The sequence below is a fragment of the Chiloscyllium punctatum genome, unplaced genomic scaffold (genome assembly GCF_047496795.1).
Source record: "Chiloscyllium punctatum isolate Juve2018m unplaced genomic scaffold, sChiPun1.3 scaffold_274, whole genome shotgun sequence".
In the NCBI taxonomy this organism is placed as follows: Eukaryota; Metazoa; Chordata; class Chondrichthyes; order Orectolobiformes; family Hemiscylliidae; genus Chiloscyllium; species Chiloscyllium punctatum.
The window spans coordinates 1-72089 of NW_027310008.1; the positions used below are offsets into that span (position 1 = coordinate 1).

A 72089-nucleotide genomic window follows, 5' to 3' on the forward strand; every position below is an offset into this window, starting at 1 on the left:
AGACAGCGAGAGTGCGCGTGCGAGAGAGAGAGGATTGGTAGAGAGAGAGAGAAAGGGGCAGGATAGAGAGAGAGAGAGAGAGCGCTACAAAGAAAGAGGGGGTAGATTGAGAGTGAGAGAGAGAGAAGCCGCGAGAGAAGGGATAGCGAGATGGAGAGATGGGACAAGCGAGAGGTAGAGCAATGAGAGATGGACGAAAGAAAGAGAGAGGAGGCAAGAGACAGAGGGAAGGACCAGAGAGGCAAAGACAGAGGGGTGAGAGAGGAAGAGATGATGCGAGAGCAATGAGGCAAGAGGGAATGAGGGAGAGAGGTGGCGAGAGAGAGAGAGATGCCAAAGCAAGAGAGGGGCAAGAGAGAGAGAGGGGCAGGAGAGAGAGGGATAGAGTGGGGAGAGAGAGAAAGGAGCGAGACGGAGGGGGGAGAGAGAGAGAGATGGGGGGGGCGTGATATAGAGAGAGGGAGAGAGTGACCGAGAGTGAGTGAGACAGTGAGAACGAGCGAGAGAGATTGAGAGAAAGAGGGAGAGAGTTGCAAGAAAGAGGGAAAGAGGGGACAAATACGAGAGACAGAGAGAGAGCGAGGGAAAGAGAGAGGGAGAGAGGGTGTGGGAGAGAGGGTGGGGGAGAGAATGATCGAGAAAGAGCAAGGGAGGGGTTAGAGAGGGGTGACAGAGAGAGCGAGAGAGAGTGAAAGAAGCGAGACGGAGAGGTGATAGAGAGAAGGATAGAGAGAGAGTGAGAGAGGTGGACAATGGTGAAGGGGGAACAAAGAGAGAGATATAGAGAGAGACGGGCGAAAGTGGGTGTAAGAGAGAGGGTGACAGTGATGGGGTGAGAGAGGAGAGAAAGGGGGTGTGGGGGGGAAAGGACAGCGAGAGATAGGAGTGAGAGAGAGAGAGATGGGGAGAGCGAGAGGGCAAAAGAGGGGGGCGAGTGAGAGACAGAGGGATGAAAGACAGAGGGGTGTGAGTGAGGGAGGGAGGGAGGGAACGGTGGCCCGGGGGGGCGGTGGGGTGGAGTGAGAGGGGGTGAATGGGGGGGAAGGGTGGCCCGGGAACACGAGAGGGGGGGTTAGGGAGGGTGCGGGGGGTGCGAGAGGGGGTTGGGGGAGCGGGGGGGGGGTCGAGAGGGGTGGGAGAGGGGTGGGGGTTAAGAGGGGTTCGCTGGGGGCACGTGAGAGGGTGGGAGAGGGCGATGGGACAGGAGGAGTGAGTGGCAAAGGGGGGAGAGAGGGAAGGAGAGTGCTGGCTGTGTCATTTCATCAGCTATGAAACACATTCAGACCGGCGAAGTCCCTCATACTGATGATTTTCTGGTCAGGACTCCAGTCACTAACTTGCTGCCAGGTTCTGATAAATAACCAAAAACACAACAGGAGTTGCACTTGCAGAGAATAAGGGTGCCATGGTTGCATCAACATCAGAGCACAAGGAGGCTATTTAGCTTCGTGAGCCTATTCCACCATTCACCCAAATCATGGTAATCTTCATCATCATGACAAATCCCTGTCTTTGTCCCATAATCCTTCAGCATTTTCATTCAAAATCTACCAATCTCAGATTTAAAATTTGCAAATGATTTCCAATCAATCGCTGTTTGTGGAACTTTATCAAACTTTATCCATTTCTGTGTATAAAAGTGTTCCCTGATATCACACCTCAATGTTCTGACTCTAACAGTTTATCTGTTTAATCTTTCTTCTTAAATTAAGCCTTGGAATCCAAGTATCACATCAGTAAATCTACACTGCACTTCCACTCAGTGATACTCTCCTTAAGCCATTGTGCCCAGCCCTGACAGCTCGGTCTAACTAGGTTCGGATTTGCTGAAGCATGACTTCTAATCCTTTGGTATCTCGTCTTCTGTCGAGATCAATGTCAACATTCTACCGGCCCCTTGGTCAGGTTTCTGAACCTGTTTGTGACATTTTCATGAACTATACAGCTGGATTAATCCCACCAAGTTTCCTTGGAGTCCACTGTCTCTATTTTCACAATCAAGAAATATCCTATTTTGATCCAACCTCTCACTTGCCGACACAAACTCATCTGTTGTTTTTTTTTTCATTTACTGAATCTATCAATATTACTTTCTAATGCTATTCTTCCATCTACCTACACTTGGAATCACAGTAATCTGCAGAGTGGCCCCAAATTTTGAATGTGGCTTTCCTTTCATTATGAATAGTGAATAATTAGGGCTCCAACATCGAACCGTGCAGGATATCACTAAACATATCCTTCCAATGAGAATATCTCTTATTATCTGCACAAATGTCTCTTGTTCAAATCAAGTTCCTCTGCAAGGACATCTTTTGCATCTTATTACCTTTAATGGACAGTAGAAGGGTGTAAATTTAGAGACATTCTTCGCAGTCAAATTTGCCTTGTGTTTATCTGATTGGGGGAGCAATGAATCCCATTAAATATTAATCTTTGTCTTCACGACATGGTAACTCAATCACAAAGATTAACAATGTTAAATATGTATTCTCCTTCATGATTGATAAACTCTGGGCACATTGTTACCGAGTGATACTCGCTTTTTTTTTCAAAAACACAGGACCCGCCAACTGTTGGCTCACGCTCGTTACACCATATGGTCCTCGTCCTCCCCATCTGAATCTCATGGCAAAGCACCTCGAACATGGAGAGGAGCAACTATTCCAAGCACTGAGATCCCAGTAATTGGTACCACCACTCACCCTAATCCATTGTAGAAGCCGATTGGTCCCGCACTACGTCCTCATCTGAATCATCCTGCTGGCTGCGTTTCTTCCCCATATTAAAGTGGTGATGGCTCTCTGATGGCAGAAGGGAATGGACGGATTTCTCTTCAATCTCATCTTTCGTCATTGACTCGTCGAACTCATGGGAGAACTCAGTGGCAACAGAAGCAGAGTCTGGAGAGACAATAAATGATTGACATTGTTCTTTGTTAGTTTCCATTGCTCACTGAAAGGTTTAGAACTTGAACTTGAAGTTAGGGGCTGAGCTAGAATCCTTGGATTAATTATCTGCTCAAGGAGCAGAGTTGGGTTACAATTATTGATTCAACACAACTTTGATATTGAATCACACATTGTTTAAGTTTCCTTATGCACAACCACAGATCCAAGGGAAACACAAGGAAGTTGGATTGAATAGCTTAAGCACATGATTGAATAAAGGAATCTTGAAAAAAATCAGTGCAGGACATGTGCCTATTTGACCCACATATCCTTTGGGTAGGGAAGGAGTGCTAACGTAGCAAAAGATTTGATTGATTCAAATCATCTAACTGAAGAGACACATTTCCCTGCTTAAGTCATGAGATCAGTGGAAGGACAAAACATCATTTCTAGTTTAAGAATTCACCTTTCTCACCAGGTAATGAAGGCACACTGTCTCTGCGGATTGGGTCGTTGGCCGCTGTTTGAACCACCTCCTCAATAGAGCTATTTACCTTTTGCGTGGCCAGAGGTTCTGCTTTTCTCCAAGAATGGTAAGGGTGAGCTGCCTTGTTTACTGCTGCCGCTGCTGCTCCTACAGAAATGTCACAGAACAACACAGATGCATAGTTTCAGGACACAAAAACAGGTTCTCAGTATTTGTGATTTACAGAGACTTCCTTCCCAACCTAAACCCATCAACATAGTTTTCTTCGATTTCTTGTATTCCAAGCTCCTCCTTGAATTCATCTCTTATTTGCTTCAATTATTCCTGATGAAGTAAGTTCAACATTCAAACCCCTTTTTGGTAAAGAGTTTGTCGCCCTCTGCAAATTCCGATGAGATTTAATAATGATTACAATTATATCCCCAGATCCATGGATTCTGTCATTCACAAGCAGAAACATCTTTTCCATGTCTACTCGATCAAATGTAACTGGACCATGTCACTCTTTTTCAATGAGACAACACTGCCCAATCTTACTTGATGAATTCAAACTCAGTTTGGATATAATTCCAGTAACTATTCTTTACCTTCCCCGATCCGAACTGTGTGCAGTGCTCCAAGGGTGATCTGTCCATGGTCCTACACATATCGAACACATTTCCATTCTGTCGCCCCAGAAATAAACCCATGACCTACTTCTCGATCTAACCTCACAAACCGGTGCCATTTACTGCCAGTGACTCATTCCTATCTCCAGATCCCTCTGCCCTATTTAAGGACATATTTCCAAAGAGGAAGTGGTCTCTTTAGTCTTTTGACCACAGTGTATGACCTCACACATGGGTGGAGGTTAATCTTCCACAGCTTTGACTGCAATATTCCCTTAACCAAATCTTCCCAACAGTAAATCTTCCTAAAAACAAAACTCCAATATATTAATGTACTTAATCTCATCAACTATTTCTTATTTGAAAAGCACTAACTGTCCAGCTCAGTTTTGAACAAACATCCTCTGACACAGTTATTAAAATGTCACAAGCTGAACTCCAACCACTATTGGCATTCATATTCATTGCAACCTAAGAATGAGAGGTGATATCATTGAGGGTCTATAATATGGTCAAGGGATTGACCAAGTAGATGCAGAGAAGATGATTCAATCTACAATGAGTTGTCATAAGTTTACAATAAAGGGAAAGTTGGAGGAAATACTTCTCTCAGAGTTTGGTGAATCTTGGGAATTCACTACCTCAGAACAATGTGGATTCTGGGACATGAAGTAAATTTAAATAAGAGACACACAGGTTTTTAATTAGTAATGGGTTGAAGAGTCAAGGAGAGCTGGCAGGAAAGTGGTGTTCAGGCCAATATGAGATTAACCATGTCTGTCTCGAATGGCAGAGCAGGTACAAGGGGCTGGATTAATACTCCTGCTCCTAATTATGATGCTCTTATGTTCTTATTTCAAAAGGAGGAAGTAAGAGGAATGGACTAATACAAGGTGTTTAATGGGCATGGTATTGGAAAGACTATGGTGAGAGGCTGTTTGATTTGGTGAGGTGAGGCACAATATCGCTACAGTAGTGTCAGCAGACCAGCTGGGCCCAGCACAGAGAGAAGACCGTGATGTCTCCTTTGCAGCATCTTTCCCCACCTATCCATTTCTAGCCTCTACCTTATTCCCCCCTCCCCAGCTTTCAGCCTGAAGCTCCTTCACCAAAAACCTTGCAGCCTCTTTCTTCAAACCCACCATCACCGAATCCCCCACCATCAACATTCTGGGGGTTTACTATTGACTAGAAATTGAAGTGGACTTTCCATATAACTACGGTAAGTAAACCACCCTCCAAATCTCTGAAGCCTGTCCACCATCTACAAGAATCAACTCAGGAGTGCAATAGGATACTCACTACTTGGCTAGGTTTGGCTGCAGCTCCAAGAACACTCAAGAAGCTTGACAGTGTCAGGAAAAACCAGACTGCTTGATTGGCACCACATTCACTCCCTCCTCCACTGATGCCCAGAGCAGCACTATGTACTATCTACAAGATACATTACATCAATTCATAACACTTCAATAGCATCTTCCAAATCTAGGACCAATACCAAATAAAAGGAAAAGGGAAGCAGTTTCATGGGAACATCATCTCCTGCAGGTTCCCTTCCAAGCCACTACCATCTGGAGTTGAAAATCTTTCAGCAGTCCTGAAATGTCATTGAGCCAAAATTCTGGAATTCCCTCCCAACAGCACTACCAATAGGTCTACAGCCCACACGGACTGCAGTGATTCAAAAAGGGAGCTCACAACCACCTTCTCAAGGGCATTAGAATGAGACAATAAATGTTCGCACAGCCAGTGACACCCACATTCCATAAATTCATTAATTCCTTAATGCCTCCTCCTTCCTTCCACAACACCCCCACCCATAGACAGCTGCGCTGCGCAAACACAAAGCCTTGAGCAGCATGTGGTAACCCACAAGGAGGCCCAAGCTACATTCAAGCCGTGCTCAGACAGGGGTTGTCCTGAACGAACAATCATCCCCAGTGGTTCACACACCGTCGTCAACAGTGAAACTATCAGGTTCCAACGTTTTCACAAAGAGATTGGTTGGGACATGGGATGAACGGCCAGTGGAAGTGGTAGATGCATGTACAGTTACAAAATTTAAAAGATATTTGGAGAGGTACATGAATAGGATAGGTTGAGGAATATGAGCCAAATGCAGGCAAACCGCACTGGCATAGTTTGGGAAATTTGGTTGACGTAGATGAGTTGGACTGAAGGGTTCATTTCCATGTTGGTGACTATGATTCTATTCTTTTCAGCCACAGTGGCATTTTGCAATTGTCCTAAACTATGGTGTAATTGAACAAGTTAATGGAGGCTTTTGACACCAGGGCCACAGTACTCTGTAGGTAAGGTGTTGAGTAGTAGCTGCAATTTAGTGGACATTTAATAAACAACATAATGAAGAAGTATAGAAGGAAATTACTACAGATGGTGGAACCTGTACTGAAAACAGCAAATGCTGGAGCTGACAGCAGGTCAGAATGCATCCCTGGAGACCAAGCAAGCTAACGATGTGTCTCGATAACTCGATCAGAGATCGGATGAAGAGTCATCTGGACTCAAAATGTTAGCTTGGTCTCTCCATCAATTTTTTTTTAAAAGAAGTTCATGGGATGAGGGTGTCATTGGCTCAGCAGCATTCATTGCTCATCCCTAATTGCCCAATGGGCAGTTAAAAGTCAAGCTCATTGCTGTGTGTCTGGAGTCACATGTAGGACAAATTAGGTAAGGATGGTAGCTTCTTACTTCAAGCACGTTAGTGAACCAGATGGGTTTTCCGTCACCCGGCAAAGGATTCATGGTCATGAGATTCTTAATTCCAGATATTCACTGAATTCAAATTCCACCATTTCCTGTGGCATGATTTGGCCTGTTTTTCCAGAATGCAACCTGCATCTTTGGATAAACAGTCTAGCAGTAATACCACTCAGCCATCGGCTCCCTCCTGTGATCTTCAGTATTTGTTGTTTTCAGTACTCAAAAAAATGTTATGCATAATTTTGAACTCTGTAAAAGCATCCACAGTGAACACAAAAAGCCCACCTCCAGTCATGATGTTTGAGTCTGGATGACTCAGTCAGACTGGCTAATGAAGTGGAGTTACGCATTTTAATATCTGGCAGTTTCTCCACAGGTCCGGCTGGCGTTGGGCTGCTCTCATTCCTTCTGCGATGAAACAAACAAAGAAATGACAGTCGATACTCCCCACTAAGTGTCTAAATTCAATTGCACCGCTACCAAAGTAATTTATTTTAATTCAAAAATGTTTCAGTGAAAGACATTTCAGCAAGCTCACCACCTCCTGTCTCAGTTTAATGGGAAATGGGATCAATTCTGTAGCGCCTACTGTCCCAGTGGAAAAGGCCACTGGTTTAAGCCCTGGAACAGGCTGTCAGCTGATCTGAGTTTTGAATCTTATTCTTTGACAGATTGCAACATGTTTTGCACAAGGGGGCATGCAGACAGGACAAACTTCAATTATATTCAATACAAAAAAATTCAATTCCATTTAAATGAGGCAGATTAATTGAGATCAGGCCTCAGGTGAGGATACAAAACAGTCAAGTTTGGAATTTCCAGAGACCATCAAGATTGACCATTCAATTACTGAAGTTTGTCTCATATTGCTTTCCCAATCAACCTACTTCAATGCATTATGACACCTCTGGAACAGGTGGGACAGTTCCAGGCCTTCTGGCTCAAAGTTGGAGATACTACCACAGCATCACAAGAGCACTGTGTTTTAGGCTGAGTAACTGGTGGGTTAATTTGCCCAATTATCTTACTAATCCGGAAGATTCTGTTACCATCCTAATGCTGGGAAATAAGCAAGGTATTAAATGGGAGCAAAGATGTTACAACAGTCTCTCTGACAAGGGACAAAATATCTTGTATCTGTTCATCCTTCGATAGTTTGAAATTTTTAAACTTTCTTGTCTACCATCATCTTTGCAGTTTTGTACATCTTTTCTTTCAATTCGATGTCACTCATAATTACCTCAGCTATGCACCGCTGTTCATCGTGCATTTCTTTTACAAGTTAATATATATTGTTGAGAATTATAAAGTAACTGAATATATTCTTCTGCTTTAACATTCTAACTAGAGTCCCATTCCAGTTTAGCGAACTACTACCTCATCCCCTTGTCACTGCCTTTAAGTTTAGATACTAGTTGAAGAGTCAAATTCCTCACCCTAAAGCTAAATTCTATCCTGCTGCATTGCATCTTACCAAAAGGGTCTTTTACATTGAGCTCATTAATCAATCATATTATCAGGTCTAAAATAGCTGTTCCATGATTGGTTCCAGAGCATCTGTTCTGTAAAATTGCACGGAGCAGTCTACCTCAAACTGCTTCAGAAGGTAACATAAGCTGAGTGCACAATAATATTTTAAGTAACAGAGAACCCTCTGAATATCAGGATTCTATTAGATCCCCAAAATTACCCAGAGCATGGAATCCTTACGTTGTGGAAACAGGCCCTTCAGCCCAACAAATTCACACCGACCCTCCAAAGAGTATCCGAACCAAACCTATTCCTCAATGTTTACCCCTGATTAATGCACCGAAACTGTGCATCGCTGGACACTATGGCAATTTAGCATGACCAATTCACCGAACCTGCAGTTCTTCGGATTGTGGGTTTGCAGCCCTGGTTCGCAGTTGCTTCGTGAAGTCTGAATGTTGTTGCCTCTATTAGCCCAACAACACTGTCATTGACACAGGAGCTGTAACCCAAATCGGTTTGTGGCAGTCAGAGATCCTGCTACAACCTGCGCACATACCAACCCAGTCATCTCAATCAGAAAGAACTAGTACAGCACAGATTAGAAGACAACTTGGATCACATTGTGCTTTTGAAATCAGAGGCTTTTGAAATGTTATAACAGTCTTTGTTACAAGGGACAAATTATTGACCAACTAATAGGACTAAAGGCAGACAGGACCTAATGGCCTGGATCAAACATTTTTAAGGCAACTGACTGCAGAGTTATTCAAGGCATCGATTGGAATATTCCAGAATCAGGGGATACAGGAAGCATCCAGTGGATTGATGCACCTGTTCAAGAAGGGAAGGGAGACAGAAATCAGGAAACTATAGACTAGTTAGTTTAATATCTGTTTTTGTAATACGGCAGAGTCGAATATTAAAGTAATAAATAGCAGGACATTTAGAAAAGCTTGTCATTAAACATGGTAGACTGGGTTTTGTTAAAGAGACACTATAACAAATTTGCGACAGTTCATTGAGGAGATAACAAGCAGGGCTGAGAAAGGGCAATCCAATGATGTTCTGTATTTGGATTTTAAAAATGCAAATGATAAGGTGCTACATAAAAGTAAATTGCATAATACAGGAGCTCACTGTTTCAGGGGTGACGTATTTGCATGGAGTGAGGATTGGTTAACCACACTGGTTGTTGCTGAGGCCTCACATGGAGTACTGTATGCAATGTTAGCTCCCATATTTAATAAGGGATAAACCAGTATTGGAGACCATTCAAAAAAGGATTCAGCTAGCTGCTTCGAGGACAAAAAGGTTGACCTATCAAGAATAGCTAAACAGGTTAGGTCATTATACAATATAATCTTAACAAACAGATTACATACAGTGTGGAAACAGGCCCTTGGCCCAACAAGTCCACACCGATCCGCCGAAGCACAACCCACCCAGACCCATTCCCCTACATTTACTCCTTCACCGAACACTACAGGCAATTTAGCATGGCCAATTCACCTAACCTGCACTTTTTTTTTGGATTGTGGGAGGATACTGGAGCACCCAAAGGAAAGCCACGCAGACAACGTGCAAACTCCACACAGAGTCACGTGAGGCAGGAATTAAACCCAGGTCTCTGGCACTGTGAGACATCAGTGCTAACCACTGTGCCACCCACATAATATAAGGGGTGATCTTATGGAAACAAGATTCTGAGGAGCTTGACAGGGTAGATGTTGACTAGATCTTCTAGCACCAATGAAGTCTCAAACCAAACATTACATAAGGGAACATTCATTTTGTAAAAAATGTAAAGAATTTTTTTCTCTCAGTGAATGGCTAGAATTTTCTAGCCCAAACAATTGTGAAAGTTAAATGTGGTAGGGGAATGGATCTGGTTGGGTTACTCTTCAGAGGGTTGTGTGGCTTGTTGGGCCGAAGGGCCTGTTTCCACACAGTAGGGAATTTATGATTCTATCTCAAATTATTCTAAAAGAGGGCAGATAGATTTTTGAAATATTGAGCAGTTGAGGGGTATGCAGATCAAGCATAAAAGAGGTGTTGAGGTCTGGGTTGGCCCAGCCATGATCTGATAGAATGGGGGGAACAAGCTGGAGGGGATGAATGCCCTACTCCTGCTCCGATTCCTTGAGGCTCCATTTCATGCTTGTTTTATCTCCAAAGAGTGTGATACCATGTGCTGAAAATCTCAGATATTGTGAAAATGGTGCGTTTATGTACTGGTTCAGATGGCATTGCTTCATCAATCACAGCTATACAGTCATGAGTAGAAAGGCAATTCCCTCCATGAATAAAGGAAATCTACTGCAGGGCTCACACAAAGGGATCTTTCCCCTCAGTCAACTCTCCCATCATATTACCCAACATATCAGCAAAAGCAGGACGCACTGCGCATGCTCTATCCAACACAGGGACCTGGGTGATTGATGTCAGCACCGGACCAATGAACGGACGGTGGGCGGAGCTGGAGGACCTGGCGGGAGGTTGGTCCTCCAACCAATCAAAGTGAACGAGGGGCAGAACTAGACTAAACACGTGATCACCCTCGCGCGCGGCCTCGAGTCGCTGTAATGGATGCTCGTGAAGTTATGGAGCGAAAGGATACGGTAAGGAAATAAATAAACAAACAGAAGGAAACGAGAGAAAAACTGTTGCTATGAGCGGAGACTTTTTACAAACATGTTGTGCGCGTCGGAAAACACAAATTTGAACGTCCCAGTCCCGTGTTTGGAGTAAACGGGGAATTGCCTCAGTGTGGCCGCAGGCCTGAGTGAGCGCCGCCATCTTTATTCGGGGCAACGAATCACTGGACACGTGTGCGGCCGCCATCTTTGTAGGGGGCAAGGTGCAGCCAGGCGCATGTGCAGCCTTTCTCTGGTACAGAGTCATTCGGCAGGATTTTCACAGAGCACATTCAAACTCAAGAGAAATGGATGTTTATTTCTGGATTTGTTTCGTCATTCATTTAAATGATTTGCTGTTGTAACTGAGTTTGCAGGTCATTCAAAATTGGAGGTATTGTGCATAGTGAAGAAGGTCACCTCAGGTTACAGTGAGATCTTGATCAGATACGGATTAATTTAGATAAATGTGAGGTGCTGCGTTTTGGAAAAGCAAGTCAGGGCAGGACTTATGCACTGGGGAAAGTGAAGACTGCAAATGCTGGAGATCAGAGCTGAAAAATGTGTTGCTTGAAAATCACAGCAGGTCAAGCAGTATCAAGGGTTCATGCCCGAAATGTCGATTATCCCGATCTTTGGATGCTGCCTGGCCTGACCTGCTGTGCTTTTCCAGCAACACGTTTTTCAGCCCAGGACTTATACACTGAATGGCAAGGCCCTGGAGACGCTTGCGGAACAAAGAGACCTTGGACTGCAGATTCATAGTCCTTGCAAGTCAAGTTGCAGGTAGATAGGATGATGAAGAAGTTGTTCAGTATATTTTCCTTTATTGGTTAGAGCATTGAGTATAGGATGTGGGAGGTCATGTTGCTGTACAGGACATTCGTTAGGCCACTTTTGGAATATTGTGTGCAGTTCTGGCCTGCCTCCTATCAGAAGGGTGCTGTGAAACTTGAAAGGTTTCATAAAAGACTTACAAGGATGTTGTTAGGGTTGGAGGATTTGAGCTACAGGGTGAGGCATAAAAGGCTGGGGCTGTTTTCCCTGGAGTGCCATAGGCTGAGCGGTGATGTTATGGAGGTTTATACAATCATGAGGAGCATGAACAGAGTAAATGAACAAGATGTTTTCCCTGTAGTAGTGGTGTCCAAAAGTAGAGGACATTGCTTTAGGGTGAACGGGGCAAAAATTCAAAGGGGCCTAAAGGAAAACTCTTTCATGCAGTGGGTGGAATGAGCTGCCAGAGAAAGTGGTGGAGGCTAGTACAATTCAAACTTGTTGAAGGCATCTAAATACACACATAATCTGATTAGGAAGCGTTTACAGGAATATGGGCCAAGTGTTGGCAAATGGGAATAGATTAGGTTCGGATACCTGGTTGGCATGGATGAGTTAAACCGAAGGGTCTGTGTCGGTGCTATACATCTCTATGACTGTGGGACCATAACAGCTTATACAGCTCTACTTCATCTCTGGGCTGCCTTATGACCACTTTGTCAATATCGAGCTTGCTCAGTATCGAACAATGGGTGTACTTTTCGTCTGTTTAGTATTTTACGATTACTTTTACAGACATTTTTGTAAGTTAACTTTTCACTGCCGCCCAGCCGCGACCATGTGCTGCTTATTAATTTTTTTCTGAAAAATCTTTGACAGTCAAGAATAATTTCTTCCAATATGCAAGTGTATTTTCCTTCCATTTCGAACTATCAAATTCTGCACCATTTTCATTCCCTGTAATCAGTTTTGCACTCCCTGAAACACCAACTGTGTTTCTCCTTCCACAGAAACCAGTGATTAATGTCAGAGCCCTGTTGCCTGTGGAGAGGGTGATGTTTGACTTTCTTGTACAGCTGCAGTTTATGTGGTGAAGGTGCTCCCACAATGTGGTTGGGTAAGAGACATTACAGAGTATTCATTACAGCAATAGTGATGATTTGAAGGTAATGTCCAAATCAAGAACAGTTTGTAGTTTTATTATCCTGCTTATAATTTCACCAAAATATTATTGGGAACTTTAGACATAAGGTCAGAGACTGATGATATTCGGTCAGGTGACCAAAAGCATTGCCAAATAAGCAGACTTTGAGGAATGTCTTAAAAGGGGAAAGCAGACCTGTGAGGTTTTGACTGCAAATTTCAGCAAATTTTGCTTTGACAACTGTAAAAGCAGCCATACAGGTGAAGTAATGAATTAACAGATCATTGGGAGTCTCGAACAGAATGGGTTGTCGAGGTCTTCAAGGATGTGTGATGCGGTGAGCTAGGGATGATCACAACCAGGAATTAAATTAAGGGTGAGAATTTTAAATTGAGGGATGTGGGCCGGATGCTGGCAGGTGAGACTAGATTGGGTTGGGATATCTAGTTGGCATGGATGGGTTGGATTGAAGAGTCTCTTTCCATGCTGTACATTTCTGTGGCTGTATGTTGTTGATTATGAATAGAAGCCTTTTGATGGATCAACAAGTTTTGGTACGAGGGAGTACTTGGGCAGCAGAGATTTAGATTTTCTTAAGATTACAGGGAGATTTAATGTGGGAAGCTGGCCAGGAGTGTGTTTGGATACTGAAGTCTGGAGATAACACAAGGTGGATGAGAGTATATGAGCTGAGACAAGGGTAGAATCAGCTAGAAATAGTAATCTTGGAGTGGGACAGGGCTTTCACACTCACCTCACCTCTGGGATTCAGTTAGTTGTCAGATTGTGAATCAGGGCGGTAACACAATCGGGAGCTGAGTGGCCCTGGTGGAGCCTAAAATGAAAGTCACTCAGCTGGCTGTTGCTGAGCACCTGCTGCTTGATAACATCTTCCATCACTTTACTGCTGATCGAGTGTGGACTGATAGATGGAACTTGCCTGGGTTGGGTTGCCCTGTGTTTTTGTGTTGAACATCCCTGGGCAATGTTCCACATTGTCGGTAGATGCCAGTGCTGGAGCGGTACGTGACTTGGTGGGTGGCAAGTTCTGGAGCACAAACCATCAGTATTATTACCAGAATATTGGCAGGGCCCATAGCCTTTGCACGACTTAACCATTTCTTGATGTTATTCAAACTGAATCAAACTGGCTTAAAACTCGCATCTGTGATGTTGGAAACCACTGGAGAAGGCTGAGATGGATAATCCCACTTTGCACTTCTGGCTGAAGATTGCAGCAAATGCTGTTGTCTTATCTGGTGCATGGGTGTGTGAGACCCCTCCATCAGTAAGGGTGGGGATTTCTGTGATACTTCCTCCAGTAAGTTGTTTAAATACCCATCACCGTTCACAACTGGGTGTGGCAGAACTGCAGAGCTCCGATCTCTTCCATTGGTTGTGGGATCGTTTAGCTCTGTTGCTTGCTGCTGATGATGTTTGACATGAAATAGCTTCAGGAAATGGTTTAAGTAGAATCCAAAGAGATTAAACAAATATATCACAGACAAAAGATGCACTGGACCAGAGAATAGGACCCCTTAAAGATTAACGAGGCTGTCTATGGAACCACCGGGGGGTGGGAAAGATAAGCGAATATTTCACGCCATTTTTACTGGAGAAAGATATGGAAGCTCAAGAGGTTGGAGAAATAAACAGAGAGAACTTGAAAAGTATCCATGTTACAGTGGAGGTGTTACTGGATGTCTTGAATCGCATCAAGGTTGATAAAGCCCTGGGACCTGATCAGATGTATCCCGGAACTTTCAGGAAATCTAGGGAAGTGATTGTTGGGCCTCTCCTGAGGTATTTGTATGATTGATAGTGACAGGTGAGGTGCTATTATTTTTAAAAGGTGGTAAGGAGAGGCCGTGGAACAAGAGAACAGTGAGCCTGAAGTCAGTGGCAGGCAAGTTGTTGGAAGGCATTCTGAGGGACAGGATATCCATCTGTTTGGAAAAGTAAGAAATAATCATTGACTGTTGTCAATGTGGAGCTGAAAATGTGTTGCTGGAAAAGCGCAGCAGGTCAGGCAGCATCCAAAGAACAGGAGAATCGACGTTTCGGGCATCAGCCCTTCTCGAAACGTCGATTCTCCTGTTCCTTAGATGCTGCCTGACCTGCGCTTTTCCAACAACACATCTTCAGCTCTGATCTCCAGCATCTGCAGTCCTCACTTTCTCATGTTGTCAATGTGGCTTTGTACGTGCACAATCGTGTCTCACTAACTTGACTGAATGTTTTGAAGTGACAAAGAAATTTGATTAAGCCAGGCGGTGAATGTTGTTTATATGGACATTCAACAAGGTTCCACAAAGCAGACTGGTTAGCAAGGTTACATAACATGGAATGAAGGGAGAACAAGCCATTTGGGTACAAAACTGGCTTGATGGTAGGAGACAGAGGGTGATGATGGAGATTTACTTTGTGGACTGGAGGACTGTGAGCAGCAGTGTGCTACAAGGATCGAGTATTGGGTCCTTAAATAAATGACTTGGATGTGAATATGAGGTATGGTTAGTAGCTTTACAAAAGACACCAAAATTGGAGGTGTAGTGGACAGCGAAGAAGGTTAGTTCAGAATACAACAGGATCTTGTTCAGATGGGCCAGTGGAGCAAGGAATGGCAGATAGAGTTCAATTTAGATAAATGTTAGCTGTTGGATTTTGGAAAGGCAAATTAGGGCAGGACTTATACGCTGAATGGTAAGGTCCTGGGGAGTGTTGCTGAACAAAGAGATCTTGGAGTGCAGGTTCATAGTTCCTTGAAAGTAGAGTCACAGATAGGCAAGGGAGTGAATGCAGCGTTTGTTATGCTCTCCGTCATGTTGTGGCTGTACAGGACATTGATTAAGGCTCTTCTGGAATTCTGTTTTCAGTTCCAATCTCCCTGTTCCAGGAATGATGTTGTGAAACTTCAAACATTTCAGAAAATGTTTGTAAGGACTTTGCCAGAATTGGACAGTTTGAGGGCAGTGCATGTTTGGAGTGAGCTGCCAAGGGAAGGGGTGGAGGCTAATACAATTACAACATTTAAAAGACATTGATGAAGCCATTTCTCGAATTCTGTTTTCAGTTTGAATTTCCCTGTTCTGGGAAGGATGTTGTGAAACGTGAAAAGATTTGGACAAGATTTACAAAAACGTTGCCAGGTTTGGAGGATTTGGGCTACAGGGAGAGGCTGAATAGGCTGGGGTTAATTTCCCTGGAGAGTCCAAGACTGAGAGGTGACTTCATGGTGATTTATAAAATCACGAGGGGCATGGATAAGGTGAGCAGCCGGGGTTCTTTTTCCTGAGGTTAGATTGGTCCAAAACTAGAGCACATGGTTGAGAGGGCAATGATTTAAAAGGAATCTAAGGGCAACGTTTTCAAGCTGAGTGTGGTGTGTGTATGGAATGAGCTGCCAGATGAAGTAGTGGAGGCTGATAAAATCACAACATTTAAAATGCATCCGATTGGGTACGTGAACAGTAAGGGTTTTGATGGATTCAGGCCAAAAGCTGGCAAATGGGACTCCAGTAGTTTAGGATTCCTAGTTGGCACGGATGAATTGGACCAAAGTTCTGTTTCTGTGCTGTATATGTCTATGACGTTAATAAACTAAGATGCGTTCCTCTTTTGTGGAGAGCAAGCTGCAGCACAGATAATTGTCCTTGGAGCTGAGAAGGTGAAGCAGTGATTTCGACCTGGTGCAGATTTGGTTCCAAGGTCTTGAATTTGCAGAGAGAGAGAGGAATTGTTAACACTGTCACAACTTTTAGTATCTACTTTCAAGTAATTGGCAAATAATACAAAGTGAAAATGTGAACACTATTTTACTCAGTAACTTCTGAGCATCTGGAACAGTCTGAACGACACAGATTCAGCAGGTATTCTGAAACAGACTTGGAATTTTAATTTTTAAGGAAAGATTTGGGGGGCTGTGGGCAAATAGGAGGGGATTTAGGACAGATTTGCAGCATCTCCAGAGGGAGAGAGTACAGCCCCAATGGGCTGAATAGCCCCCAGGCCCTGTACTCTCTGATACTGCCCCATTCACTCTGAATGATGAAGCTCATCCCAGGGCAGAGAGAGGGATAAGCCCTCCACTCTCATCACAATGGGGCCTGGCTGATTGACGGCAGCTCCAGACCAATGGGAGGAGAGTCTGTGTGGTCCTGCAGCCAATGGGAGTGAATGAGGGGTGTGGCCAGCAAGACGACACATATCCATGAGCTGTGCAGGTGCCGTGTCACTGGGTGGGGGTGGGAGAGACAGCAGAGACTGGGACAGAGGCTGTTGGACCTGAATTACAAACTCCCGGTAAATTAGAACCAAAAGAACTGCAGATGCTGTAAATCAGAAACAACAACCAGAAAGTTCTGGAAAAGCTCAGCAGGTCTGGCAGTATCTGTGATAAGAAATCAGAGTTAACGTTCCAGATCCGGTGTCCCTTCCTCAGAACTGATACTGAGAGAAAAAATGTTCGTTTATATGCAGAAGGTAGGGTTTAGGGGAGGATGTAAGGATTAAAGGATAGGTGGGAATAGAGCGAGAAGAAGGGTTGGATAAAGGAGTGGATAACGATCTGGCTGGGGGAGGGCTACGAGCTGTTAGTGGAAACTGTTAGTGGCTAACCATAGGTAGTGTGTAATGACAGGCTGTGAGAACAAGGCCTGGTGTGTGGGATAGGGGGGCTAAGTCATGGGGTTGCTAAACTATGGTTAGCCACTAACTGTCTCCGTTGTAAGCTGTTCTCCACAGACATCACTCCATGTTTGGAGCTGCAGATGGGCGGCACGGTGGCACAGTGGTTAGCACTGCTGCCTCACAGCGCCAGACACCTGGGTTCAATTCCTGACTCAGGCAACTGTCTGTGTGGAGTTTGAACATTCTCCCAGTGTCTGCGTGGGTTTCCTCCGGGTACTCCGGTTTCCTCCCACAGTCTAAAAATGTACAGGTTAGGTGAATTGGCCATGCTAAATTGCTCGTAGTGTTAGATGTAGGGGAATGGGTCTGGGTGGGTTGCTCTTTCGATGGTTTGTCTGTTCTAAAAACCTCTTCAATATCCTTCCCAACCCCCTCTGTACTCCTCAAAGATGTATCTTAAAGTTTTTCTCTTTAATCAATGTTTCCAGCATTCGTGAAGCACTTTCGGAGAATTGTCAGTGTGAAAGGCTCCATACAATGCAGTTTGTTTTTGTTAATGTCCGACATTAGGAGAAACAGGAATGAACACTCTCTTATACCTGATAAACAGCAGCAAAATCAGGAAGCACTGAGCATGCTCCAGCCCATAGAGAGCCTCTGGTAATTGATCTCAGTGCAGGACCAATAAGAGGATGGAGATGGGGCTGGAAGACAAGGTAGTGCCGGTTGGTCTGAGTGAATGAGGGGCGTGGCTACACTCAACCACGTGATAAGCTTCTGGATTAGTGGTGCTGGAAGAGCACAGCAGTTCAGGCATCATCCAAGGAGCAGCGAAATCGACGTTTCGGGCAAAAGCCCTTCATCAGGAATAAAGTGATACCACGTGATAAGCTTCACTGGCAGCACTGTGATGTTGTGACCAAGGCATTGGAAATGTGTGAAGGTGCAGGGCATGGTTAAGGAAAGACATATTGACCAGGAAGAGAAGGAAATTTTAATGGAATGGGCTGAGACGTTTTACAGAACTTAGTGCACATCAGAAAACACAACTTAGAAAATCCCAGGCTCGTGTTTGTGTCAAATGGCAAAATGCTTCAAATGGTGAAAGGTGTGAGTGATCGCCGCCATCTTTATTGGGGGCAGTGATCCGTGGGACACGTGTGTGTGGCTGCCAACTTTGAGAGGGGCAAGCTATAGGGGGACGCATGCGCAGCCTTCCTTGGCAGGGAGTGATAGGGCAGGATTTACACAGTGTCAGAGTCAGGATGTTTTCAATGTCAAAGAGTGTGATGGTCGAAAAGCACAGCAGGTCAGGCAGCATCCGATTGGTGGGAAGGAAGATGGAAACGTAGGACAGGTCAAAAGGGCAGTGCCGAGTTGGAAGGCTGGATCTGGGATAAGGTAGGTGGAGTGGAAATGAGGAAACTGGTGAAATCCACATTGATCCCATGTGGTTGGAGGGTCTGAACACAGATGAAGAGGCGTTCTTCGTCCAGGCATCAGATGCCTGGGATTTGGCGGTAGAGGTGGCCCAGGACCTGCATATCTTTGGTGGAGCGGGAAGGGGAGTTAAAGTCTTTGGGCACAGGTTGTTTGGCTTGTTTAGTGTTTTACTGTTACTTTCACAGACCTTTTGTAAGTTAATTTTCCTCTGCTGCCCAACCCCTGACAATGTGCTGCGCTCTCAACGGACTAAATTTTCCACAGTATCTTTGCCAGTGAATAATTCTTTTTTTCAACAAAAGAGTGCATTTTCCTTCCATTTCTGACCATCAAATTCTGCAACATTCTCACTTCCTGTAATGCATTTAGCACTCCCTGAAATATCAACTATGTGTTTCTCTCTCCACAGACACCAGTGATTAATGCCAAAGCCCCATTGCCTGTGGAGAGGGTGATGTTTGACTCCCTTGTACAGCTGCAGTTTGTGTGGTGAAGGTGCTCCCACAATGTTCTTGGGTAAGAGATGTTACAGATTATTCACTCAGAGACAGTGAAGAGTTGACAATGTGTGTGCAAATCAACAACAGTTTGTAATTTTATCATTTTTATAATTTCACAGAAATTGAGAATTTCTGACATAAGGTCACAGATGGGGATATTAGGTCAGGTGATCAAAAGTATTGCCAAATAAGCAGGTTTTCAGGAATACCTTAAAGGAGGAAAGCAGGTCTGAGAGGGTCAGGGAGTGAATTCCAGACCGTCTTGCCTTGGCAGCTGTCAAAACAGCCAAACCGGTGAAGCAATGAATAAATGCATCTTTGGGAGTCTGAAAGAAAATGAGTTATCGGGGTCTCACAGGTTGTGTGGTGCAGGGAGACAGGGATGTTCACAGCCATAATTACATCAAGGGTGAGAATATTAAATTGTTGCTTGTTAATAGGAGCCTTTTGATGGATCAACAAGTTTTGGTACAAGTGAGCACTTGGACAGTAGGGTTTTAGATACTCGAGCTTATACGTAAGTTGAATGTGGGAGGCTGGCCAGGAGTGTGTTTGGATAATGAAGTCTGGAGATAACACAGGGTTGGATGAGTATTTCAGTAAATGAGCTGAGACGAGGGTGGAGTTGGGTGATGTCACTGATGTAGAAATAGCAGTTTTGGAGTCGGGCTCCTCCTCCTCATCACTCCCCCTCCCCAATTCACAAATATTGTTCCTTGTTCTGTCTGTCTTTTCTGGTTATGTCCTTCTTTCCAATTCTGCTAAGAACTAATATTTGATCTCAAGGTTGTTGGAAAATCCTGCTCCATCTCCATTCTCCCTTTCCTTTCTGAATTCCTCATATGTGGTGTCCATCCAGGATCTATCTTTGTCCCCTCCTGTATCTCACCTACATACTGCCAGGAGGTGACATCGTATTGGTTTCACATGTACACTGACGATGCCCAGCTCTCTCTCCCTATCATCCCTCTCCATTGCTCCACTGTTACTCATTCATCAAACTGCTTACCACACGCCTACAACTTGATTGGCTGCAATTTCCTCCAATGAAACACTGAAATGGTTAAACCCATTGCCTTCAGTTGTTATTACAAATTCCTTTCCCTTACTGCTGTGTCCCTCCCTCTTACTGGGAAATGCCTGAGGCAGAACTATACTCTTCACAATATTGCTCTCATATTCTGACCCCAAGGTTATCTTCTGATCAGACATCTACACAATTGCAAACACCAGGAACTCCAATCTCTAAAATGTTGCTTTTCTCCACCTCACCCCAGCTCCATTGCTACTGAAACCCCTTACCCATGTCTGTGTTGCATTAAACTTGACAAATCTAAAACAGAACACTTGATTCTGCAACCGACCCAAAGTCTGGTTCTAGGTTCCCTCACGATGGGACACATCCTCTCAGTATTTACCCTGTCACACCCCGTAATAAGCCTATATGTTTCAATAAGATCCCCTTTCATTCTCTCCCAAATCCAGTGAGTCGAGTCCCAACTTCTTCAGCCTTTTCTTAAAAGATAGTCCCTGCAAACCAGGGGTCATCCCAGTCAATCTTCTCTAAATGCTTCATATGAAGTGACGTATTTCCTTAAATAAAGGGACCAAACCTTCTCTCATTAGTCCAGATGTGGTCTCACTCGCACTATATAAAGTGGCTCTCAGCTATATACTCCAAACTCTTATACTGCAAATCCCCTGAAATCAGGAATAATATTCCATTCCTCTTCCTGATGACCTGTTGTAACTGTGTGCTAGCTTTCTGTGTTTTCTGCACAGTTGCCCCCTGGTCCCTTTTGTGTTGCAGCTTTCTACAGTTTCTACCATTTAAATAGTCCTCTTCTTTTATTACCTCCAAAATGAACAACTTCACATTATCCCAAGTTATGCTTCATTTACCAACTTGTCCACTTCTCCAACGAATCCCGCTCTGTAAACAGTTTATAATCCTTTTGGAAGTTTACTGTTCTACATTTTCTAGGCGATTCCCCCATCATTCTTCTAAATCTTTCCAGGGAGCACCAGGCAGTGGGAAGCATGTTGAGTTGCTCTCTTTTCAGAGAGACTGTTTGGAGTGAGTGGGAGGATCTTGCTGCCCATTGGTCAGAATGGAGACAACTTGCCCATCAAGCTGCATGAGCCTTTCACCCCCCCTCCCAATGTCTTATTGATGAGGCACAGTGGCAGCACGGAAGGAAAGAAGTGGAAGCAAATCCTACTCTCCCTATATCACTGACTCTTGGAACATTCTGTCCCATGTGTCAAAGATCTGCCCTTTTAAGTCACAAGAAGTCCCAAGTTGGAAACTCAAAGAAGCCCACATAGATTTCCCCCTGAACTGACTGCTGGTCTCCACAAGGGGGAATGTGTACAGTCATCCTGGACCAGGAGGAGGGAACAGTGTGAGTTTCTAACCTGACCTGACAGTGACAGATTTTATAAACTTGTATGACAAGATACTACAGGTGGATATTCAGATAGGAATCTCAGTCATTGTAACGCCAAACTCTGATTGAATTACTCCATTCATCAGGACCTGGATATTTGTACTGTGTGTGAGTATTTTGTTCCAGCTCAATTCCATTTTCTGCATAAAAATTCCTTTGAATCAAACCACCCTGTCAATACATCTCCCCAAAATCTTCAATATGTGTCCCGTAATCCTTTTATGATGAGTGTAAGGTTTAACATCCTAATGTATATGTTTCACAAACACGTCTCTCAGCTCCCCTCAATTTCCTTTGCTACAAGGAGAACAATCTCAGTTTCCCCAAACTCCTGATTCCCCAATGTCTGTTTGCTATCTATAAGGTACACATCAGGATTGTGTTGGAACATTCTCCACTTGCCTTCATCAGCTCTCAACAGGATTAAAGAAAGTGAACATCCTCCAGGACAAAGCACTGTGCCTGAGTGGTGTCCCATCCACCACCTTCAGCATTCCCTCTCTCTACCCCCGATGCACAGTGGCATCACTGTGTAAAAGGTAAAGTCAGCATTGTCCTACCAGACCTTAGGGCTGCTCTCTCATAAGGGAGAGATGGCTGATGGTGGTTTAACCTGAAGGTTACCACAGCCCAGGCAAGGGGAGAGGTTGAGAATGAGAGTCCATCTATTATAGATGGATATTCTTGATATGTATTAACAACACCCATGTCCCTGCAACTAAAATCCCCCATTCCTTGAGCCATCCTGGTAACTCTCCTGTGCCCCCTCTCAGGGACCCTGCCATCCTTCCCAATGTGTGGGCGACCTCTGGTTTGCACAGACCGAGCTGCTCTGTGTTCCTGTGAGTGATGTCATCATCGAGCAACAGTTGCACTAAACCTCACTGTCTGTGCGGGTGGGAGACACAAATCCTGAAAACATTTGAGATGTATTTAGTGTGCACTTGCGATGCCATGATATAGGACACTTTTCCACAAGTACTGGAAAATAGATGAGGACAGTTCGATGGTAGTTTTTTTTTCTCTCAGACCCGATGGACCACCAGAGCATTTTTCTGTTCTGTAGACCGCTGAGATGTTTATTATAGGAATATGACAGGCTCCATTGGACATCAGGTCAGAAAAGGTGATACTAGAATAGATGACACATGATTGGTCAATGTTTTTGGGAGAAAAGTGAGACGCAGAGTTTTAAGAGGAAATTCAGAAGCTCAGCGCAGGAATTGGAAAGGGCCATCATCAAGTGAAAAATAAACATTGGGCATCCTGAAAGCTGGAAATAAAGAAAGGCACATATAGCAGAGCTTTGAGAGACTGGAGGGGATTAGACATGGGGAGGATAATGAAGCTGGAGGAGATGCAAGTTGGAAAGGATTGTGAGGATGGGGGATATTACAGAGATAGAGATATTTGTGATAGAGATTTTTGGATTTTGAGGCTGGAAAGGAATTATAGAGATGAGGAGGATTTGTAAGGCTGGGTGAAGTGGCACTGATAGGGAGAGTTCCAAACATAGAGGAATTTACAGAGGTAACGAGTCATAAAGTTACACAGCATCGACACAGACCCTGTGGTCCAACCAGTCCGTGTCGACCATAAATTCGAACTGAACTAATCACACCTGCCTCCACTTGGTCCAAGTCCATCCTAGCATTCCCTATTGATATACGGGTCCAAATGTTTTTTTTCCTATTAGAGTCCCATTCCCCTACCCTCTTGCTCTACATTTACCCCTGACTAATTCACTCAACCCAATCATTCCTGAATACTATGACCAATTGCGCACGGCCAATTCACCTACCCTGTACATCTGTGGATTGTGGGAGGAAACGGCAGCACCTGGAGGAACTCACGCTGGCATGGGGAGGAATATACAAACTCCACATGGACAGTCACCCAATACAGGAATTGAGCCTGTGTCCCTGGCGCTGAGAGGTAGCAGTGCTAACCGTTGAGCCACAGTGCCACCCTGAAATTGTAATTGTATTCACATCTATCACGTCGTCTGCAAGTTTGTTCCACGTGTGAACCACTGTCTGTGCAAAAACAAAATATAAAATCTGGAACTTCTTTTTAAAGCCTTCCTTTTCTCATTTTAAAAAGTATGTCCCCAATCTTGAATCGCACCCCCTCTGGAAAGGGCACCTGCTGTTCACATTACCGAAACTCTTCAGGATTTTATAAACCTCTCATAAGGTCACCCCTCAGCCTCCTGTGCTCCAGTGAAAAAGGACCCAGCCTATCCAGACTCTGCTTATAATTCAATCTCTCCATTCCCATCACCATCCTGTTAAATCTCTTCTAAACCTGCTCCAATTTAATAATATCCTTCCTATAACAGCACAACCAGAACTGGGCACAGTATTCCAGAAGAGGCCTCGCCAACATCCTGTACAAAATCAACATAACGTCCCAACTCCTATATTCAAAGATCTGAGCAATGAAGGCAAATGTGCTAAACCCCTTCTGAACCACCCTGTCTGCATGTGACACATAGTTCAAAGACCTGAACCCCTCGGTCTCTTTGTTCCATATCACTATCCAAGGCCCAACTTTTAATCAGTGTAAGTCCTGCCCTCGTTTGTTTTACCAAGATGTAATATTGTGCATTTATTCCAATCCAACAAATCGCAAACATCCTTCGAGTATAAAGGCAAGAGAGAGTATACTTAAGAGTAAAATCAGTTAGGCAAAAAGGGGACAGGACACCACTTTGGCGAATAGGGAAAGGGTTTTTAGAAATACATTAAGAGCAAATGGGTCACCAGAGAGAGAATAGGCCACCTCAAAGATCAGCAAGGCAGTCTGTGTGTGAAGACACAGAGATGGGGTTGTTGGGGGGATACTAAACGAGTGGCATCAGTGTTTACTGTGGAGAAGGACAGATTTGTGGAGGTTGTCAAGATTAGAGATCGTGAGGGTGATGAGACAGGAGGAGATTGGAGGATGTTACAGAGATTGAGATGTTTGTGATACCAGAGATAGTGATGGTTCTGAGGCTAGAGAGGATTTCTAGAGATAAGGAAGAGTTAAGTCTGGATGAGGTGACAGAGATCTGGGGAGTTGTGAGGATGGAGGAATTCACAGAGATAGCGAGATTTAGTCATAAAGTGATACAGAACAGAGACAGACCCTGTGGTTAAACCAGTCCGTGTCGAGCATAATTCCCAACTAATCTAATCGCCCCTCCCTCCGCTTGGTCCACATTCATCCAAACATTTCCTGTTTATGGACTTGTCTAAATGTCTTTTAAACATTGGAATTGTATTCACAGCTGCCTCTCTTTCTGGGAGTTCACTTCACACATGTAAAAGTAAAAACAAATCCCCAATTTGTTTTTTAAACCTTTCTCATCTATTTTCAAATTGTATTCACCCAGGTCTTGAATTCCACCCCGGCCATTCACCTTGTCTACACGCTTCATGGTTTTATAAACCTCTAAGGTCATCCCTCCACCTCTTACGGTCGAGTGAAAAAGCATCCCAGTCTATCCAGCTTCTCCTTGTGACACAATCCCTCCATTCATGGCAACATCCCGGTTAGTCTCTTCCGAATCCGCTCCGATTTAATAATATCCTTCCTATAACAGCACAACCAGAATTGGACACAGTATTCCACAAGAGGCCTCCCCAACATCCTGTACAGCCTCAATCTAAATTCCCAACTCCGGTACTCAGAGGTCTGAGCAATGAAGGTAAGTGTGCTAACCACCTTCTTAACAACCCTGTGTACATGTGACACAGACTAAGAAGACCTGAACCCCTCGGTCTCTTTGTTCCATTTCACTACTCAAAGCCTTACTTTTAATTAGTGTAAGTCCTGCCCTCGTTTGTTTTATCAAGATGCAATATTTTGCATCAGTATTTACTGTGGAGAAGGACACGGGAGATGTAAAATGTGGGGAAATAAATGGTGACATCTTGAAAAATGTCCATACTGCAGAGTTCTGGATGTCTGGAAACGCATAAAGGTGGATCTATCCCCAGGCTTTGATCAGGTGTACCATAAAATTCTGTAGGAAGCGAGGGAAGTGATTTCTGGGCCTCTTGCTGAGATTTTTGTCTTATTGATAGTCACAGCTGAGATGTCAGAAGACTGTGGGTTGGTTAATATGGTGCTACTATTTAACGAAGGTGGTTTGGACAAGCTCAGGAACTACAGACACTGTGCTAGACTAGGTGTTGGAGGGAGCCCTGAGCGACAGGATTTGCGTGTATTTGGAAAAGCACAGACTGATTAGGGATAGTCAGCATAACTTTCTGTATGGGAAATCATGTGTCCCATACTCATTCTGGTTTTTAAGAAGTAACAAAGAGGATTGATGAGAGCAGAGCAGTCAATGTGATCTATATGGACTTCAGTAAGGCGTTCGACAAGGTTCCCCATGGGAGACTGGTTAGCAAGGTTAGATCTCACGGAAGTAGCCATTTGGATATAGAACTGGCTCAAAGGCAGAAGACAGAGGGTGGTGGTGATGGATGATTATTTTTCAGACTGGAGGCCTGTGACTAGTGGAATGCCACAGGATCGGTGCTGGATCCACTACTTCTCATCATTTATATAAATGAATTGGATGTGAACACGGGAGGTATAGTTAGTAAGTTTGTAGATGGCACCAAAATTGGAGGTGTAGTGGACAGTGAAGAAGGTTACCTCAGATTTCAATGGGATTTTGATCAGATGGGCAAATGGGCTGAGGAGTGGCAGATGGAGTTCAAATCAGATAAGTGCGAGGTGCTGTATTTTGGAAAAGCAAAGCTTAGCAGGACTGATACACGTCATGGTCAGGTCTTGGGGAGTGTTGCTGAACAAGGAGACCCTGCTGTACAGGTTCATAGCTCCTTGAAAGTAGAGGCGCAGGTAGATAGGATAGTGAAGGTGTTTGGTATGATTTCCTTTATTGGTCAGAGTATTGAGTAAGAGAGTTAGGAGGTCATGTTGCGGCTGTTCAGGACATTGGTTTGGCCACACTTGCAATATTGTGCACAATTCTGTTCTCCACCTATCAGAAGGATATTGTGTAACTTGAAAGGTTCACAGAAGATTTATAAGGATATTGCCAGGGTCGGAGGGTTTGAGATATAAGGCGAGGCTGTATAGGCTGGGGCTGTTTTCTCTGGAGCGTCAGAGGCTAAGGAGTGATCTCAGAGGTTTATAAAATCATGAGCATGGATCGGATAGATAGACAAGGTATTTTCACTGGAATGAGGGAGTCTAGAACTAGGGGGCATAGATTTAGCGTGAGAGGGGAAAGATATAAAAGGGACCTAAGGGGCAACTTTTTCATGCGACGGTGTTGCGTTTATGGAATGAGCTGCCAAAGGTAGTTGTGAAGACTGGTACAATTGCATCATTTATTAGGCATCTGAATGGGTAAATGAATAGCAAGGGTTTAGAGGGATATCGACCAAGTGCTGGCAAATGGGACGAGATTAGTTTCTGATATCTGGTCAGCGTGGACAAGTTTGCCTGAAGGGTCTGTTTCCGTGCTGTATGTCTGTGACTCGCAGCCGGGGATCAGCTCAGTGGGTTTCAGTCTCTTAAAAGGTAAATCTTACTCGGCTTTACTTTTTAAAATCCGCAACATTCAGTAGGGTGAGTGTTAACTAGTTTAAATGCCTCTGTTATGATATTTTGGTTTAATGTTTTAAATATAAAATACAGGTACTAATGTATTCGATAGTAGTCTTTGTAAAGCTGTAAGACTCTGCCTTTTTCTGGGTCTACAGATTAAGGTGCAGAGATGGCCATTCGTACAGTGATGTGCACTTCCTGGAGGAGAGTCGGGGAGTTTGAATGATCCTGATGATAGCCTGCAGGAAGTGATGCAAATCCTCTTGGATCACATGGATCAGATGGAGCGGTGCTTAATGGTAATGAAGAATTGACAAGAGTCAGGATGTGTGATAGGTGGCAGTTTCAGGCCGAAAAACTGCAGATACAGTCAGGTAGATGGGTTACCTCTCGGAAAGGTAGGAGAGGGAGGTAGGTAGAGCATGAGTCTCCTGTGGAGAAAGTGAGGACTGCAGATGCTGGAGATCAGAGCTGAACAATGTTTCGTTAGAAAAGCGCAGCAGGTCAGGCAGCATCAAAAGAGCAGGAGAATCGACGTTTCAGGCATAAGAAGGGCTTATGCCTGAAACGTCGATTCTCCTGCTCCTTGAATGCTGCCTGACCTGCTGCGCTTTTCCAGCAACACATTTTTTCAGCCATGAGTCTCCTGTGGCTATCCCCATCTCAAACAAGTTTACTGTTTTGGATAATGTCGGTTGTCATAGACTTTCAGGGAATGTTGCACTGACAGCCAAGTTACCGGTACTGAGATTGGCTCCACTATAATGAGAGATATATCAGATTCCAAACGCTCAAGGATGATAAGGGACTTTCTAGTTTGGCACAGACTGCTGTTTCTGCAGCTGACAGTGAGACATCAGAATGGGGTGGTACCTCCCTGGTGCCAGTTTCAAGGATGTTTCGGACAGGTAGCAGAATATTCTCAAAGGAAAGAATGACCAGTGGGAGGTCATTGTACATTGGTACCAATGACATAAGAAGGAGAAAAGATAAAGTCCTGATGAGAGAATATAGCAAATTAGCCTAGAATATAATAAACCAGGTCCTCGGTCATAATATGTGGATTACTGCAGGTGCTACATGCTCGTGAGACTAGGAATAGCAGGATGGAGGAGATGAATGATTGGCTAAGGAGCTGGTGTAGGGCAGAAAGATTCACATCTTTTAATCATTGTAATCTCCTCTGGAGTAGAGTTGATGTGCATAAGAAGGATGGCTTGGACCTGAATTGGAAGGTGTCTGATATCCAGGCAGGGAGATTTGCTCGTGCTACTCAGGAATTATTAAACCAGTGAGGGAGTGTGGGTAAACTCAAAGAGCTAGTGAGAAAAGAGGTAGGTCTGAGGCTGGTACAGTTCAGAAGTCAGACAGTCAAGGCAGGCAAGGGCAAGGCTCAGAACCAGGTAGAACTGACAAGTTACACTGCATTTACTTCAATGCAAGAGGCCTGACAGGGAAGGCAGATGGGCTCAGGGTATGGTTTTGAATGTGGCACTGGGATATCATGGGTATTACAGAAACGTTGTTCAGAGATGGGTAGGACTGGCAGCGTAATGTTCCGGGGTATCGATGCAAGAGGAAGGATAGAAAGGGGGACATGAGAGGGGGCGGAGTGGTCTTTTTGATTAGGGGTAGCATTACAGTTGTGCTGAGGGAGGATATTCTGAGATTACGTCCAGCGAAGTTATTTAGGTTGACCTGGGAAATAAAAAAGGGATGAACACCTTGTTGTTATTACCTGCGTGGGTTTCGTCTGTTTGCTGTGGTTTCCTCCCACTATCTAAAGATATGCAGGTTGGGTAGATATTCCAGGCTGAATTGCCCATATTGTTCAGGGATGTGCAGGCTAGGTGGATTAGCCATGGGAAATGCAGCGTTACAGGTTTAAGGTAGGAGGCTTTGAGGGTCAGTGTGGATGTGATGGGCCGAATGACCTGCTTCCATACTCTCAGGATTCTCTGATAATTCTCCTTGTTTTAAAATAGTTACAGAAAATAATAAACCAGATCTAAACGGTGTCCTAAATTGGACAAAGGCGAATTTTGATGGTACAAGGCGAGAACGTTCAATATTTCTTTGCTATTCCCAGGTAAAGGGACAGCTGGAAAGTGGGAACATAAGAACAGAAGGAAGAGGTGCAGGAGTAGGCTACCTGGCCCCTCAAGCCTGCTCTGCCATTCAATAAGGTCAGGCCTGATCTTTTCATGGCCTCAGCTCCACTTTCCTGTTCTCTCACCATAACCCTTAATTCCTTTCCTGTTCATAAATCTAACTTTTGACCTAACGATCGTCAAGTTGATAACGTCAACTGCTGCACTCAGCAGCAAATTCCACAGATTCACAGATTTATCTGAAGAAGTCCATCCTGAACTCAGTCCTAAATCTGATATCCCCTTATTTTGACTCTCTGCTCCCTAGTTTGCTCCGTCCCCAGTGGAAATCTCCTCCCTGCTTCTAGTTTATCTACTCCCTTCATAATTGCAATTTTTTTCCTATCCAACCCCCCATACTTTGAAATTCCAATGAGTATAGAACTAGTTTTCTCAATCTCTCCGCATACGCCAACCCTCTGAAATCCTGACTCAAACTAGTGATCCTCCACTGCACCGTCTCCAGTGCCAGTACATCCTTCCTGAAGTAAGGACACCAAACCTGTACACAGTACTCCAGGTGTGGCCCCTCCAGCACCCTGTACAGCTGCAGCATAACCATCCCTCTAGCAATGAAGGACAATATTCCCTTCACTGTCTTATTTACCTGCTACACCTGCAAACCAACCTCCTATGATTCATGCACAAGGAAACCCAGCTCCCTCTGTACAACAGACTGCTGCAAGTTTTCACCATTTCATCAGTTAGCTGTTAGTTCGACCAAAATGGATGACCTCATTTCCCAACATTGTCCTCCATCTGTTCGACCCTTACCCACTCACTTAACCTATCCGTATCCCTCTGCAGACTTACATTGGCCTTGGCACACATTGCTCTACCACTCAGCTTAGTGTTGTCTACCTTTCATGAATCGATGCTGTGTCTGCTCTGAGACAATTTCTATCCAGCTAGCTCACTATTTCTTCCTTGAGCGATCGAGCATTTCCCCCACTACAGAAGTTATGCTAACAAGTCCATTTTAAAATATTGGCATCACATTTGCAGCTATCTAATCTGTCAGAACCGTCCCAGAGTCCAGCACATTTTAGTGAATTATCATGACTGCGTTTGCTATTTAGCCTGTGCCATCTGTTATAGTCCCCTGGGATGCACTCCACCACGGCCAGGCGTCCCACCTACCTTTAGGCTGTAATCTTTCCCAACACTACCTCTTTACTGAGAATGATTGCTTCTCTGTCCTCATCTGCCATTGCATCAATAGGCCTGCAACAACGAGAGTACACAGACAGTATGTTCCTGTTAAGGCCAAGGCTGGGAGGTGTAGGGAATGCTGCCTGTCGAGAGAAATTGAGGGCCTGGTCAAGAAAATGAAGGAGGGATATGGCAGGTACAGACAGCTGGGTTTGCGTGAATCCCTCCAGGAGTAAAAGGGCAGTAGGAGTATAGTCAGGGGAAACCATGAGGGCGAAAAGGGGACATGAGATAGCTTTGGGAAATAGGTTGAAGGGAGAACCCAAAGAGATTCGACAAATACACCTAGGACAAAAGAGTAACCAGGCAGAGATTAGGGACCCTCAAAGATCAGCAAGGCTGTCTGTGGAACCGTCGGAGGTGGGAGGATTTCATGTCAGCTTTTACCTAGAGGATGTGGAAGTGAGACAGTTTGGAAAAATAAATAGTGATAACTTGACAAGTGTTCATATTACAGAGAATGAGGTACTGGATATCTTATAATACATAAAGCTGAATAAATCCCTGGGACCTGATCAGGTGTGTCCCAGAAGTTTGTGGGAAGTTAGGGAAGTGATTGCCGGGCCCCTCGCTGAGATATTTGTATCACCAATAGCCACAGGTGAGGTGCTGTAAGACGGGCACCATTATTTGAGAAAGGTGGTGAGGAAAGTCCAGGGAACAATACACCGGTGAGCCTGAAGTCAGGCAAGTTGTTGGAAGGGCTTCTCGAGACAGGATTTGGATGTAATTGGAAAGGCAAGAAATAATTAGGGATAGTCAGCATGGCTTTGTGCATGGAAATCACTAACTTGGTCTTCAGAAAGATGTTCAACAGGTTCAACATAACAGACTGGTTAACAAATTATACAAAATTGGCTGGAAAATTGGAGACAGAGGATAGTGGTGGAGGGTTGCTTTTCGGACTGGAGGCCTGTGATGAGCAATATGGTGTAAGGATTGGTGTTGGGTCCACTGCTTTTCATCATTTATATAAATGATTTCTATGTGAATATATGAGCTATGATTAGTGACTTTACATAGACACCAAAATTGGAGATGCAGTGGACAGGGAAGAAAGTTACCTCCGAGTACAATGAGACTTCAATCAACTGGGCTGAGGAGTGGCAGATGGAGTGGAATTCAGATAAATGTGAGGTGCTGCATTTTGGAAAAACAAATCAGGGCAGGACTTAGACATTTAATGGGAAGGGCCTGGGGAATGTTGCTGAACAGAGACGTTGAGGTACAGGTTCATAGTTCTTTGAAAGTGGAATAGGCAGGGTGGTGAAGAAGGCGTTTGGTTAACTTGCCTTTATTGGTCTGTGCATTATGTATAGGAGTTGCGACATTATTTTGCAGCTGTACAGGGCATTGATTCAGCCATTTCTGGAATTCTGCTTTCAGTCCTGGTCTCCCTGCTATCGGAATGATATTATAAAACTTGAAAGGATTCAGAAAAGATGTGCAAAGATGTTTCCAGGGTTGAGGGTATGACCCATACAGAGAGGCTGAATACGCTCGGGCTGTTTTCACTGGAGCATCAGATGCTGAGAGGTGACCTTCGAGGTTGATAAATCGTGAAGGACATGGTTAGGGTGAACAACCAAGATCTTATTCCCAGGTTAGGGGAGTCCAAAACCAGAGAGCACAGACGTGACGTGTGAGGGAAAAGATTTAAATGCGATCTAAAGAGCAATGTTTTCAAGCTGAATATGTTAGGTGTATGGAATGAGCTGCCAGAGGAAGTGTGGAGGCTGGTACGATTACATTTAAAAGGCATCTGATTGGGTACGTGTTTAGCAAACTTTTAGAAGGATATGGGCCAAGTGTTGGCAAATGGGACAAGATTAATTTAGGATATCTGGGCGGCATTGACGAGTTGGACCGAAGTGTCTGTTTCTGTGCTGTGCATCTCTATGACACTAATAAATTAAAATTAAGATAGATTTCTCTTTTATGGAGAGTTAGCAAAAGACCTGACAATTCTCCTTGGAGCTGAGAAGGTTAAGCAGTGATTTCAACCAGAAACAGATTTGTTTCCAGGATATTTAATTTACAGAGACACTGAGAGAAATTATTGTCACAATTTTTAGTAACTACTTTCAGGTAATTGGCAAATAATGCAGGTTAAAAATGTGAAGGTTATTTTACTCAGTAGGTTCTGAGCATCTGGAACAGTTTGAATCGCAGCTGGATGCAGCTTTTGTTGTTGTCAAAACAGATTTGGAATTTAACTATTTGAGGATAAATGTGGAGTGCTACTGGTAAATGGGAGTGGAGAAAGGGCAGATTGGCAGTATCTCCAGAGGAAGAAAGTACAGCCCCAATGGGCTGAATAGCCCCCAGCCCCTGTGTTCTGTGATACTGCCCCATTCACTGAATGATGAAGCTCATCCCAGGGCAGAGCCACAGTCATGTACAGCAAGGAAACAGACCCTTTAGTCAAACTCGCCCACACCAACCAGATATCCCAACCTAATCTAGACCTATATGACAGCAGTTGGCCCATATCACTCTACGCCCTTCCTATTCATATACCCATCCAGCTGCCTTTTAAAATGGTGGAACTATAACAGCTGTCACCACTTCCCTGACAGTAGATTCCATACACGCACATGAAAAATGTTGCCCCTTGGGTCTCTTTTATATCATTCTCCTCTCACCTTAAACCTATGCCCTCTCGTTCTAGACTTCCTAACCCCAGGGAAAAGACCTTGTCTCTGTATCCCATCCACGCCCCTCATGATTTTATAAACCTCTGCGGTCACCCCTCAGCCTCCTCCCACTCAAGTCACAATGGGACCTGGCTGATTGATGGCAACTTCAGACCAATAGGGGAGTTTGTGTAATCCTCCTGCCAATGGGAGTGAATGAGGGGTGTGGCCAGCAGGCCAACACGTGACCATGAGCTGTGCAGGTGCAATGTCACTGTGAGGGGGGGGACCCAGTGAGTGTGAAGGGAGTGGGAGAGACAGCAGAGACTGGGAGAGAAAATGAGTTTATGTACTGGGTGGGTTGATAAACACACGATGCAGGCGCTGGACCTGAATTACAAACTCCCAGTAAATGAAAACCAAAGGAATTGCGGATGCTGTGAATCAGAAACAACAACCAGAAGATCCTGAAAATGCTCAGCTGGTCTGGCAGCATCTGTGAAGAGAAGTCAAAGTTAACATTTCTGATCCAATGACCCTTCGTCAGAACTGCTGTTCCTGAGAAACAATGTTGGTTTATATGCAGAAGGTAGGGGTTAAGGAGTAAATGATAGGTGGTGATAGATTCCACAGAACGCGATGGGAGCAGTTGGACAAAGGAGTGGATAACGATCTGGCTGGGGGAGGGTGAATAGCTGTTTATGGAGACTGTTCGTGACTAACCATAGGTAGTTGTAATTGCAGGCGATGTAATAACAGGGCCTGGTCTATGGGATGGGGGCAAGGACACTAGTATGTCGGAGACTTAGGACTTAAAATTATGGAATCCAATAGTGAGACCAGAGGGCTGAAGGGTCCCCAGGTACAAGATGAGGTGATGTTCTTCCAGCTTGTGTTAAAGTGTGGCGCTGGATGTGCACAGCAGGTCAGGCAGTATGCAAGGAGCAGGCGAATTGACATGTTGGGCCTCAGCACTTCTTCAGGAATGTGAGGGTGGGGAAGAGGACAGATAATAGGATGGGTGTGTAAGGCTGGTGGGAAGGTAGTTGGGAAGGCGATAGGAAAATGCAGGTGGGGGTAATGGTGAGAGGGTGGAGTGGATAATTGGGAAGGAAGATGGACAGATGGGACAGTTTGAGGGCGGTGCTGAGTTGGAGGGTTGGATCTGAGATAAGGTCGGGGAGAGGAGATGAGTAAATGTTGCCATGTTGTTGAAGGGTCGCTCCATCCCACCTATTATTTACTCTTTTACCCCTATCTCCTGCAGTTTAAAGATGTGTAGGTTGGGTGAATTGGCCAAGCTAAATTTCCCGTCGTGTTCAGGGATGTGTAGGTGAGGTGCGTTGTTCAGGAGAAATTTAGAGTAACAGAGTAGCGGAATGGGTCTGGGTGGGATACTCTTCGGAGGCTCAGTGTGGATTTGTTGGACCGAATGGCCTGTTTCCACACTGTAGGGAGTCTAATTTTCCCAGCTGCCATCGGTTCTGAGGAAGGGTCAATGGACCCGGAATGGCTCTTGGCGTGTGCAGGAGCCGGAAACTGGGAAGATGGATTGGCAGCGGAAACCGGGAGAAAATGATTCAGTTTAGACTGGGAGGTTTTATTTACACGTCTGTACATGGTGTTAGTCCTGAATTAGAAACTCTTGGTCCCATGTTTAAAGCAAATGGGAAAACTGCTGTGGGCCTCAGTCAGTGATAGGTCCTGGGTTATGGCCGCCATTTTTATTGGGGGCACGGTACAGCGAGGTGCGTGGACATGTCTTCTTCCTGGGTGGGGGAGGGTGATTTGAAAGAGGAGCATTTGCACATCAGACACATACCAGAGAAATATTTGTCTTTCCAATTCATCCTTCACTGGCTGAGATTTGTTTTGTGAATTCTTTTTATGGGATATTAATTGAGAATAATTGAGGACGGGATTTCAAAAAAGCAGATTTCTGCACTCAGCGGAGTCATCAGGATCTGAATATCATTAGCATTTTACTGTGGAAGGAGAAAGGCTTGTCTGTTCTGTCTCTGGGAAAATATCTCCAATACTTTTGTAAAGCAAAATGCAGAAAGATGTTCAAATTTGTGGTTGAATTACCCATGGGCGATTTGGCCTGAGTGGGAGCACAGATTTATCCAGATTATACCTAGTCTCTTTGCAGGAACTGTCAGATTTAGTCCCAATCACTCACTTCATGATGTTAACCTGTAAGCTCCTAATTTTCAACTCCCTGCAAAATTCTCATTAAAATTCTTTGTGAACTCAAATTCCAACACATTTTCAGGTGGAATGTTCCAGGTTCTGACAACTGTCTGTTCAAAAAGAAACTGCTGAGGTCCATGTTGGCTCTGGGGTTACAAAGGGCTGAGCTGAAAGATGAGGTGCAGTTCCTGAGCTCCCATTGAGATGCATTGGAACAGGACAGGAGGCTGAGGGCAGACAATGAAAATGACAGGGCTGCACTGAGTGTTGCTTGTCTCAATGAGTGGGTTGTGGAGTTAGGTGAAAACAGAGGGAGGTGGGACAGGGAGAAGTTGAAGCTGAAACTGAAACTCCAGTTTAGTTCAGGCCATTGAGAAATTCACATGGTCCCAATGGGAACAGCCAATTTGTAAGTGATACCTGCAGAGTAATTTGTTAAGTTTTTAAAATATAATGTATCAGCTTAAGTAAAGATTGTGGCTTTTGATATATAATGGAAATGTTTGAAGTGAAGGAAGGTTGAAAGCTCTTTTAAAATCGCTGAATGGGAGTAATTAGCTGAATCCAGAGAGACGTTGTGACAGGAACCCTCAGACCCGTGGGGTGCTCCTTTTGTACAATGTGGCAAATAAGGGAGGCTTCCAGTGTCCCTGACGGCTGTGTGTGCAGGAAGTGGGCCCATGTGTAGCTGCTGGGAAACTGCTTTTCAGACCTGGAGTTATGAGTGGACTCACTGTGGAGCATCTGAGAATGTTATCGACAGCACATTTAGTGAGTTCGTCACACTGCAAGGTGAGGGTTACACAGGCAGAAAGGGAATGGGTGACCATCAAACCAAATAAAAGGCTCAGGAAGGCAGTGCAGGAATCCCCAGTGATCATCCACTTCTCATAAAATTACTGAATCCTGCTTGGGATTCTGTTGGGGGTGAATGCGTGGAGTGACTTCTCGGGAAATCAGCAACAGCCGGGTTCATGATACCACAGATAACTCTGCTGTACAGAACCGGAGGAAAGACAGTGGCAGGGCTATAGTGACAGGGGATTCAATTGTCAGGGGTACAGGCAGGCACTTCTGTGGTCACAGACATGAATCCAGGATGGTATGTTACCACCCTGGTGCCAGGATCCACGATTATCATGGAGCAGCTGCAGGACATTCTGAAGCTGGAGGGTAAAGTCAGTGGTTGTGGAACACACCGATACCAATGTCATCACTAAACAAAGGGATGAGGTCCTGAAAGCTGGATATAGGGAGATCTGGGATACAGTAAAATGTAGCTCCTGAAATAAAATAATGTCAGACTTACTCACAGTGCCATGTGCTAGTGAGAGCAGGAATAAGAGGATAGATCAGCTGGACGTGTGACTGGTGAAATGGTGGACCAGAGAAGGGTTTAGATTCTTCAGGCACTGGGACTGTTTCTGGGTGGGTCCTGTACCAGCCTGACCGGTTACCCCTGGGCAGAGCTGGGTGAAATCTCCTGGTGGAGGCTTTTGCCACTCCCATTGGTGTCGTTTTAATTAGTCTAACAGGGGGATGGGAACTAAAGTGTAGGCTTAGATGGGTCAGATTCAGGACAGGGAATGGGAGGTAGAATATTAGTGATGTAGTCAGTGGCTCAGAAAGCCAAAGGAAAGGAGGATTAAATGAGGATTGAGTCCCTCTTCATCCAAAAGTCCTGCCATCCCAGGAATTATAGTCAGCAAAATATGGAGCTGTACAGCTCTCTGACTCTGTTTGATCAAAATGGGGGAAATCCACAATAAAAACAAAAAGTGCTGGAGATCCTCAGCAGGTCGGGCAGCATCCGAAATGGTGACAGATGCAGGAAACATCGCAGCCTTGAAGAAGTGTTGAGATGATCACACCAGGCAATACAATATCGGTTACATGCTGAGCGCCAGAACGTGGGACTAGAATTAATAGGTGCTTGATGACCAGCATGAATACGATGGGACTGGAAAGGTGACGTTTCGGGTCAGGACTATTCATCAGGGCTGACAAAGGATTCCGACCCAAAACATTGACCTTCCTGCTCCTGTGATGCAGCCTGACCTGCTGCACTTCCCCAGATCCACATTGTATGGACTCTGACTTCCAGCATCTGCAGCCCTTAACTAGCTCCACATCCCAGGACTCAGGCTGGTGACCCTCCTTTACTCTCTCAATAACCAGGAGAGCCTTCCTTGGGAAAGGGGAACAAAGGTATACACAGTACTCCAGGTGTGGTCTCACCAAGGCCCTTCCAGAAAGGGATCCCTGCTACTGTACACGAATCCTCTCACTAGGAAGGTCACCCATTATTTACATTCTCCACTGCTTCCCATTCCTGCCTGCTTCAGAAAAGAGGGAATCGCAGAGAAACATGGAATCAAATGAGGTCAGAGTCTCTGGTATGAAACTGTTGAACACAATGCCCCCAGCTTCTACATACTGGTGTGATAATCTAACCACTTCTTCAAGGCTGCAATGTTTCCTGCATCTGTCAGCATTTCCGATGCTGCCAGACCTGCTGAGGATTTCCAGCACTTTCTGTTTTCTCTGTTGTATGGTACTGAAAGGGTGGGTTTGCAGATGAGAAATGCAAATTGAATTTCATGTTCAGATCTGATAGTTACTTGATCCGTGCCGATCTGAATATCATTGGCCTTTTCATCTGGAAGGGAAGGTGTGCATTCTGTCCGTGGGCAAATATTTCAAATCTCAGTGTGACTGCAAAAGTCCTGAGACACAGCCAAGTCCATGTCAGCATGGTGAGTGTGGAGAGAGATTTCATTTGTTTTTGAAAGTCTGAAAAATCATGGCATGTTTCCCAGGAACAGTTAAGCCACTGGATTTGTATGAGGACAATTAACCATGAAACCAGAAAGACAAAAGGATTCCTGCATCATGGACGAAGCTATGAAAATGGGATTGCTGTAATGGAGTGAATTATCGATCGTGGATTGTAATCCATTGGCGTTGTCCCGTCAGTTCCAGTGCCATGGAGAAACACTGGAAATATTTGAATGCAGTGCCGGTTTGAGTTATTAAACTGGAAAAGTTGCTGAAGAAATTTCCAAGGATGATGCCAGGGCTCAGGGGTCTAAGTTACAGGGAGAGGTTGGACAAGCGAGGGCTCTTTTGTTTAGAGCAGAGGAAACCGAGGGGGAATATTTTATAGAAGTGTATAACTTAATGAGAAGCGTGGGTAAGGTGAATGCACTCAGTATCATGGTTATGATCTAGGTCCTCACCTTCCTCAGTCTGCTTATCAATTACTGGCATGTTTTTCGTATCCTCCATTGTGAAGACTGACTGCTGTGTACTCATCTTCCTGAACCCTGCTGGATAGGAAAAACTAGGCACAGAATTCTGAGAGGACTTCTTTGAGTATTGATCGATGAGACATCGTAGTTACCTGGGTATTTTACGTGCAAAACACCTTTAGGCAGCATCAGGTCCGATGTACGGCTGCCATTCTTCTACCTTTGTGATTTGTGACTTTGCATAGAGACTGTCTCTCAGGATTATCTCCATGGCAACAACAGTTAAAAAGTCTAGTTCAGTTCAACTCTGGTTAAACCACACACCCCTCCCCCACACCCCCATGGCTCCCTCAAGTACCTGACAGGCACTTCAGTTTCAGTGGGGCTGTCTGTCAGGATTCTGATGTGGAGGAGCTGGGGTTGGGGTGGGGTGGACAAAGTTAAAAACCACACAACACCAGGTTATAGTCCGACAGATTTATTTGGAAGTACAAGCTTTTGGAGTGTGCTGTGATTTTTAACTTGATCAGGATTATCTCTCTGGTAACTGTTGAATGCTTCAACAATTACAGAGGCCATATGTTCCCCAAACAATAGGTTTCCCTCTAACAGTGTAAACTGCTATTCTGGCCTTGGGCATTGCTACCCATCACTATTTATACCCAATCCCATCAAGGTTTCAGTTGACCATTGAAGTTTTTCTAATCTCCTAATTTCTCCTTGGTCATTGCCAATTTGTATGCCTTCTATTTCAATTTGATAGACTCCCTTATTTCCTTAGACACCCCCGGCAGATTACCCCTTTTCCGACAGTCCTTCCTTTTCACTGATATATACTTTTGCTGAGCACTTCGAAAAATTGCTTTGATGTTCCTCCACTGTCTGTAAACTATCCCACCGTAAAGTCTTTGCTCCCAATCTACATTACCAACTCCTGCCTCATCCTATTGTCGTCTTCTTTGTTTTAGCACAGGATCTTCGGACTGGATTTAATCTCCCCGCTTTCCATCTGTGTTCTAAATTCAACCAGATTTATCACGCGTCTTTTGTCAGATTATGAGGTGAGGCGATGTTTCCTGGGTGTTTTGGTTTTCATTATCAGTGACCTTGGCTTTGTAATAAATTACAGAATCGATATTCACAACAGAGTATTCTGGACAGTGTGAATGTACGACACAGTCTATAACCATAAATCACTGTTACCCCTCAATTTAAAATTGCAAAATCATTATCTTCTGCACACTTCCTCACTATCTCAGTTTTGAATACTATTCCACTTGACTATCCTACATTTCCCGAAAATCTCCTTTGGTGAAGCTGGTGAGTTTTGGATTCAGCTTTCCAGTTATTACTGTAAGAAGATAAGCACTGGGCACAGGAGAGGCAATGCAGCCCTTCGAACCAGCTCCACCATTTAATACGGTGATGATTGAGCTCACCTCGGTCTCAGCTGGATTTTCACGCCTGCTCTCTCTCTCTCTCACCCTTCAGCTCGTGGCAAATTAAAAATCTGTATCTGTCCATTAAATTTGCTCATTGTCTTGGCATCCACTTTGTTTTGAATAGGGAATTCCTCCGATTCACAACACATCAAGATAGGTACATTCTTCTTCATGAGAATAGAATAGAATCCCTACAGTGCAGAAGCAGGGTATTCATCCATCGAGTCCACACCAATCCTATAATTCAGACTCACCCATTCCCAGTATTTCCCATGGTTAATGGCTTAACCTACACAAGCATGGACACTGTGGTTTAGCATGGCGAATCCACCTAACCTGCACATCTTTGGACTTTGGAAAGAAACTGGAACACTGAACAAAACCATGCAGCCACTGGGAGAACATGTAAACTCCACACGGTCACCTAAGGCTTGAATCAAACCAGGGTCTCTGAAGATGTGAGGCAGAGGTGCTAGCCACTGAGCCACCTCTGCCTAAAACCGCTTCCCCTTATTGACCCCTCCACCCTGCAATTGACTGAATCTATATTCCTTTCGTCAAAAATTGGGTTCTCTAACCAGATGTCTCAGTAAAACCCAGTGACAAGCCATATGTCCTGTCTGTCTGAATGGGGATCCTATACATAACACCCTTCCACCCCACACGTTTCATTCACTTTCCAGAGACAGGGCTCCAGTGACTTCATGGGGACTGCAACTCCCATAATTCCTGAGGCAGGAACCACAGGTCTATTGGGAAACCCAGCACTGTATATGTACAGAATGTGGGTGGGTTTTGGAGCACATGTTTTGGGGTAATTAGGGGAAAGTATTTCACACTGTGATTGGCCAGAGGAGGTATGTATCTGCTTGTAGTATTGATCAGTTGGGGGGTCAAAGTGTCACTACACTCTCGTGGGACCACTCTCCATCCCCAGTTCATTGTTATGCTGGGAATAAACTAATGGGAAACAATGAAGAATCTGACCCATTCTCCCAGACTGAAGGTTCCTCTTCTGTCCAAGATCTGCCACCTCCCTTTCTGTTTCCGTCTGTTTCATTCTGCTCTTACATTATTGACTTGCAGCAACTGAAGGGAAAGGAAGTGAACCCAGAAAGGGTGCAGAGTCTAACCAGGGACGGGAAGTGGTGGCAGAGACCTGTTTATCAACAACTCCATGAGAATGTGGAGGGTGTACATTAGGGGGCAGCAGAGTCAGAATGGTGGGAGAGAGTAAGTGGACTGGAGGGTTACAGCTTTGGGGGAAGAAAGGGGAAAAAGGTATTCCAGAGAAACTAGAATAGTCTGTTCTGAATTTCAAATCTGTGCATATTCCTTTACACAGGGTGCTTGATGGTGAAGATTTGCAGACTGAAATCTCAAACTCATGTGCAGATTGTGATTAAGTTAACCAGCATTTGAAGAACCAAAGATGGAGAATCACTGAGACAAAATCCTACAACATTCCCTCTCCCAGCATTGTCGGTCTATCTGTGCCAAGTGGACTGTGAATGGTTCAAGACAGCAGCTCACGACCATCTTCTCAATGGTACCTAGTGATGGGGAATAATAAGGTTCCCCATGGTAGGCTTATGCGGAAAGTCAGGAGGCATGGGATAGAGGGAAATTTGGCCAATTGGATAGAAAACTGGCTAACCGGTCGAAGTCAGAGAGTGGTAGTAGATGGTAAATATTCAGCATGGAGTCCAGTTACAAGTGGAGTTCCGCAGGGATCAGTTCTGGGTCCTCTGCTGTTTGTAATTTTTATTAATGACTTAGATGAGGGAGTCGAAGGGTGGGTCAGTAAATTTGCAGATGATACAAAGATAGGTGGAGTTGTGGACAGTGAGGAGGGCTGTTGTCGGCTGCAGAGGGACTTAGATATGATGCAGAGCTGGGCTGAGGAGTGGCAGATGGAGTTCAACCCTGCCAAGTGTGAAGTTGTCCATTTTGGAAGAACAAATAAGAATGCGGAATACAGGGTTAATGGTAGGGTTCTTGGTCAGGTGGAGGAACAGAGGGATCTTGGGGTCTATGTACATAGATCTTTGAAGGTTGCCACTCAGGTGGATAGAGTTTATAAGAAGGCCTATGGAGTATTATCGTTCATTAGCAGAGGGATTGAATTCAAGAGTCGTGAGGTGATGTTGCAGCTGTACAGGACTTTGGTTAGGCCACATTTGGAGTACTGTGTGCAGTTCTGGTCGCCTCACTTTAGGAAAGATGTGGAAGCTTTGGAGAGGGTGCAGAGAAGATTTACCAGGATGTTGCCTGGAATGGAGAGTAGGTCGTACGAGGATAGGTTGAGAGTTCTCGGCCTTTTCTCGTTGGAACGGCGAAGGATGAGGGGTGACTTGATAGAGGTTTATAAGATGATCAGAGGAATAGATAGAGTAGACAGTCAGAAACTTTTTCCCCGGGTACAACAGAGTGTTACAAGGGGACATAAATTTAAGGTGAAGGGTGGAAGGTATAGGGGAGATGTCAGGGGTGGGTTCTTCACCCAGAGAGTGGTGGGGGTATGGAATGCGCTGCCCGTGGGAGTGGTAGAGTCAGATTCATTGGCGACCTTTAAGCGGCATTTAGATAGGTACATGGATGGGTGCTTAATCTAGGATAGAAGTTCGGCACAACATCGTGGGCCGAAGGGCCTGTTCTGTGCTGTATTGTTCTATGTTCTATGTTCTATGTTCTAAATGCGGCTGAGCCAGTGATGCCCATATCCTGGAAATGGGTTCTATCTCTCGTTGCTGAAACCCAGTTGATGTTCCTGCAGGATGATGAGGGACGCTGAGTGTGTCCTCCAGGAAGAGCACCATCACACTACCCCTGCCTACACCTAGCAATAACACAGCAACATCGCTGGTATAAAGGCAGTGAAGCCCAAGGAGGACTGAAATATAGTTCTTCAAGGTAAAGTCATGAAAGGGGATTGGAACAGAGCAGGAACAGGAGACTGAGCTGGATGGTCAGCTGTTTCCCATTGAATGGTGGAGCCAGATTCAAAGGTCGAATGGCCTTCTCCTGCTGCTATCTCCCAGGTATGTATATAGCCATGGAGCCCGGGTAGGAAGAAGTAATCAGGGCAGGGATTCTGCAGGAGATTGCACTTCCATCTCTGTTTTCAGTGAATGATGGTTTGATGGATTTTATTTAACATTTATCTTTAACGCAAGGTTTGTGAATTTGTTTTTTTTTGAAAGTACAAGTTTATTCCACAATAAATAAAACTTAAAGAATCGAAACTATCTGCATATAACAGTTTTTAAAATTTCAAATGCCCTTTAAACAAAATCCTGTCTAGTCCCGGACCCCATCACTTTTCAGTTACTCAAACTCCAGGGAAATATTCCTTCCCTCTTTGAACCTTTGGTTTGATTTAACTATTTTCAGTTCTTGTTCTGTGAGCTGTGAAGCATTTTTCTCCCATTTCTCCTACCCTGAAGTGTTATCTCACCCAGCTGAGCAACCTTCCCACCATCAACATCATTATTCCATTATTTTGTTTTTTGTTAACATATAATCACCAGCAGTAGCACACCAGTATCATCAGTTGAATATTTACAAACAAAGCCCATTATGGGCAAAGCAAACCGTTACAAGTGACAGAGTGGGAAGGGGCTAAATCAAAGTAGAGTTGGGGGTGAGGGGGTGGCGGTGGCAGTGGAGATAAAGCACTGTATCCCCTGCGGTGCCCAACTCTATTTAATGGCATAGAGAACATTGATATGCACCACATGCTCCTCCTCCAAGGAGACCCTGAGAATATTCTTTATCCTCACTCATAGAATATAATCCCTACAGTGTGGAAGGAGAGCATTGGTCCATCAAATCCCACCAACCATCTGAAGAACATCCCGCCCAGAGCACTCCATCTGCATTTCCCATGGCTGATTCACTCAGTCTGCAAATTCTGAACACTGTGGGCAATTTATGATGACCGATCCACCTAACCTGCATATCTTTGAATTGTGGGAGAAAACCAGCGCACATGGAGGGGACTCTCACTATTTAGGGGAGAATGTGGATACCTCACATAGGCCCCGTTGACCAAGGCTGGACTCCAACCTTTTACCTGGTGCTGTCAGACAGCAGTGCTATGATCACAATTTAAATCAATACAGATGAACCCTGCTCCTTGGCACATTGCTGTTTGTGGAGACTTACTGCCCAGAGAGGCATCCTGAGGTTCAGAAAGTGGCAATATAAATTCAGTCAACTCCAGCCCAGTTAATGTGGTTAACAACAACAACATCAATACTCCAACAGTGTCACCATGTACAAGGTCCAGTCCTGACTCTGATGAAAAGTAACTGCAGAATCAGAGTCCTGCAGTGATGTGTGAACTCTACACCACACGGAGCAGGGAGATGACCACTTCCCTGTGTGCACTCACTGGTCTTTCAGTCGTGTTGAGTCTCAGCAAATCCCTTGTCACACAGAGAGGGAAACAGCTCCTACCCAGTGTGAACCCGCTGGTGTCTCAAGGAGTCAGGATGAATCACTGAATCCCCTCTCACACACTGACCATCTGAATGGCCTCTCCCCTGTGTGGTAAAAACAATGACCGCAGATGCTGGAAACCAGATTCTGGATTAGTGGTGCTGGAAGAGCACAGCAGTTCAGGCAGCATCCAAGAAGCTAGTTGAAAGGCTGGCCAGAGTACTGGAAAAATTAAAAATGTAATATTTGGTCAAACAGCTGGCAGTATCTGGGTTGCTATCAGACAAAATCAAATTCAAATTCAGCCAATCAGTTTAAATAATGTGCCAAGATGCCAAATGCTAATCAAGTTTGTATTTAGTGTTTTTAAAATATTAAAACCAATGAAACAATCCAATCTTTTGGGGTATAAATATCAAACATTTTGAACAGTTGGCCAGAGCGGCAACGAGCAGCAAGCCGCTAACAAGTCCAGCCTGGCAGCAGAAAGATCTGCTCTCTGACAGGGACCTTTATCAACCAAAGACCTGGGAAGCAGAATCCCCAAGAATAAGAAAAGAAGACAGGAATATGGAGAAGAATCGACAGCTGCCTGGTTTTGAAATAAGAGTTTTTAAAAAATCTTCATCTGGATTTTTTGATCGGACTATTATTATCGAGGTGGAGGTATCCGTGTGCATATCAGTCTATTGGTGCGTAAAAACGGCGAACTTGCAAAATTTTGGGCAATATCATGATGACCTTTGACAAGGTAAGGTGCTTTTCGGTGATTAAACAGAAGAACGAATGTCTGTGGGTAAGCAGTTTGCAGGTGCCCAAATTGACAGAATGGATCAAACCCGTTCAGTTTTCAGGCCCAAACAGCATTTTTATCCAGGCAACAGTTCAAATGCTGCCAATTAACTTAAAACGGCACTTGGAGATTAAGGATCCATTTTAGCGTTAACAATATGAAACCAATCATATACTAAGAATTTCTTGTGTCAAGGAGATATATATAACAGAGAGGCAATTGGGCGAGGGGAAGAGTCCACTGCTAGCTGAAAAAACGATGACAGGGAAGTGTCATCTGTGAAAGAAATATTGGGATCTCACAAAAAATCTCCATGCTCTGCCTAAAAAGCTCTATCCATCAATAAAGGTACACAACACGCTGAGCAAATATTCTTGAAACCAAAAAACAACTGAGAAGGCATTTCAGACAGAGAAAGACGAGAGAATAAGATACAGAAATTTCAAGACAGTCCGTACTGGATGAACTTTGAGAGACTAAGTTTTAATTTTACTCTTAGTAATAATGAATTTATGAATGGAATCCGCATTAGTGAAACCGCATATCAGGAAAATCTTGTTTTTTTTTCCGGAAAACGTAATTAGTTACAGAGAGATTGTTCAGTTTGTAAGTGATTTGTTCAGTTAAAGTTAGAATCATAGAATACGTAGAGCAGGGAAACAGGTCCTTCGGACGAACAAGGATCACACTGACCCTCCAAAGAGTAAACCACTCAGATGCATTCCTCTACACTATTGACTATATTTACCCCTGACTAACGCACCTAACTTACACATCCGTGAACACTATGGGCAATTTGGCATGCCCAATTTAAGTAACCTGCACATCATTGGATTGTGAGAGGAAACAGGAGCACGTGTTTGAGCCCATGCAGACATGAGTAGAATGTGATAACTCCACATAGACAGTTGCCCGAGGTTGGAATCAAGCCTGGGTCTTTGGCACTATGAGGCAGCAGTGCTAGCCCCTGAGCCACGGTGTCACCCCGAGACAAGCAAATAGTACTTGTTAATTACAGAATGCGTGAAAGGATTCCATTTCGTTGAACCATTCCTTTATAACAAACTGGGTTGTCAAAAAGGAGGTGGGTTACATCACTTGTCACACTCTCTTCGCTGGGTTCATTGCTTTTAATTATCAGACGGATGTTGACCTCCACTTCGTTATATTATAGAGAGTTCGAAGTTGGTCAAGTGAATGATATATTGGTATATGGGGCATAGCAGGAAACATGGGTCTGTGTTAGAATAGATTGATGATTTGAATGAAAAACAGTGCATTAATCCAATGGAGAGATTGCAAAGCTGAGGCACAGAGGAATCAGACACCTGGATAACAAAAAAAAACACGTTGCGTGCACGTCATAGGGAGGCGATATAACTTTTCAAACCTTTTGAAAGAGAATACATTCAGGAGTAGGGAAGACATCCTACAGTTTTGTAGGGTACGGTGAGACCACATTAGGTGAGCTGAGGGCCCAATGACATGAAAAGCAGTCCGGAGAAGATTCACTCAACTGATTCCTGTGAGGAGCATTTATCTCTGGAAGAACATTGTCAGATTGGCTTTGGATCAGTTGGGGTTTCGGCAAACGACGCATGATCCCTTTTAAACCCATAAAATTCTGAGTAGTCTATTCAAGTTGAATGCTGAAACAATATTTCAATTTGTGCGAGAGATTTCCAGAAATGGATGGTCTCCTGGAAACTGGAGAATATCCCAGTGAAGGAGTTGGTGATTGTTTTAACCATCTCAAAGGGTTCTGCGTCTGTGGGAACTTCCCTCCCAGAGAGTGATGAAAGGTAAGACAATGAATATTCTAAGACACAGTCAGACAGTTTATCGGCTATGAATTATGAATTAAAGTTATAGGGCATAGCCACAATCAGATCATCCATGATCTTATCACATGGCAGACTTGGTTCAAGTTGTCCAATCACTTACTCCTGATCTTAGTTTCTTTGTAGCTATTGCCTTTAGATACTGACAAATAATGAAAGCATTCTCAAGTGCAAAAAGGCTCTCCCTTTCAGAATGATGAGCACAACTTGCAAATGTGATTTTTAATCAGCAATGTGAAAGCACTCGTGGAAGTTTCATGGAGTTACAGAAAGATCAGATGCTTAGGTCAAAGTAAAAGCCTCATTAAAACAGCGTTAGAAATCAGATAGTTTAGAATGGATGCCGTTAATTGAGCAGATTCCTGTCAGTTGTTCTTGTAAGGTGAATTCCGTTAGCAAGACCAACATTTATTGCCTATGTCTAATTTCCATTCAGAATATGGTGGTGAACCGCAGTGATCCTGATATGTTTCAAAGAGAGCCACAGGATTCTAAACAAGTGACAGTGAAGGGACAATGATATTGATTCAAGCCAGGATGCTGTGTAAACTTGGAGATTGTATTCCTCCCCACATGATGCTCACAGCGATGGAAATAGTGGGACAACCTCTTGCTGTTCTTATTTTGGGGAATTTACAGAGTGATGTAGTTAAGGTCATTTCTGAGGGAGCCTGAAGTAGCATTTTGAACACAGAGCTGAACTCTCCTTTTACGTACGCTCTGCCAGCTCTGCATGTTTTATTTATAAACCTTGTGAATAATTTAGGATGAAAATGTGTTGCTGAAAAAGCGCAGCAGTTCAGGCAGCATCCAAGAAGCAGGAGAATCGACGTTTCGGGCATAAGCCCTTCTTCAGGAATGAGGAAAGTGTGCCAAGCAGGCTAAGATAAAAGGTAGGGAAGATCGACTTGTGGGAGGGGCGTTGGAAATGCGATAGGTGGAAGGAGGTTAAGGTGAGGGTGATAGGCCAGAGTGGGGGTGGGGGCGGAGAGGTCAGGAAGAAGATTGCAGGTTAGGAAGGTGGTGCTGAGTTCGAGGGTTGGGACTGAAACAAGTTGGGGTGAGGGGAAATGAGGAAACTGGAGAAATCTGAGTTCATCCCTTGTGGTTGGAGGGTTCCTATGCGGAAGGTGAGGCGCTCTTCCTCCAGCCGTCGTGTTGCTATGGTCTGGCGATGGAGAAGTCCAAGGACCTGCATGTCCTTGGTGGAGTGGGAGGGGAAGTTGAAGTGTTGAGCCACGGGGTGGTTGGGTTGGTTGGTCCGGGTGTCCCAGAGGTGTTCTCTGAAACGTTCCTCAAGTAGGCGGCCTGTCTCCCCAATATAGAGGAAGCCACATCGGGTCCAGCGGATGCAGTAAATGATATGTGTGGAGGTGCAGTTGAATTTGTGGCGGATATAGAAGGATCCTTTGGGGCCTAGCAATTAAACTTTCTCATTGCTAGAACTAAATCTAAAGTTGCCCAATCTCTAATGGATTATGCTATGGTAAATTTAAACTGAGGAGTTGTGGGTGGTATTAATTGTACATTTGTCATTGTACGTTCCCACTTTTGAACTTATGATGGAGGGAAGGACATTGATGAAGCAGCTGGAGATGGCTTGGCCTGGGATATTTCGCTGCAGAACTGGGCCCTTGTAATGCAGTACTTGGAGGTGCATTGTAAAATAGGGCTGAGTCAGCATGACTTCATCAAGGAGAGGTCTCGCTGACCAGTCTGGCCGAATTCTTTCAGATGATAATGTGCAAGTTTGGCAAGGAAGGATGTGATTTGATTGGCTAATTGGGACTCTGCGAAATATAAATCTGCCTTAAATTGAATTTTGTTCATCCATTGGTTACAAGTCGCATAAGTAGAGATATAAAAACATTTAAAAATAAAAAAAACACAAATTCAGCACTAGCTAAATACAATAACGATGGTGGGTCGGGGGATGTGTTATTTCTGCATCATGTGGTAGCTGGAGACATTCACTGTCTCGCTCAGCAATCCTAACCTGCGGTGTGACCAGTTCACTAAATGTGCTATCCACTCCCTCCTCAGCATCGCGGATGCTCCACAGTGAGTCCATCCGCAGCTCCAGAGCCATCATGTGGTCAAACAACAGCTGCAGCTGGACACATTTCTTGCAAGTGTAAGAGTCAGGAACGACAGACACGTTCCTAAGCTCCCACATCAAGCAATAGTCACATGCGATGCGTCTGAGGTCCCCTGCCATTGTAAATTTAACTTCATATGAACTAACTAAAACCAAACAATGAACTTAAATAAATGAAAAAGATGGATAAGATATAAAAGCCTTACCTTACAGGATCGTTTTCTTCTGGTTAGTGGAGGGGGGAGTTCGGGAGATATACGTGTGGTATCTCGGTATAACAACAGCCCAGATATAAATTAAGCCCTAACCTTCCCAGCAGCCCTCGCTTCACTCTTCCTCCTCTCCCCGCCGCTCTGGAAAAATGGAGGTCGTTGTCAAGCAGGTTTGGTGGAGGTGATAGATATCAGATCCTGTAATCACTGGACTGATTCAGAGGACTCTTCTTTCCCAGTTAATGAACTCACTCTTCAGTATTTATTGTCAGGTCTGTCCATTTTAAAGAAAAACAAATTGCCGGAGTTGTGCTGAAATGATATGTACATTTTCATGCGACAAGATTATTTAATGTGCCAATGAGATTAGGAATAGGATGGAGGTAGAGTTAAATACATGGGCAAAGAACTGGTAGAGGAGGCAGCACTTCCGATATGTGTATCATTGGGATTCCCGAGTCCCTCTCTCAAACAAATATCTATAATATTAACATAGCAGTGATATATACTCACCCAAGCTCCAAGTTCATCCGTCTTGCCTTTCATACTCCTCACATTATAATCAGTGTACTTCAGACTGCCAGGCTCATTGTGTTCAGTAACCTCTGTCTGTTTGCTGTTGGTCTTTGCTGTACTGGGATTAGTCACCAACCCCGCCTCAGTCGTGTACTTGTGGACCTACTGCTCTGGTTCCCACTGTTCCCCCCTCCCTCCAACGACCACACTAGCTTAAACCCTTCTGTTTGACAACAGCAAACCTGCCTGCCAGAAGATTGCTGCCAGTTCAGGTCCATCCCGTCCTTCTTGCGAACATCCTCCCGACCTGCAAATCCCAATGATCCATATATCGGAGATTGCTGCCAATTAAGGTGCATCCCGTCCTTCTTGTGTATATCCTATCGACTCAGGATCTGATGGCATTGGGCTGAAGTGTGTTTATGTCAACGCAATGATTATTATGGGTAAGGCAGATGAGCTTACAGCCTGATTCAATACGTGGGACCATGATATTGCAGCTATGACAGGCATTTAGTTTGGAGAGGGACAGGACTGGGCGTTCAACATTCCAGGGTATTGTTGTGTTAGATGAGATATAAAGAAAGGTAAAAGAGGTGGAGGAGCTGTATTACTAATCAGGGATCATGTTGCATTTGCACTCAGAGAGGTCGTACTGGAGGGCTCATCCACTGAGGCAATATGAGTAGAGCACAAAAATAAGATTGATGCAATTACTGTGTTCGGATTACACTATAGTCCGTTCAACAGCCACCGAGACTTTGAGAACAAATGTGTGGACCAGTTATGGAAAGGTGTAATAAAAACAGAGTTGTCATTTTGAGTGACTTCAAAATCCCCAATATTAACTGGGACTCCCTTAGAGCAAGTGGCTTACAACGGGGCAGAATTTGGTGCATCCAAGCGGGTTACTTGAATCGGTATGTGGGTAGTCCACTACAGGAAGGGCCAGACTGGACCTCGTATTGGCTAATGAGCCTGGACAGTTGACTGACATTTCAGGGGGAAAGCATTGTGGAATCATTTTGGAAACTCCTTCAGTTTTAAGGTAGCTAAGAACATGGATAAGTCAGGACATTTGAGAAGCTATGTAATTGGAGTAAGGCAAGTTATGTCAGAATCAGGCAGGAGCAAGGGAGTGTTAATTGGGAGGAGCAGCTATCAGGCAAATCCACATTTTGTATGTGGCAACTGTTTATTAAATCCTGATTGCAATACCATCTGGCGAACGTCCTCTCGACTGTTCAAATTTCAATCTATTTTATTTGAACAGATATTTCGAAGTCGCTGTATACCAGAGAACAGAAAGAGCTTACGTCTGAAACGTTGCACCTCCTGCTCCTCGGATGTTGCCTGACCGGCTGTGCTTTTCTAGCATCACACTTTTGGGCTGTGATCTCTTGCATCTGCAGTCCTCACCTTCGCCTGCAGGAGGATGTGGGCAGTTTGGGATATGGGGTAAAGAACTGGTCAACAGAGTACAGTGTGCAAAAGTGCGTGGTCGTGCTCTTTGCCAGAAAGACAAGAGGCATGGACTATTTTCAATATTATGAGTAAAATCAGAAGTCTGAAGTGCAGAGACTTGGGAGTTCTCGTCCAGGAGTCTCTCAAAGTCGACTTGCAGGTTGTCACTAGTAAGGAAAGCAAATACAATGAAGCTATTCATTTCAAAAGGGTTTGAATATAAAAGCAGGGATATACTTCTGAGGCTGTATAAGGCTTTGGAGCATTGTGTGCAGTTTTGGGCCCCGTATCTCAGGAAGGATGTACTGACACTGCAGGATGTTTAGAGAAGATTCATAGGAATGGTTTTCGAATGAAAAGCTTAACATATGGTAACATTTGAGGACTCTGGGTCAGTATCTGATGGAGTTTAGAATTATCTGGGGCATCTAATTGAAACTTACCAAATACTGAATGACGTGGACAGACAGGATGTTGGAAAGATGTTTCTATTGATAGGAGAGACTAGGACTCGAGATCCCAGCATAAAGGGAAGACTTTTTAGAACAGAGATAAGTAGAAACTTTTTCAGCCAGAGATTCGGGGATCTATGGAATTCACGGCCACAGAAGCTGGAGAGACCAGGTCATTATGTATATTTAAGACTGAGCTCGATAGGTTCTTGATTGTCAAGGAGACCAAGGGTTATGGGGAGAAAGCGGGAGAGTGATGTTGAGAAGCTTAACAGATATTATCAAATGGTGGAGCAGACTCAATGGGCAGAAAGGCCACATTTCTGCTCCTATGTCTTCTGGTCTTATGTTAATGTTGACTGTCCTCATCCCTTACTATAGCTGCATCATGATTCTGACCTAATGATTTATAAAGAGGCACGTTCCAATACTGATGACTGGCAATATCATTATCTCTGCCTCCAGTCGCAGCAGCCATTTCCTCCAATTCTCTCTGATTTCTGTCTCCTCCCCAATGTCATAATCACACTGTAATTGAAGTCTAATAAACGATACTTTATCAGAGTTCATTGACATCAATAACATCAGCAGCATGACCCTTACTTGCCCCTTCACATCCTCAAATAACAATCTGAATTGTATTTGTCATGTACACTTCGCTGTTAACATATCCATGCAGTTTGCCTGTTATAATCCATGTTTTCTTAAGCACATTTTCCCATCAGATTTTGGGCTATAAAAGTTAATTCATCAATATAATCACTGATCAATAATTTCAGGCTATAATTTCCATTGATAAATGGAGAAACTCGTTTATGTTCCAACAATTCTCTGTCATTGCACTCATATCCAAGGCACATTGAATGATTACACACAAACAATCTGCCATCTCCAACATCCCTTCCCTCAGTCATTCCAACATATCCCATGCGGACTGTGAAAATTTTAAACGTTATTTTGAATTTTAATAAAATTAATATTGAATTGAAAGGGTTTAACTGGAGCTAATTGTTCACCGACTGTGATTATTGTCAATCTCTGTGAATTCTAATTATCCCAGTGGAGGGTTTCCATCGTTAAACGATAAATGGGCGCTATCAATGTATTATCCCATAGTGTGAGAGGGTGTATCACCGACAGCACTAACAGGGATCAGCAGCTCCAAAGGGAAGGGAGGAGAGATTAGAATTTGTGAACATTACACTCGAATGTTCCAACAATGGATCAGAATCTGTGAACATTAGACTGGAATGTTCCAACAATGGACAGGAGTTTATCCTTGGGTCTAAACTTTCTTTCTCATCCTTGCATATCATTAGCATGGCGGATCCAGGAAATCCTTTGGATTATTCAAGGTGGTTACTATCCCATCCTCACTATAGTTGGTGTTCCTAGTAAGTCATTCTCTTTGACTGTTAAACTGGGTTGAACTGAATTTCTGCTCATGATATGTAAATATTAGGAAATGGCAAACAATGTCTTCAGTTCCAATCAAAAATTCCTTTCCTTATAAAATATATAAAGCAAATTACTATTTACAAATTACTCTCTGATATGCGAGAAGGAACTCAAACACCATAATCCTTTCTGTCCTGCACAAATTTACATTTCCATATCCTCCCTACCCACCAATCCTGTCCAATACCAAAATTATGATATCCCAGTCGTCTCCTCAGCCTCAGTTGCAATTCCTGAATGAACCATCGTTTGTGTTTTTGTTAAATCCGATACAGCTGTTTCTTCAAATCTCCTCAAACCACGTGTCCACTACAAAATTGCATTTGAGATGTTTAACTTGTTCTCTGCACAGAATCTGTCAGATGTAAGACAGTGTATAGTACTCAAGTCAATAACGCTTAACCTACTGCCATCGAATAATAATCCATTGACATCTCATGAAAGAAATTGATGTAATTAAAATGAACCCATTATTATTTGTGAGAAAAAGCCCATCTGCTTGCCTCATGTCCTTATGAGCAGACAATGGGTCATCCTTGGTTGGTCAAGTCTCCGTGTGACTGCAATCCCACAGCAATGTAGTTGACTCTTGACTGTCCTGTGGAGCAGCTGAAGCAGCCACCCAGTTTCAGATCGGTATAACATGCTGGTCTGACCAGGTCTGCACACATCCCGTAAGGGAACAACAAAGGAAAGATAGCTCCTTCCTCTGCGTATTTACATATTCAGACCATATTCATTTCCATTGGGGTAGGTGACCATTCCTTGTTTTAGGTGTATTCTATATCTTTGAAGTTCTTCACAAGAGTGATGTTCATCTCCATCTCTGGTGTTGGCTTTATTGATGTTGATGTACAGACGTAAGGAACTTGTAAATTTCACGTCAGTCCCAGGGCATAGAGAAGGAATGGCTTTTTCACACCACAGGAAAGAAACAGAGATGGCAAAGTGAGGGAAGGGAATTATTATGATCATCCCTGAGAGTGTTGTTGAGGCAGTATTTAGGGTATTGTGGGCAGATTTTCTCTCATTTATAGGGAATGATCTCCTCGTCACAGAGAGAGTGTGAAAGAGTGTCAACAGACTAATCACAGGGATCATGGTACCATGAGGAGTGAGTGAAGATTAATCTGTAGCTCTGTGACAGAATAAGAGGTAATTGCATTGAAACATGAGGGGAATGGACAATCACTCATTATGTTCTAATCAGACACTAAGAATGAGATAAATTCCATTGTTTGTTTTTTTTTTATGCGGGTTATAATTCTCGATAGTTTAAGTGCCTCTGAGAACGTTTCTCCTACTTCAGCCCCACTCTCCATGTCGATTGACAGAGACAGGTTCAGGGTTTGCATACAGTCTCCGACATTAATATAGTGCATTCGGTATGTGTGATTCTGCACAGAGCGTCATGTTATCCACAATCCCGACAGCAGCCAAAATACCTTCACTCTCAAACAGTTAACCATTCTCAACAGCTTCTGTCCTGGATGGAGAACATGGGTCTGTCTTCTCGGAGGGGGAAGATGTCTCCTTGAGACTTCGCACAAAATATTTGGCTTCTCTCCTCACTGCCAGGAAACCATGCTAAAATGGCACACGTTCCACATGCAATGGGGCTACGAGGAACATCATGGAGCCGTCTCCGAGTGCAGTCTCTGCTCCTTTTGTTTGTCATGTTGGAGCATCAATGACATCCTCCTTTTTCTGCATAAGCCCTTGAGGGGATGAATGTTCTCGTCCAGGTCGCATGGAACGCGCTCAAGGGTCTGATTGGACTTTTCACGTTCCTGTTTAGCAGTTAGATGCACTGACGAGACTGCTTCTTTTCTTGTGGAACAGGCAGAAGGGTTGAATGGTTTGTCCCTCTTCTTGTTCATTCGTTTCGATGGCCTGAATTACTTCCTCATATCCGGGTGCAACCACATTGAGATGCTGAATGAGCTCCTCTTTTAACTGTGGAAATATGCAGTATCTGGCCGTGCTGTATCATGAATGTTACCGACACTTTAACAGCACAAGCCTGAATGTTGTCCGGGTCTTGCTGCATATGGATGCAGACTGGTTCAGGAGCTGACAGTGTACAAAATGTTTGAATATTGTCTGATCTTCAGTGACCATCACAACTTCTGATCTTATGGTGGTGGAGAGGATTGATGCAGCAGCTAGAGCTGTTTGTGCTAAGAAAGCTCCCCTGAAGACCTCTTGAAGTGATGCCCTGGAACTGAAAGGATTGATGTCCACAAACCACGCATATCTTCGATTGTGCTATGGATGACCCCAACCAGAAGAGATATTGTGGCTGATGCCCACTAAATTTAATTTAGTCAGCGTTCCTTGATACCAGACTGAGTCAACTCCGGCCTTGATATCAGGGTCTGCCACTCTTAGCTGGGCTCCTGTGTTCAGCTCTGTTGAACTCATCAATAGGTCATTGTGTCTGTGTGGGGAGTGTTTTCTTCTCACAGATGGTAATGCATGTCAGGAACTATCTGGATGATCGAGTTCGGGGATCTAGATCAATGAAAGTAGTGACAGTGGAGGTAGATTTATTTTGCCCACTATCATTTTGTTGAAGGGTGTGGAGAATTGGGAATTGAAAGGAATTGCTACCAACAGTGGATCAGCCATCATGGTATACAATGGCACAGCAGGATTGACTGGCCGAATTAACTCATCCTGTTCCTTATGTTCTCATATCCTGCATCTGGAAAGTTAATGGTCGTAATTTTCCTGAATGTTGCAGTCAGAGAGCGCATTTTTTTTTGTGCATCATCTCTGAGTGATGTCAGTGGGCTGTATTCACAGTGAATCTGGGCCCACGACATGACCAACAAATGAACCACAGGTTGCAGAGCGGAAACGGTCTGTAAAGAGACCAGAGGCGTCTTTCGAACCCAGCTTGTATTACCCAATAACATTTTCCAACCCACACCATACTGTGTGTGTCAGTCTGGAGGAACTGAATGATATCCTATGTTACTGTGAACCAGGTATTTGGCTCAAGTGGCCTCTATCTACTCCTGTGAGGGGCTGAATAGAACATTGGAACATTTGAGTGAGGAGCAGGAGGGGGTCATTAACCACTTTGCCACAACTGTACCAGGTAATACATTCGTAGCTGATCTGGTTGTGGTCTTAGCAGCACTTTTCTGGATGCACCATTTCCATTCATTCATTTCTCTGTTCAATACAAACACCTAGACATCACATACTTCTGGGAAAGGGAATTCCCACTTTTACAGCTCTTTCAGAATTTCTCATTCGTGTTCCCACCACTGTTCCAGGGTCACTGATTCCTTTTGAAGTCACACTCCTCCACTGGTTACAAGAAATTTCAAAATTTACTGATAAGGCCAATGATATAAGTGTCAGCCTGGCTCACCTTCTAGAGAAATGTGACAAACACTCAAACGTGCAGCTGCATGCACACATGAACACACACATTTTAAGACAAAACAAAATAAGAAAGCTTTCCAGAGTTCTTTTATAGCTGAACTCTTAACAAATGGAAAGATGACAGAATGTCCCAAATGCTATTCGGTCCTCTGAAGTTCTTCCGCTCACACAAGCTGCTTGTAATGGGCTATCTCTCTGGAACAGGTAACATTTCTATCCCTCCCTGTGTTAAACTATGCAATAATGCCAAGTGAACACCAAAAAGGACCACGTGTGCTTTCCTTGAAATTTCTCTGCAATGGATGATAAGATCCTATATACAAATGCATCATTACTGCTGTTGTACACAGTGCCTTTACTGGGCAAAAAAAACAATATCCCAGCTCCATAATTTGATGGCATGTTTATATGTGTCTGCATAATTTTAAGAAACGGGTTGATGTCTTCATTATATCTGCGTTAAAATCAATGTTACGACAGAGTGTGAAGCCCTTCTGCTAATTTAAAAACCAGACACACAGAAAAATATCACCTCGCCTCATAGTCTGTAAAAGTGTGAGGGACAAAGAACGACCAAATCCCTCTATCTATCGAAAGCAATAATAGTTTATTCTTTAACTCCAATAAAAAAAGAGAACATTAAACAACAACTTTCTACACTGTACTCATCCTGGTCTGATCAGTTTATCTACTTCCCACTCTACAGCAATGTACTGATCCAATAAAACCACCCGATTAAGATTTACAAAAAAAAGTTGAATTTCAAAACCCCCAGCGACTTATGTCGATTTTCCTGTGAATCTTCATCTGTAGGTTTTCCCGGGTCTTTTCTTCGGTCTTCTACTGCACAGATTTCATAGAAATAGGTACCTTTCAAAGAACGATTCTGCAGGCAGTCTGCATTTATTAGTGCTTTTTGCCGCCCTGGCTAACTGTTCAAAATGCCCGATTTTATACCACAAAACACCAGAATGTCTCATTGGTTATATAGCATTAAAATTCAAATTCGTTTGGATTTTGGTTTCTTGGGGCGTAAGTTAAACTGATTGGCCTATATCGAATTTGTTGTACACCATAGCACTCAGATCAACTGTTTCTTTCAGTCAAATGTTATTTTAAAAAAAAATTCAGCACGCTCTGTGTTTGTTAAGTCCTTGCCAACTTTTACTCTCTTTAAAAGGTGCAGTACACGCCTAAACATTTTTATCAATCAACACATTTTATTCTTAACATTTATTCTGTAGTTTCAAACACCCGAACAAGATAAAATATGTATCCAGCTAATTTTTTCACAAAAGCGTGTATGGTTCAAAAAGATTTCGCATCCAATACCGAAACTGGTAATGCTTCTTATCAAAATACCTCCCAGGAACGTGTGTACAGGGAGAAGGAGAGGCATGTTTCAGTCACATTCCTGATGAAGGGCGTATGCCCGAAACATTGACTGTCCTGCTCCAACGGATACTGCCTGACCTGCTGTGCTTTTCCATGGCAACACTTTTCGACTCTGACCTCCTGTATCTGCAGTCTGGCTGTCCAGATGCAGTAAAACATTGCTACGATTAAACCCGATACCCTTTCCCAGAAACAACATCATTTCATACCACTTGCTACATCTGCAGACTAACTAAATGGATCGGAGCAGAAGTTGGCCATTCGGCTGCACCATTTAGAATGCTCATGGCTGATCTGAATGTTCTGACCATCTGTCTCTGGTCTGTTCCCAATAAACATTGACCCTCCTGTCCAGGAAGGATCATTCGAGGTCAGTCTTGAATAGCTTAAAAAACCGCGTCTTTTCTGCTCCCTGAGGAAAAGGGCACCACAGATACCATAACGCGAAAGGAAAAGGAACGTCCTTCTTTCATTGCAGGACCCATTATTTTAAAAATGGGTTCAACTAACATCAAATTTTCACCTTTCTTGAAACATAAGGACAGAATAATTAGGAATAGACTTATACAGCCCCCTAAACCTGTCCAACATTACCACTGACTCTTTCCAATCAAATGTGTATTAAACTCATTCTCTACTCCTGTTCCAGGAAGAGAATACCAGATAGCATAACACCACACGAGCATTAAAAAAAAGGGAGCAGAATTAGACAATTCGGCCCATCGAAGCTGAATGTCATTTAATATTGGCTTAGAGGTTTCTCAACATCATTCTAGTGACTTCTCTCGGTAACCCTTGGTACCCTTATTCATCAAAAACCTATCTATCTCTGGCTTATAGACACAAGTGCCTGTGTTTCTCTGTATCTGCATGCGTTCATGTGTTTGTGTGTCTGTGTATTTGTGTGTATACATTTGTTCTTCCGTGTATTAGCCTCTGCGTTTTTTTTTGTTTAAGTCTGTTTGTGTGTGACTGTGTATGTCTCTGTATGCCTCTACATGTGTGTGGGTCCATTTCATTGCATGTGCTATGAGTGTTAGTATATTGTGGTGTTTACATATGTCTCTCAGTATTTCTGTGTCTGCATCTTTCTGCAATGAGATATTTATTGGTTTGGGAGGGAAAGAAGTAGTGTAAAAGACAGAGCAGTTTAAGTGAGAATTGCTCTCCATAAAGCATTGCTTCTTACTCAGTTGGTAGGAGGTGGATATTACAGAATCTCCATACGATTCACTCGGTCCTCTCCAGCTCGTGCAAGGGTGCTACCAACATGGCGGGGAGAGGGGAGGGGGGGAAAGGGAACGGATATCGGACACTCCCTCACACCGCTTGGCCCTTTCTGTCTTGTTCTAGGCTGTTTATCCTGGAATGGGAGAAAGGGAAGTGGGGAATGAGCTGTTCGTAATGTTTTAGGTGGTGTTGGGGGGTGGGAGGGTTGCTGAATGGGGAGGTGTCTGGAGGGAGTCAGTCCACAGTGCAGAATCCATAAGGTGTTATTGGTGTGGGTTTATTGCATGGGCGACAGACAAATTTATGGAAGAAAGGTGCTGAATTCAACAGTGAGATTGGAAGTACATGAACTTTATTTGGAGACAGAGCGTAAGCCTTGTTCGGGGGTAGGTGCTATAACAGATATACAGGGAGTGTGAGGGAGCAGAGAGAATACGGTGACACTTATCCTGGTAGACGAGGATACAGAACGTCCTGGATATTTCTTCAGATCATCTCAGCGTCGAGATGAGCCTCAATGAACGTCTTCTCTAAGTCTGTCACTAATAATGCTACCGACCCTGTCCCTCAGATCCCACAGAATCGGTTTGGGAGGATCTGAGCAATGGGAAACAAGCATTGGTGTGTTCTGCTGTGTAAAATTGTCGTGCAAATTTTATATATCTTATGCTGTGGAAAATTGGTATTGTTGGTGCTGCAGTAATACTGAATTATCTCACGTTATATCTAAACTGCATAAACTAAGTGACTGCTAATGCTGTGAAAAATAAATTCCAGAAGTGTATACCAGGCAGCTGGAAGAGTATGTTGTATTCCAAACTAGAGACAAGGTTAGTTTGAATTTGGTGATGTGTGGTCAGAAGGGCTAATTAATAATCTTGTTCTCAGGAAATGTGACATTAATATGTTGCATTTTACACTGCATCTGCACATAATATCGAATGTTGAACATGATTGTCAAACATCAGGGAAGCCTGCAGGGTGGAAGGTCAAATTCGCTACAGTGAATTGGGAAAGTACAATATGATATTCAGTGGGAGACAAGCAATGGTTGTTCGAGTCATAGAGTCCTAAAGCACAGAGGCAGACCCTTTGGTGCAAACTGGACCATTCTGATCAGAATGTGCATTCAGACTAACCTCATCTCCCTGCCATTTCCCCGTAACCTTCTAATCCTTTCCTATACATTAAACTCTTTGGAATAGATTCACAGTAAGCTGGAATTCAAACCAAAACTTTTGTTTGAGACTTTGACACACGTTGAATCACAGTAAAAACCAGCCACTTTGTTCACTTGTGAACTTGCTGTTGTTTCAGTAGTTTGGATTTCACATAAAATCTCCTCCCACACCAGTTCAGGTGAACAGCCTCTCCCCACAGTGAGATGGCGCGTGCACAGAGAGTCCAATTAATCACTTTAATCCAGGCCCAGTTTGGGAGCAAATGAAGTTTCTCATCAGTGTCAACATATTGATGGGTCAGCAGATTCTCAGAGATTTTAAGCCGCTTCCCATGTTCAGGGCATTTAAATGACATTTCCGCTATGCAGACCTGCTGTTGTCATAACAACGTAGTGGATCAAGTGAATTCTGTCCCACACTCGAAACAGACGAATGGCCTTTCCCTCGTCTGACTGTATTTATGTTCTGACTGGGCAGATTACCGGGTGAAGCCCTGCCCACACGTACAACACGTGTACAGTTTCTCCACACTGTGAATGATGCTTTTCCCTTTCATGTTCAAAAGCGAATCATATTCAGGCAACAATCAACAGGACACCACCATCAGATACTGAAGTGATATTTGATTTTTAGCCTTTGCACTGTAAATCCTCTTCTTCTAATGCCCGGTAAATTCATTGATAAAGGAAACACAGAAGCAATTGAAAGTCCAGAAAGGAAAGATAATAAGATGCAAGAGCAGAAGTCGTCAATTAAACCTGTGCAGTCTGCTGTCACCATTCAATGTGATTGCAGCTGATCTGATAATCCTCAGATTCAAGTTCCTGCAATAGCACCTAACCTTTGAATACCTTGCTGATTAAAATCTGTTTCTCACAGTCTTAGAACATAGAACAGGCCCTTCGGCCCACAATGCTGTGCCGAACATTTGTCCTATCTTAAGCACCTATCCATGTATCTATCCAATTGCCGCTTAAAGGTCACCAATAATTCTGACTCTGCCACTTCAACAGGCAGCGCATTCCATGCCCCCACCGCTCTCTGGGTAAACAACCTACCCTGACATCCCCCCCCATACCTTCCACCATTAACCTTAAATTTATGTCCCCTTGTAACACTCTGTTGTACCCGGGGGAAAAGTCTCTGACTGTCTATTCTATCTATTCCCCTGATCATCTTATAAACCTCTATCAAGTCACACATCATCCATCGTTTCCAATGAGAAAAGGTCTAGCACTCTCAACCTATCCTCGTACGGCGTATTCTCCATTCCAGGCAACATCCTGGTAAATCTCCTCTGCACCCTCTCCAAAGCTTCCACATCTTTCCTAAAGTAAGGCGACCAGAACTGCACACAGAACTCCAAATGTGGCCTTACCAAGGTCCTGTACAGCTGCAACATCTCCTCAAGACTCTTGAAGTCAATCCCTCTGCTAATGAACGCTAATACACCATAGGCCTTCTTACAAGCTCTATCCACCTGAGTGGCAACTTTCAAAGTGCTATGAACATAGACACCAAGATCCCTCTGGTCCTCCACCTTACTCAGAACCCTATCGTAATCCCTGTATTCCACATTCTTATTTGTCCTTCCAAAATGGACAACCTCACACTTGACAGGGTTGAACTCCATCTGCCACTCCTCAGCCCAGCTCTGCATCATATCTAAGTCGCTTTACAGGCGACAACAGCCCTCCTCACTGTCCACAACTCCACCAATATTCGTATCATCTGCAAATTTACTGACCCATCCTTCGACTCCCTCTTCCACGTCATTAACAAAAATTACAAACAGCAGACGACCCAGAACTGATCCCTGCGGAACTCCACTTGTAACTGAGCTCCAGGCGGAATATTTACCATCTACCACCACTCTTTGACTTCGAGCGGTTAGCCAGTTCTCTAACCAACTGGCCAAATTTCCCACTATCCCATGCCTCCTGACTTTCCGCATAAGCCTACAATGGGGAACCTTATCAAATGCCTTGCTAAAATCCATGTACACTAAATCCACTGCTCTACACTCATTCACAGATTGGTCACCTCCTCAAAGAATTCAATAAGACTCGTAAAGCAAGACCTCCCCCTCACAATTCCGTGCTGCCTGTCCCTAATCGAGCAGTGTCTTTCCAGATAATCATAAATCCTATCCCTCAGTACCCTTTCCAATACTTTGTCTACCACCGAAGTAAGACTAATTGGCCTGTAATTCCCGGGGTTATCCCTATTCTCTTTTTTGAACAGGGCCACAACATTCGCCGCTCTCCAGTCCCCTGGTACCACCCCCGTTGACAGTGAAGACGAAAAGATCATTGCCAACGGCTCTGCAATTTCCTCTCTTGCTTCCCACATAATCCTAGAATATATCCCGTCAGGCCCGCGAGACTTGTCTGTCCTCAAGTTTTTCAAAATGCCCAACACATCTTCCTTCCTAACAAGTATCTCCTCTAGCTTACCAGTCCGTTTCACACTCTCCTCTTCAACAATACGGTCCCTCACATTTGTAAATACTGACGAAAAGTATTCAGTCAAGACCTCTCCTATCTCTTCCGACTCAATACACAGTCTCCTACTACTGTACTTGATCAGACCTACCCTCGTTCTCGTCATTCTCATGTTTCTCACATACGCATAAAAAGCCTTGGGTTATCCTTGATCCTACCTGTCAAAGGTTTTTCATGCCCTCTCTTAGCTCTCCTAATCCCTTTTTTCAGCTCCCTCCTGGCTATCCTGTATCCCTCCAACGCACTGTCTGAACCTTGTTTCCTCAGCCTTAAGTAAGCCTCTTCTTCCTGTTTACTAGATATTCAACCTCCCTCGTCAACCAAGGTTCCGTCACACGACCATCACTTTCCTACCTGACAGGTGCATACATATCAAGCACACGTCGTATCTGTTCCTTGAAAAAGTTCCATATTTCAATAACATCCTTCCCTGACATCCTATGCTCCCAACTTATGCTCCTCAGATCCTATCTTTCAGCATTGTATTTACCCTTCCCCCAATTGAAAAACCTACCCTGTTGCATGCATCTATCTCTCTCCATAACCAATGTGAAAGTCACAGAATTGTGGTCACCATCACCAAAATGCTCACCCACTAACAAGCCCATCACTTGTTCCGGTTCGTTACTAAGTACCAAATCCAATATGGCCTCCCCTCCTGTTGGACAATGTACATACTGAGTTAGAAAAGCTTCCTGGACGCACTGCACAAACACTGCCCCGTCCAATCTAATTGCTCTAAAGAGCTTCCAATCAATTTTTGGGAAGTTGAAATCGCCCATGACTACTACCCTGTGGCTTCTGTACTTTTCCAAAATCTGTTTCCCAATCTGTTTCTCCACATCTCTGCTGCTATTGGCGGGCCTATAGAAAACATCCAACAAGGTGACTCTTCCTTTCCTATTTTTGACTTCGGCCCATACTTCCTCCAAAGGCAGATCGCCCTCGAACTGACTTTCTGCAGCAATTATACCATTTCTAATTAGCAACGCCACACCCCCTCCTTTTTTACCACCCTCCCTAATCTCAGTGTAATCTTGGATACACTGAGCTGCCAATTTCTAGAGCGGACTGCAGTAAATACTTGCACATATCCAGTCGGCTCGAAGAGAAATAAATTCCTCCACACCTTTCTTAAATAGGTTACTTCTTATTCTGCGATTATGTTCTCTGGTCTTCGATTCTCAGACAAGGCGAATCATTCTCTCCTAAATTATCCTATCATGTCCCTCATAATCTAATGTATCTCAGTAAAGTCTTGTTACATTATTCTACACTCCAATGAGTACATTCTCAGTTTCATCTCCCGAGAATATCCTCCCATATTCAGGATGATTTGTGTTAAATTTCCCTGAACTGCTATTCCTAAAATAGGGGGACTAAAGTTGTTCACATTAATCCAGCTCTGATCTGACTAATGCCATGTGTATTTTGAAAAAAAAATACATATGTCCCCATTCCGTTTCAATAAAGTAAAACAAAATTATTTCACTTCCCGATGACCTGCTGAAACTGGATGCTAACTTTTCATATTCCATGTACAAGGAAGCAAAGTGCTCTGTATGCTGATGCTTTGTGCTGTGTATTTCCCCACTTAATATTTATATCTGCCAAAACGCATAAACCTCATTTTTTTGCATGTTTTATGCTGCTACGTTTTTGTCCCCTTGTTTATCCTAATTCTGTCCGTCCACAATGTTGCTGTGCCGCCCTCATTCCTTGCATCCATATCTATTTTGTGTCATCCCCAAACTGAGCAACAGTACATTAACTTATGTTGTACAGGTGATTAGCACATGTTGTCAACAGCTGTGGCACCAATATTGTTGGCTCCGGGAATCTGCAAGTTATAATTTACTATCATGAAAATGCCCTCATTATCTCGCCTCCCCATTCATTCTCCAATCCTCGACTAATACATACCACCAACTGTGTTGTTTCATGCTTCTATGCTTGTGAAGTGTTATCGTATAAAACACCGTTCTGAATAATTTTAGAAATTCAGATATATTCCATTTACTGCATTCCCCTTTATGTAATAGTGCTTGTGACGATCTGAAAATACTTGTAAACGTGTTAGGTCTGATTTCGTCTGCACAAAGCCATGCGGAATCCATTTTATTCTGTAATGCATTTCTAATGCTCTGTTATTCCAACTTTAATCACAGACTAACATTTTCCCAGTGGCAGATATGCTGTCAACCTGAGCTGAATTTGTCAGGCTGGACTCTCGCAAGACGTGACCATTGTTGAAAAAAGGTGTTGAGGAGCAAATCAAAACGAAAGAGTATTCTATATCAGACAGTGAATTTCTTGTAGCGACTTCAATAAAGTACAGACCAGGAAGGAAAGAGGGGATATGAAATAATTTAATCTGCCAGGGCTGAAGATAATCTAAAGAGGGTCTACAAGTACATATCTGGCAAGAGAACACACGAGAAATATTACCTGAAAGATCAAGGAGGTTGAAATTGCTTTTAAGCTCAGCAGATGGTAGAGGCGTTAAACGAATTTTTCACGTCATTTTTTATTGTGGAGACAGCGAGACCAAATGTTCACTCTCCATATGTGAAGAGGACGATACCTTTTCCGAAACTATTTGACCAAGCATCAAGAATTTGAGATTCGGTGATGTTTCTAGTGGCTGGATTACATTAGACTCTGTCTGGCCTCATGCAACAAAGAGTCTACATGTTCTCAGGACTGGATTTTTAATACAACGAGCAGAGACTGTGTAGGCTTTGCCTTGTCGTACTGCAGCATCGGAGGTCGAAGATGACTTTATAGAGATTCATAAAATCAAGAGTGCTCTCGATAAGGCGAACAGCAAAGTTCGTTTTCCCTTGGATCCGGGAGTCCAGGCCTCATAAGAATGACAAGACATCCTTTTCTCACAGATAATGGCTTGCACATGGAATCAACTGCGAGAGCAACTGGTAAGTAGAGGTACTGTTACATTATTTTATAAGACATTTGGACGGTTAGACGAAGAGAAAGTATTTAGAGGGATTCAAGCAAGGTGGAACAGCTCAGTTTGGGAAGTCTGTTCGCCGAGGATATGTTAGACTTAAGGAGGCTACAGAAATCATGGAAATACATACTGATAAACATTTCATATTACTGGAAAATAATTGCTGGACATCTCAGAAAATGTAAAAGGCGTATAAAACTGCAGACCCTGGACTAGTGTATTGTTATGAACCTGGTGTGAAAAAAAAGAGTTGAAAAGCTTGCAAGGACACAGAACAACCTGTTCTGACCAAGGGAACAATATGACATTTGTTTGAAACAACCAGCAGAGCTGGATTGCCATCAGCTTAAATTATGAATCAAGATCCGAAATCAAAATCATGTGTGAACTTCACGTTTTGATAATATTAAAGCTAATGAAATAATCCGATTTTTGGGGTATAAATCAGGACATTTGCAACAGCTAGGACTGCGTCAGAGACGTCCAGCTCAAGAGATCCTACAAATGTACCTTCCTGGAAATGTGTTTGCATGGCAGAACATCGAGGTAAATCTGGAGAGAGTCTTCCCAGAAAAATCCACAAAATGAGACTTGAAAAAGCTGAGTAGTTTTGAACCATGATTACTTTTTAACTCATTGTTGGGAATCTTTTAGAATCGGAATATTATTGCGGAGTGGAAGGTAAACGATGGATTTAAGAGAAACTAGCTGTAAATAGTTGTTAGTTTTCATACTCTGTTAGACATAAAGAAAAAAGTTGATATTTTCCCTTTAAATCGTTACCTTTGCGAAACGTTTTGACGATCGAATTTTCACAGATTACAGCACGGGGTAAATATTTTTCTGTGTTGCTGGTTTCAATTAGCATCGAGGTTTACACTGTTTTTGAACTGAATCCCAAAGCATTATGGGAGGTAAGCGCGGAAATTGCAAGACTCCTTGCTGAAATAATTATGTCATCTCTAAATATGGGTGTGATTTCAAATGACTGGACATTGACGAACCTTGTTGAAGAATAGATACAGTCAAAAGACTGGAATCTTCACGCTTGTGACTTTGAAATTGGTGGTTCGCAAGTTTTTTGAGGTGGTTTTGGAAGATAGCATTTTCAGAGTCCAGGAAATATAGGGGATCATCAACATGATTTAGTGAGATGGAAACTGGATCTCACAAATTTCTGAGGTTTTGATCAAGTAGGCAAGCGGATTGATGAGGCAAGAACAAATATCTTTGCTTACTTAGGCTTTAGGAAAGCGTTTAACTAGATTCAACATGCAAGACTAACGAGTAAAGTTAGATCAGATGTGGTTCACAGTGAGTTTGCAAATTGGATACAAAATTCAATTAACAACAAGAGAAAGGTTGAGGTTTTGGTGTGTTGTTTATCAGACTGGAGGCTTGTGACCGGCAGTGTTCCACAGGGATCAGTGATGGCTCCTTTGTTTGTGACTGATGTAAATGTTTTAGATGACAATATGGAAGGCAGGGATCATCAGTTTGTGGTTGACACCAACATGAGCGACATGCATTTCATGAGATGACAGCATAAGTCTTTGTGTGTACACGGAGAACATTTAAAAAGGCTTTTGGACAAATACATGGATAGCAAAGAATTAGAATGATATGGTCCAAGTGCAGAGAAATGCGGTTAATGTGGACCAGCATTGTGATCCGTATGTACCAGTGTGCACCAAACGACCTGTTTCTGTGCTGAGGGACGCTACAACTCTCCATGGTGGTACAGTCGACAGAGAAGAAGGCTATCTGAGGTTATAGAAGATTAAAAGAGACATTGATCATTCGGGTATATGATTAGCTGAATTGGAAAGAGAAATTATCTTGAACAAATGGAACGAACTGCAGTTTGAGTTACAAAGGCATGTAGTACTTGTACAATTACAATTACTTCTTTGAATAGTCCTGCGCAATAGACACGTGAATAGGTCACAGAATGGACTTGGGAAGTCGTGTCACATATCGTCAGCTTCGTTAAAATGCTGTTAGAACGCTTTCATGCGTTGCTAAGTGTTGAAGTTGGGACGTTATCCTGAGGTTGTCCAGGATGTTGGCGAGGCATGTTCTGTAGTATTGTGTCTATGTTCTGCTTTCCAAGTCAGACAAAGAAGAATATTAAGCTGGACAGGGTTAAGAAGAGATTTACCAGTATGTTGCTAGGAATGAAGGGATTGAGCTGTAAGGGGAAGCTGGATAGGCATGGACTTCTTTCAATGGTGCAAAGGAGGTTGACGTTTACCGTATAAATGGTTTTTAAAATCCTGAGGGGTACAGACTAGCTCAACTGCAATGGTGCTTTCCTTCTTTGGGGTATTTCAGGACTAGTGGGCGTATTTTTAAGATGTAAGGACAAAAGTGAAAAAAAAGACATGAGGTTCACTTTGTTTTATTTTACACAGTATGTTTCCTGTGCAAAGTTCTAGAGGAAGTAGGAATGTGGATAAAGTTACAACATTTAAAAGACACTCAGATAAGTGCATGAATAGGACATGTTAAGAGAGATTTGGGCCCAGTACACGTAGTTGGTACTACGTTAGTTTTGGTAAATGGTAGCATGGACTGTTTGGAACAGCGATCTGTTTCAATGATGTCTGAGTCAATGACCCAATTTATTTGAAATTTACAGAGTGCTGAGAGGCCTGTGCAGAGCCAATGTGGTAAAGATGTTTCACCCACTATGACACACTAGAACCCGAGGGCACAGAGACAAAGTGAAGAGATAACAATTTGGAAATGAGACGTGGAGGAATATCTACAGTCAGAGAGTGGTGATTCTTTGGAGATAGTTGCTGTAGAGGGCTGCGGGCCCCAATTCAATGAGCAAATGTGTGGCACCGTGGCTCATTGGTTCACACGGCTGCCTCATAGCACCCGGGTCCCAGGTCTGATTCCAGCCTCAGGCGACTGTCTATGTGGAGTTTACACGTTCTCCCTGTGTCTGTATGTGTTTCCTCCGTGTACTCCGGTACCTCCCAAAATCTAAAAGATATGCACTTCACGTGAATTGGCCATGCTAAATTGTCCATAATGTTAGGTGCATTATGCAGAGGTAAACACAGGGTTGGGATGGGTTGATCTTCGGAGGGTTGTAGTGAACATGTTGGTCCGAAGGGCCTGTTTTCATCCTGTGGGGAATCTAGTCTAATAATTTCAAATCAGATTAAAGTAGCTCAGGATCTTTTCCCACGACCCATGTCAACAGAAGTTTCACCGAGCGAGTTTGGAACTCCCAGCCTCAGCGTTTCACGCGCCTCTCGACCTTCACAGTAGGACTGCATGCTCATGGAGTTTGTCACTGGCAGGCAAAGTAGATATCCACTCGTTCATTCCACTCTCAATTTCCAATCGGATTTTCGCCACTGCGTACACAGTTTCACTGAGTCCAGACCTGGGAACCGGTGTGATGTGAGTGTGCAATAATAGTTTCTTCCTTGTTATGATGTGAAACTTCATGTTTATTGAAACCGATATTTCAACAATATTTGTGAACTCTCGCCTGTACATGTAATCTTTTATTGAAATCTATCGAATTCATTCTTCAACATTCTCAATGATGGAATCTCCACAGCCACTGGGGACATCCAAGGTGACGATTCAATCTAGTCTCAGTGGGCTTTCCTGTTGTGCATGTGATGCGGTTCCTCGACTATCTCTGCCATTGCATTAAAGGCTTTTGGTATTGTGCTTTTTCATGGAATCGAATAGTGGTTCGTCCTCTGCGTTGTGGTCAAGCAACCTCCATTCAAATCCGAGTATCTGTAATGAGCATTTGTTCCATGTTACTTCACATAACCTGTGCAAAACAAACGCAGAAAGGATACAATCAATTTTAAGATGAAAATACTCACTCAGGTGTTGGTTTTAATGCTTCAAGCCGCCAATCTCAGCACGTAATCTCGGAGATTTTTCTCCCTTTAACAATCACTATTCCCCCTTTCCATCCCTCCTCCCATGTGACTGGGGCATTGGAAAAAATAACATTCACTTTCACATTGACACCGTTTAGTCTGTGCTGCAGCTGTCACTCTTGTCAGGTGAACGTGACCCAATATCACCATCAGGACCATTAAGCCACTTAATGCTATTGGACAATGTGGTTGGGTTTTGAATCCTCACGTATAGTGTTTTAGTTGCATGGACCAGAGATCATTGGAGCATTGGGTTCATGAAAATGGTACAGGACTGTATCGAGGGAATGACTTTATTGGAAAAGACCAATGTCTCTGGTCTCCCCACATTTATTTCAATTCATCATTTGTCTCTCGCTAGATAATTGTGTATAATTTTACAATTCACATTATAGCAGTGATATGACAACTGTGGAAACGATACAGAAGTGATTTACCAATATATTATCTGGAGTGAAGAACTTCAACTATTAAAGAGTTTAGACAGACATGCGTTGTTTTTCTGAAAGCAGGGGAAATTGAGATGAGACAGTATTGAGATGTACGAAATGATGAGCAGTATGGATTATGTACAGTTAACGAAACATTTGATTGAGGGATCAATCACCAAGGAGCCATAGATTTAAGATAAGGGTAAAAAGGTTTGGGTAGCTGCACATAAAAAACGTTATCAGACAACGAGTGGTTGGAATCTGGAACTCACTGTCTCTAAGTGTTGGAACGGCAGAAATGCTCAGAAAATTCAGAGATATTCAGATGTAAATTTGTAATGTTAAAAGCACACAACCTCAAACGATGAGAAATTGGATTTGGATAATCAAGCAGTAATTTTGTCAAGAGCACGCACAAGTAGCTTGCAAGAGCAGTTCGCTCTGACGTCCACTGGAATATGGCGTTTCTTATGTTCAGCTGTCATGTATGTGGGATGCAAGGGTTCATTTTCCCGCTGGGGCGGCCCGGACTGTTTCAGGATTTCAAGGTTTGTGTAAAGATTTGTAATTCCAGTGAAGTTTGCAGATGGTGTGTGGATGTTCGTTAGTGTTGGGAAGTTGGTTTCCAGCAGTTTCCTGCCCTTTCTCGGTGACATCCTCAAGGCTGATGAGACTCTTATGAAGCTCTGCTGTCCTGTAGCGTTTCGAATTGGTGTGATTTCCTTCCCACTGCTTTTAGTTGCTGCTTCTTGTCGTTCATTACAGGTCCCGGTATGTTATGTCCCTGTCAACATGTTCTTTGATGGAGTCATTGGATGAGACTTGTCATTCTAGAAAATCTTTGGCAACCCACTACTGTCCAATTATTGTTCTGTTGTTCTGGTCGAATTTGTTGACCTCGTCATGTCTGTGCATTGCCACTCTGAGCAACTGATTGTGGTGTTTCCTGGATCCTCCAGAAATCCTTTGCAACAATAGATATTCCCGCAAATTCCTTGCAGACAAACAACGTTAGGAGGGAACCCAAAACATCAAGCAAAAATGTCTCGGAACAGAAAGCCTTTGACTACTCGGATCTATGAGAGAATATAAACCGAAAGCCACATTTACACAACAACCCACCAGAACAATGGACCCAATACCCATCATGTACAATACAAATATGGTCAAACAATGTTGCACGTAGTGAGAGCAGGGAACATCATACAGGACAGACAATTCACGACACGCATTCATGAAGATCTACTTGACACTAAACACCACTGCCAGGTGTCCTCAATAGGTTGACTCATTACACGGAGTGTCACTGATTCTGCGGCTGGAAGCTTGGATTGTATGACAGCCTGCAGCAATGGAGACGTTGTTGCTGGAAAAGTACAGCAGGTTAGGCAGCATCCAAGAAGCAGGAGAATGGATGTTTCTGGCATGAGCAAGTCATTAGACACTTGCCCAAAACATCGATTCTCCTGCTCCTCAGATACTGTCTGACCTGCTGTGTTTTCCAGCACCACACTCTGGACTCTGATGTCCAGTATCTAAAGTCCTCATTTTCTCCTCCGTT

At 43.7% G+C, this 72089-nt stretch overlaps 1 long non-coding RNA gene across 1 annotated transcript; it reads left to right on the forward strand.

The window, feature by feature from the left end:
* Positions 1-10705: 10705 nt before the first annotated feature.
* LOC140472203 (uncharacterized) lies at positions 10706-41912 on the forward strand. Its single transcript, XR_011957471.1, has 4 exons — positions 10706-10801; positions 19219-19325; positions 39744-39836; positions 41563-41912. It is a non-coding gene; the product is annotated as an uncharacterized lncRNA (long non-coding RNA).
* The last annotated feature ends 30177 nt before the right edge of the window (positions 41913-72089 follow it).